This window comes from Petromyzon marinus, chromosome 73 (genome assembly GCF_048934315.1).
Source record: "Petromyzon marinus isolate PM22_M1 ecotype Great Lakes invasive population chromosome 73, UKy_Petmar_22M1.pri1.0, whole genome shotgun sequence".
Classification (NCBI taxonomy): Eukaryota; Metazoa; Chordata; class Hyperoartia; order Petromyzontiformes; family Petromyzontidae; genus Petromyzon; species Petromyzon marinus.
Window position 1 is genome coordinate 5,368,372 of NC_133739.1, and position 59,836 is coordinate 5,428,207.

Below are 59,836 nucleotides of genomic sequence, written 5' to 3' on the forward strand. Positions count from 1 at the left end.
GGCCACTTGTGTTGTGGTCGAAACGTCGTGATTTTTGTTTTATTTTTTTACCTACGTGACTTTACCGAATAGAACCAAAGAGTATGGATCCTTGCAGTCACGAAAGCTTTAAATCTAGAATGGATAAATGTTAACTTTAAAAACCTTAACCATTTCTTTGTGTGTCGGTGAAGGTCGCACCGGAGGGAATATCGCCCCTCCCTCCAGGTTTTGCAACAGGGACAGAGATGCCTGTGAGACGATTTGTAACGTCTGTGTTTTGGTTTATGAAAGGAGGTCATACATGAGGTAATCTCGCACCGGCAGACAGAGCGATGCCTCCTTTGACAATTTGTAACGTCTGGTTGTTTTACTTTTTGATGGTTTATGGAAGGACAGTGGAACATGCCGTGGGTGATGCACACAAGGACGCACACACACATACGGACAGATCCTGACACAGCAAAATCGAAAGAAGCCCCGCCTTGTGGGAAGGATCCGAGTGAAGGGATTTTTGGCATAAAGAGAGGACCCTGCAGCATTGAAACCTCAGTTCGACCAGTTCGGTCGGAACTCGGGGGAGTTCGGCCGGCTCACCGGAGCCGGCCCATCGGGGCAGTTCGTCTGAAACTCAGCTGAGTTCGTTCGGCTCAGGAGCGAGCTGCGACCGGCGGGTCAGCTCAGCTCTGCCCCGACCTCATCATCAGCAAGGGCTAAGAGCAGCTCGGCTCATCAGCCAGAGGGGCTTCTACCAGCTCGGCATCTGCCAGCAGGGCAGAGGGCGCCGTCAACCACAGAGAGCCGTCAACCACAGAGCGCCGTCCGCCGCCGAGTGCCATCAGCCACCAGAGAGCAAGGCAGCCATCCAGCAGTGAAGAGGATCTGCTGCTGCCTGCGGCTCCCCTTGCTGCGCGTGTCCGAGCTGCACCAGGAGCGGGCAGCGTGCCATCTCTCCTCCCCAGCCGTAGAGACAGAGGATGGCCGCCGTGTGGAGGAGTGCCGAGCTGTCCGTATGATACACCCCTTCCCACGCACCCTCACCGCTCTAAAGGGAGCGGGTATACTTTTCCTACAAGGGATGCCAACGTCGGCGTATGGTAACGCAAGAAGACCAACCACACTCACACATTAACCTAAAGAACTCAACGATACGATGATGCGCTATGCCCCCCACTACACGACCAATCTGACGTTCGCTTGACCTAAAGACTCAACTCCAAACACTGACTACTCCACACAATTCATGACACACAAACACACTCAAGTCCGTAAAACGTACTGCCCGTGAAGGCATCACAACGAGACCGAGTGATAACCATCCGTCGTTTATGAGTATATGCATAATGTTCCTCTTTAATATTTTGTTTTGGGCTGTACTTCTAATCGCATAAGTTGCCAACCGATCCATCAATACGAATTAACCCTTGGCACCTTCGCCATGGAGCTACGCTCCCGGGGAGGAATCGTGCTAAACAGATTTTCCGATCATACAATCTTTTTCACGAATTAATTAATCTCCCGTGAGATAAAACGTCCCGCCGCACACCCTCACACTAGGCCATTTCGGTAATCCTATAATCTGTCCGGTGGATCTGTTGTACATTTATGCCTTTGGAAATAATACCTGTTTGGTCGTCTTTTTATATGGATACCGTTGCATGTTAATCAATCGCCTGTGATACTGTGCTGACAATTTCAAGCATAATAATCGTTCATATTAAAATGTATACGTTTTTGTTTAGCATAGCATTTGCATGTTTTAACGACTCTCTCTCACTAACCACAATCGCGTTATGCGGGATATATGTGCCGTTGTCAAAGTGAAATCGTACAGTCGTTGATGATAATGTATTGATACCGTGTTGACGTTCCGAGATTCAGAGTTCACATACTATATTATAGTTAAGGTTTCATTATAAATACATTTATTAATACAGAAGTGGTCGTGTGATTCTTTCCTGAAATTTTTGCGTAAGATCTGTATCCTGCGATGAGTTATGAACCTGGGAACCTAAACTATAAACACACTAATTCACTCAGTAATGTTAAAGCGAGAAGGATATGAACTTGGGAACTAAAATATAAATACACTTATCCACCCAATAAACGTTAAAGCGAGAATCATTGTATTATACTGGTCGATAATACGAGGGGAGACAACGAAGCCGAGGTGACACTAGCATAACTGCATACGATTGATTGCATTATCCCGATTGATAACACCACCTCGTCAACGAGGCAGGGCCTGATTATCATAAAGGTTAGCATTAATATAACCACACCCACTCGTATAAATTAATACGATTACCTCTCGAATTAGCATATTCTATTAACGTAATTTCAGATTATTTATGCACATTTGAAATTTCATTCAATCTTCATTATTTTCATCAAATTTTCACACACCCACATAGACAACAATACAAATAACAATCGGAGGTGCGGGGAGCAGGGAGAACAACAAACTAAACACAACAAGAAGAAGGAGTTCTACTAATAATAGTTAACAACAATAGAGGGCGATTTAAGAGTTAGGCCCCGAAGAGACTTCATTGACGGTTGAGTAGATGACTGGCAGCGGAGAGCCGTGGATGTGGGGCTCCTCGCCCGCCATAGAATCGCGTGGTTCTTCATCGCCCATGTTCACCGTCTCGTAGAAGACCTCGCCAGCAGCGTCCTGGAAGCAGACAGATGGCTCAGAGATGTTAACTACCTCGCCTGGTACACAGGAGATATGGCTCTGTTCTGGATGACCACAGTAATGGCAACACTGCTACTGGAGAGAGTTTTCCATTTTCCATTTGTGCATTAGCAGCTATCATCTGCATCTACTGCTGCTGCCATGGCTTGTGCAGTGACTGCGGATTTATGGGTGGGACCATGAGCAGCTTCTTGAAAGTTCAAACCCCAGGGATCTTCTGCGTTTGGAGTATTTGACAAAAAGACTGCGTCTGTTTGTGAGTTATTAGCAAAAGAAGAACAGGTTTTACCATTTCTGGCAATAAAACAGGAGGTGTTAAGATTTTCGAACACGAAATAGTTATCTTTTGCAAGGAATCAAGTCTGCATTAACCACACGTACTTGTGGTGAACATGCAAACACACTCTGGTAATGTTTGCATTGTCTTTGAAACTGATTGGCCTGCACCACAGACAGCCTTAGTCATGGCCTAGTCTCACTAGCAGTGTCAGACCAGAGACCAATGCCAAATTGCAAACTGTTTTATTGTCAGAAAATGTAAAACTTATTATTATTTTTCATACTTTGATACTGTAAAAATGTCCCATGATAAGGCGATATTTGTTTGTGAGTTCTTTTCAATTGGCGATGCGGGGGGGGTATCAAATTCAACACAACAATCCGTTCATCCCTGTATTAAATGTGTATATTGTAGTCTTTTTTATGAGATTTTTATAGAAACACCAGGGTTTTTAGTGTATTGCTTTGGAGCTCACATTCTGCATGGCGCGTGGTTCGGTCCGCCCGTCCAAGCTCGTGGAAGGGTACAGCAGCACCGCTACTGACTTTTTCTTGCCTTTGGGGAAACGATAACTCCATTACGTTGGTTCACCATCGTCGTTGGCTCTTTTTGGATCGTGGCCACGTGAGTTATCCGACGAATTCTGAATCATATACTTAATAAGACCGAAACAGAAGGACTTCTCCACAACTTTGGCTGTTCCCTGATGATGCTGATTGTTGTAATTACTGGTAAAACGTCACGGTGCTCGAATTGTAAATGTTGTAGTGGGTTTACTCTCCAACACGCAACCGGTGTGCTGTACTAGTAACGAATTGCCATGTTTTGTTTACGTGGCAAACCCCTTACTGATTGTCTGTGTCAGGTGGTGGTGGATTTAACGACATATTTAAATATGTGATCTAACCCAAAAAACCTCTATTATGAATAATATTGGTTGTGAAAGCCACCTAGGTGTTGAATAAATGATAAACATCCATCACCCGACATAGCCAACACACATATCAACTATCGCGTGCGGTGCAAGCAAATACACTAAGAAACCTTAACTATTTTTTAAGTTTTTTACCACTACTGAGCTCCTATACAGCTATTTTTCAAAAGCAACCTGGCTATCACAAATAATAGTTCAATGCAGATGCTTATCATCATCGTGTGTAAATTTATAGCAGCCAAATTACTCTAAACCGCGTGATGATGATTCTAAATGTGGAGGGGAAACACCGGAGGACCCGGAGAAAAATCCACGCAACCACGAGGAGATAGATATGCCAACTCCAATATACAATCGGCGTCAGTTTTGGGATCGAACCCATAACCTCTTGTATACCAGGCGAGGTAGTTAACATCCCCAAGCCACCGTGGCGCCCTATTATTATTAATAGCAATGGGCGCGTTAATGAATGCACTGTATGATTATTATTGTCCATAATAGCATATCTTTGGGCTGTAGATTGCGTGAATATGAATAAGTTGTTAAACCCGCAACCACCACCATCCGACACAGCCAATCTGTAAGGGGTTTGTCACGTAAACAAAACGTGTCAATTAGTTACTAGTTCAGCACTAACCGGTTGCTTTTTGGAGAGTAAACCCACAGCGAGAAATTGATCATTCGAGTAGCTGGTGACGCTTCGCCGGTAATTACAAAAACAACAACAAACCAAACTCATCAGTCGACAGCCAGAGTTGTGGAGAAATCCTCCTCCTCCTGTTTTGGTCTAAAGTCGAGTGAGGGATGCATTCGATGTCGTCAATTGTGAGCCAATCAGGATGCAAAGGCCAGATTGGGGGAGGGGAGGGTCTTAGCCCACGGATAAGTTGCACATGATTCCTTACGACCAAAAGGTAGCAATTATAGACGCACGTTGCACTGCAGATGATGTTGCGCATCATCACGACGAAACCTTGGAAAGTGAGAGCGCGGCGAAATGGCTTTCATCAGGGTTATTGTGAATGTGAAACAAAAACGGTCACCGCCTTATCGTGTGGTGCTTTCAGGTCCTATATACACTACACTATACACTGCTTTCGACTACACTATACATTACACGATACTATACACTATTTTGTGTACTACACAATATACACTACACACTGCACAATATACACTACACTATACAATATATTATACACTGCTATACACTACACTATACACTACACTATACACGAAATTATACACAATACACTACACTACACACTGCTCCACACTACACTATACACTGCTATACACTACGCTATACACTACACTATACACTGCTTCCCACGACACTATACATTACAGTATACACTGCTTTCCACTACACTATACACTTTACTAAACATTACACTATACTATACACTATACTGTACACTACACAATATACACTACACACTGCACAGTATACACTACACTATACAAAATATTGTACACTGCTATACACTGCTATACACTCCACTATATTATACACGATACTCCACACTACATACTCCTCTACACAACACTATACACTAATATGCACTACACAATACACTATGATATACACTGCTATACACTACACTATGCACTGCTTTCCACTACACTATACAGTTACACAATACGCAATATACTATGCTATACACTGCTATACACTACACTACACATTGCTTCCCACGACACTATACAATGCTTTCCACGACACTATACACTGCTTTCCAATACACTATATACTACACTACACACACTATACAATACACTGCACACTACACTATAGAATAAACTATACACTTCTATACACTAAACTATAAACTGCTGTATACTACAATATACACTATATTATACACTACACTACTGTAATGAGAGAGCGCCATCCAGTGGGTGCAAGAGGGTAACTGGGTACAGGCTCTATTGTGTAATCGACATCCAATCCTAAGAGGGAACAATATCTGGGTCAAAGGTGACAGGTGGAGTCGGGAGAGATGACATTTAATATTTCAGGGAATTTTATATTTCAGAGAAATATTACATTTTCCCAAATACAACTGTCAGCAGTAGCAGAACACGCGTGCCAACAAGGACACTCAATTGATTTTGCTAATTTTGAAGTTTTGTGCAAAACTAGCTACTACTGGCCAAAACTAATTAGATAATTTTTCGAAAATGAAAGAAATCAAAATAACTTTAACCGTTCCTATAGCTACCGCCTTAGTGCTGCGTGGAAGCGAATCATCAAATCGTACATTATTTAATATGCATGCCTAAAAAGGGCAGCGTACTTCAATAGGGATTACCATTGGTAGGGCTATTTTAATAAACACAATAGACAGGAAGGACAAGTTCAAAGGGCTCGCATAATGCACATGCATAATGTACGTTGCCTCAGTAATCCCCCCCCCCCCCCCCCACATTGTCAAGAGCGCAGAAGGGTGGTCAACACATCTTCGCCTCTATATAAGGAACGAAACAGTAAGACTTCTTCACAAATCTGGCTGTCGCCTGATGAAGCTAGTTGTAATTACTGGCGAAACGTCGTACTCAGATTGTAAATGTTGTGGCTTGGCTCTCCTACACACCTGTATGCTGTACTAGTGACGAATTGCCATGTTCTGTTTACGTGACAACCCTTACTAGTTCGCTGTGTCGGGTGGTGATGGGTTTTAACGACACGTTTATATATTAACGCGATCTAAGCCAAACACCTCTTTTATACACTATACACTGTTAGACACTACACTCTACACTACAGCGATTGTGAATGTGATCCAAAATTGTCCGGCGTTAACGGTGCTCTATCAATAACAACCAATTATTATATTTGTACTTACATGTGAAATGATACAGGAGTGGCAGACCCACTGCCATCACCACCACTAGCACCACTGCCGGCATGTAATACCACATAGGCACATGGGCTGCAGTGTTGGTTTCTTGCTCTGAGAAGGCAACAGAGACCAAATCCACCAATGTTCGAGTGGTGGCTCAAACCTACAACATAGAGCATCATTCTGGCAGGAAACAGATGGGTTTAAGAACGCAGAGACTATGTGTGTATGCTGGACTTCTTGCGGACCATACGATGCCAAGGAATTTAGTATAGTGGTGTAGTGTATATATATAGTAGTGCAATGTATAGTAGTCTTGTGTGAATTGTAGTATATCGTGTAGTGCATCGTGTAAGATGTGAATGTTGAACTTATTTCACACTATACGTAGCCAACTGTGCTAATCGGAGGTGTAGGGGTAGGATAAACTAAACACAATAACAAGCAGTTCTAAAGAAATTAGTTTTAAATTTAGTATAGTAGTGTAGTAATTAATAGTGTGTCGTGTATAGTAGTGTAGTGTATAGTTACTTTTTGGCTCTTTCGGTAAAGTAACATAGGTAGAAATAAAACAAAATTAATCACGTTTTGAACGCAACACAAGTGCCCGTCTTCAGGTGAAAATCGCGATGTATTTTGTTTTATTTCTACCTACGTGACTTTACCGAAAAAAACAAAGAGTATGGATTCCTGCAGTTACGAAAGCTTCAAATCAAGATTTTGTAGATAGTTGTTATAGTGTCGTGTGTAGTGAGTATGTAGTGTATGGTGTAATGTTTATTGTAGTGTTTAGTGTAGTATGTATGTTGAACTTATTTTGCGCCGTACGTAGCCAAACGTGCTAATCAGAGGTGCGGGAGGAAAACAAACTAAACACAACAATAAGCTGCAGTTCTAAAGAAATGAGTTTTCAATCTAGGAATTAGTAATAGCATTCGTAAATATAAATGCGTCGTTAAAGCCACCACCCCCCGACACGGCCAATTATGAAGGTTTGTCACGTAACACAGCACGTGTAAAATTAGTTATTAATACAGCACTAATCGGTGTGTTGGAGAGTAAATCGAATACATTTACAACTTTGAGGACCGAGTTGTTCCGCTGGTAATTACATCAAGCATCATAGGGAAAATTTTTGCCAGAATTGGCTTTGTCGGGTGGTGGCGGGCAAACGACACATGTATACTTACGACATCTAACCCAACAGGTCCTTTATTATGAATTACGTTACTCGCGAAAGTCTACTACCTGGGAAAACGTACAAGGCTGTTACTGAACACGCATGTTATTCTCCAGATGTTACCGCACCCTGCCCATTACTCCTTTTGCTCTCTGCCATTCCTCGCTCCTACTGAGAACGATTATTTAAGGGCGCTTTATACATTTAAATTATTATAATTATTGTGTCGTCGTGCAATCATTGCCCCATGTCAGTCGACTTCCCAAGCATACGGATTCCTTTCACATTCGCAATCTCACTACTTTCTATTCTTGCTTCTTTTCTCTCAATGCCTCAATGTCCTCCCTTCTGAACGGCGTTGCCTTTGTCTGTAACCACGCCAAGGGCACTCGGGGCTCAAGGCAACATTAATACGAATCTGTGAAATGCCATGAAAGTGCATCTTAATTTAGAAGCAGGTACAAAGACAAGATCCCCCGTATAGCATTAACATACTGTTGGGGCAAGTGCTGTTAGCGAGCACCTATGAAGGCCGGAACGGTACGCGAGGGGGTGGGTGGCCAGCACCACGCCCGGCCGCCTTTGTCTCCCTAATAGCGAAGTTTACACACTGCACTAGGTGTTCGTTTGAGGCTGAGTCGACCTAGGTGAGGCCCAAGACCGCTTCAGATAATCGTCACTGGTCTTGGCCGTGAGTGGAAATCGAACTCGGTTCGCAGGATTTGCAAACTGCTACACGACCGCTCCCCGTTCTTTCGTTTTCCAGAGGGGAACAAGCACGCACACAACAACAAAGCCATTGCCATCGTCACGAGCATCCCCTCTCATTAAGTCACACCTCACACTGCTGATGAGCCACGGAATGGCGAGTCCGATCCAGAGTTTGCGTGCTCACACAAAAGCTGCCGGTGTTTACAAAAGTTTGAAAAGGCGGGAGGCAAACCGGCTAAAATTCGACATTTTGGTTGTGTCGTAAAATGAATAAGACTCTAGGTGAGCAGCATTACCCAGAGTGATATACTACAGAACTTGGTGTTGTTTAAGACGATGATAATTGATGAAGATGATGGTGATGACAATTTTCGATAATCTATTATGCCCATTCACTCAGTAAAGCCTGACTATATATCAAGCCATTTTTTGCAGGAGGGTTATCAGTCGTTTTCCATGTGTCTGTGTGTAGTCCCAGTTGAGTAAATTACAGGCAGGGAGGTTTCCAAGCAACGGGTTGTTTGGTATTAATACAAGTATTAATTCTACCTAGTTTGTTGTTGTTAGCTATGCGACTATTCCAGAGAACCCAGAGAAAACAAATGCACACCCAGAGGAATGCAAAGCAGAACATAGGGAGAGAAAGTAAAGAAGCAGTACCACCACGGGAAATAAATCAAACTCAGCTGCTTTTTTTCTGAGGCTCGAGACTTACCACTGTGCCAACTAGCCAATGATGATGATGATGATTATCGCGTGTGATTGGTCAACACTGAACAACGTAGCAAATTTCGATTCAAAGCTTTCGTGACTGCAAGGATTCATCTTCTTTGGTTCTTTCGGTAAAGTCACGTAGAATGAGAATAAAATAATAAATTGATAAAATAAAATAACACAATAAAATTCTCACGACGTTTCGGCCACAACACAAGCGGCCTTCATCAGATGAAGGGACGAGACTGTCTAGATGACAGCGCTGGAGCGAACAAAGCCAAGCTCAGATCGCGACCTTTAAGCTGTGTGAGAAGAAACAGGGCGCCTTGACAAAGGAATTAGCATAGAGTTTAGCATTGAAATAGCTGAGTGATTAGCTTGTGACTGGTCGCAGAAATGGCTATGTTAAAGTCAAAGCATACACATTCACAGAAGCACCTAGTACAAATCAAACAGGAGAATTTAGCATTGAAATAACTAGGAGAATTTAGCATTGAAATAACTGAGTGATTAGCTTGTGACTGGTCACAGAAATGGCTATGTTAAAGTCAAAGCCTACACATCTGAGCTATTAACAGTAACTGGGTATACACTACACTATATAATGAATACTATATAGTAAACCAATAAAAAACTAAAATATAAATTACCTCAATGTTATCAATAAACTCTATATATTCTCCAATCAGCTAAGCTACCAACAATAAGTCGTTATATATCACAATGCTATATGGCGAAAAAATGGGTGGATTCTTACCCTCAACTTTAGCACCACGGATAGCTACGAGCCCCGTTCAAACGGACGAGTTCATCCATGGTCGGAATGGAGGAGGGGGAGAGAGACAGCTGCGAGGCGCTGCTATACTCCATGTTGTAAACCATACCATTAACCGTGGTGTGAGAGGTATTAAGAGTCAATGCCAGCGAAAGAGCTGTGGTCTGAAGGTCATCGTAAAATACAATTAATTAAGAACGGAAATGGTTTCAAACATCTTTCCAATGGTTACTAAGCCAGAATCCATCTTCTCGGTTGAAATTGTCTCTGTGCTTTTATATGTGAATGGCCTCATGAACGAATCTCTCATGGTAGCCGGTTGGTTTGCAAAAAACCTCCGTCTTGGAGAAGTCAATGTCATGTGAGTCCACTGAATTATAACAGTGATCTGCCACGGCAGAGGAGTTCGTTCTACTGTGTTTTTAACGTCTGCTTTATGTTCGCGGATGCGGTCCGAGATATGTCGTTTGGTTTCTCCAATGTAGCTACTACTGCAGAGGCACTTTAGTTTGTAAACGCCCGGGAACTGTATGTCTGGAACAGCATCTTTTACAGATGGAACCAGATCACGGATTTTATGTACTGTGTTGAATCGGACCTGGATCTTGTGTTTTTTCAGGATTTTGGAGATCTTTTTAGTGACCCCTGCAATGTAGGGTAAGGTGATGATTTTGAGTGGCTCCACAAGAGGATCCTTCTTCATGACTGGAGTGATGGCTTTGCGGATTGTGTAGTCGGAGTAACCATTAGCCCTGAGAGCCTGGTGTACGTGCTTGAGTTCATTGGTAATGTGTTCCTGGTCGGAAATGCATTGGGCTCTATTTTTATAGAGTCTTGATGAGGGAGTTCTTCTGGGATGGATGGTGGTGGGAATCCAGTTTCAAGTAAGCATCTGTATGGGAAGCTTTCCTGTAGACAGAGTGGCTCATTGAACCATCATGTCTCCTTTTAATTAAGACATCCAAAAAGGGTAGTTTGCCATCTTTTTAGACCTCCATGGTAAATCTGATGGCTGGGTGTATGTAATTGATGTGGTCGCGGAATTGGTCTAGAGCAGGCTGGCCATGTGGCCAGATGACAAAAGTCTCATCCACGTACCTCTTCCATAAGGTCGGGCGTAGAGTGGCAGTCTGGATGGCGTCAGTTTCAAAATTTTCCATGAATATATTGGCTACAACCGGAGATAGGGGGGAGCCCATTGGGGTGCCCTCAGTTTGTTTGTAGCAAGTTCCATTCCAGGTGAAGTATGTGTTGGTTAAGCAATATCTCACCAGGGGGGGGGGGGGGTACATCAGTATGCAGTCCTTGATGAACCAGGTCTTCAATGATAGCGATGGTGTCAGGTTCCAGGACTTTGGTGAACAAGGACACCACATCAAACTGACAAGCAGGTCATCTGGGGACAGGGAAATGCCTTTGATTGTCGATACCAGGTGAGTAGAATTTATTACCGCAGAGGTGGTTTTTCCAGTGAAAGGTCGCAGTATATCAGCAAGAAAACGTGCCAGTTTATAGGTGGGGGAGTAGATAGTAGAGACGATGGGATGAAGGGGTGTATCTTCTTTGTGTATTTTTGGAAGGCCATATAATCTTGGTGGTCTGGCAGCAGAGGGTTTCAACGAGAACTGTTTGGTCTGATCAATTAATGCTGTTGAATCAGAGATGATTTTGTTCGTTTTGGTAACCAGGCTGTTGGTGGGATCTCTTTTTATTTTTGTATAGCTGTCATCGTTGAGTTTACAAACTAAAGTGCCTCTGCGGTAGTAGCTACATTGGAGAAACCAAACGACATATCTCGGACCGCATCCGCGAACATAAAGCAGACTTGAAACACGGTAGAACGAACTCCTCTTCCATGGCAGATCACTGTTATAATTCAGTGGGCTCACATGACATTGACTTCTCCAAGACGGAGGTTCTTTGCAAACCAACCGGCTACCATGAGAGATTCGTTCATGAGGCCATTCACATATACAAGCACAGAGACAATTTCAACCCACAAGATGGATTCTGACTTAGTAACCATTGGAAAGATGTTTTAAACCATTTCCGTTCTTAATTAAATGTATTTTACGATGACCTTCAGACCACAGCTCTTTCGCTGGCATTGACTCTTAATACCTCTCACACCACGGTTAATGGTATGGTTTACAACATGGAGTATAACAGCGCCTCGCAGCTGTCTCTCTCCCCCTCCTCCGTTCTGACCATGGATGAACTCGTCCGTCTGAATGGGGCTCGTAGCTATCCGTGGTGCTAAAGTTGAGGGTAAGAATCCACCCATTTTTTCGCCATATAGCATTGTGATATATAACGACTTACTGTTGGTAGCTTAGCTGATTGGAGAATATATAGAGTTTATTGATAACATTGAGGTAATTTATATTTTAGTTTTTTATTGGTTTACTATATAGTATTCATTATATAGTGTAGTGTATACCCAGTTACTGTTAATAGCTCAGATGTGTAGGCTTTGACTTTGACATAGCCATTTCTGTGACTAGTCACAAGCTAATCACTCAGTTATTTCAATGCTAAATTCTCCTAGTTATTTCAATGCTAAATTCTCCTGTTTGATTTGTACTAGGTGCTTCTGTGAATGTGTATGCTTTGACTTTAACATAGCCATTTCTGTGACCAGTCACAAGCTAATCACTCAGCTATTTCAATGCTAAATTCTATGCTAATTCCTTTGTCAAGGGGTGCCTCTGTGGATGTGTATTCTTTGACTTTAACATAGCCATTTCTGTGACCAGTCACAAGCTAATCACTCAGCTATTTCAATGCTAAATTCTATGCTAATTCCTTTGTCAAGGCGCCCTGTTTCTTCTCACACAGCTTAAAGGTCGCTATCTGAGCTTGGCTTTGTTCGCTCCAGCGCTGTCCTCCAGACAGTCTCGTCCCTTCACCTGATGAAGGCCGCTTGTGTTGAGGCCGAAACGTCGTGAGAATTTTATTGCGTTATTTTATTTTATCAATTTATTATTTTATTCTCATTCTACGTGACTTTACCGAAAGAACCAAAGAAAACGTAGCAAATTGTGGACCAAGTGCCCTTCTCACTCCACACTCGGTCAGACAAAGCGGAAAGCGGCAGCAGCAGCAGCCCAATGGAACGCCACCCCCCACCTGGCTCCACTGCGCCAACCTTGCTACGGCTCCCTCGGCCTTCGTCGGATTTGCGTTCCTCTTGCCCGGCTTCGGTGACTTGAGTCGAAATTGTGGTCCCCTCTGGAAAACGAGATACTAAGAACACCTCCTCTCAGCAGCAGCAGCAGCGGCAGCTTTTTACTGCTAGTTATCATTGCGTAGTGCTTTTAGATGCTATATACACGACGCTATACGCTACACTATACACTACACTATACACTGCACTATACACTACGTTACACACTATGCTATACACTGCTATACACTAGGCTATACACACTATACACTACAATACACTACACTATACACTACACTATACACTACGTCAAACGCTACGCTATACACTGCTATACACTCCGCTATACACACTATACACTACAATCCACTACACTATACATTACAATACACTATACTATACACTACACTTCTGGCTCGCCATCGAACAAAGACGTTGGTCACCACATCATCACGCAGCGCTTTCAGATGTGCTGCTGCTGTGGCCGTCTGGAACATTCTTCCCTTCCAATATTAGGAAGCCACTGGAAGCTATATAACTTTTAAATCGTCCATCTAGATTGGCAAACTGTTTTCTTTAGAACGGCTGCTTGTTGTTGTTGTGTTTAGTTTGTTGTCCTTCCCCCCGCACCTCCGATCATCACGGTTGGAAACGTTCATAAGTTAAACATGCATACCCACATACGTGATGGATTTGGTAAAATAGACAAATTCAATTATCACTCCCATCATACAATGGTCGAAAGGAAGATTGTGAAAATAACGAGATGATACACGATTAGAAAAGTATTATATGAGATATATTTATGAAGGGAAAAAATACTGCAATGGAATTGAGCAGGATGTTTGTTCATCAGATGGCTGGAAACATCTCCATGTATCGAGGAACGCAGATCTCAGGCTATTGTTGGAGACAGCTCATGGCCCGGCAACCTTCCCTTTGGTCCGTTGATTACTCGCGCATCTGACTAAATCTTTCCCCTTTGAAAGTGAGTGAAAACTGTCTCTAAATGTGTATTCTTATTATTTGTACCCTGGCAACAACCCAATGGACATCAACCCATGCTGCGTTTTCTCCAGTGGATGTGTTTGGGAGCTCGCCCTCCGATGATCACGTAGCATCCAGCACTCACGTTCGGTGACGTTGAGATCCACAGCAATCGTGCTCTTCTGGAATACATCTCCGAGTCTCCATTGATGCACGCAGTTGTATCTCGTGGTGTCGTTGAGCCTCACATCGGTGAGGATCAATGAGCTGTTGTGGGACTGCGATGTGGCCAGGCGAACTCTGCCCTGGTACCCTGATGCCGTGACCTCACAAAGGCTCCCGTTGCAGGTCACTATCGTCTCCGCTTCCTCAATGGAAATCAATCTAGACCACGTGATCATCTGGAGAGTGCAGTGTGGAGAGCGGGCGTGACACGGGAGAGTCACGTTCGCACGCGGAGTTGAGTGGAGTGGAGACAGCGGGATCGAAAGCATACAGTCTGAAAGATTAAGGGGAACAGGGGAGGGGGCACATGGGTACACACACACACATACACACATGGGAACACGCTCGTTGTTGTGAGCGTCGCTCCTCAGCCATCCGTTCTTGTTGGAGGGCGACTGCCTCCAACTGCCCAGTAGCGTCCTTCACGAGCCTCCTCCACAGAGGCCGATCTTGACACCGTTGGTACCAGTCATCAGCAAGTCCACTCAGCTCCACGTCCTCCTGTACCACATCACTCCATCTCTTCTCTAGCCCGTGCCGCACCCGTTTAGCCCCCTCTATCCGGCCGAACAAAAGCTGTTAGCGCATGCGGTAACTGGGCATGTGGGCTACATGACCCAGCCAACGCAGCCTTGCCTGCCGAAGGAGCTCACCGATGGGACTTTGTCCACATCTTTCAAGAATTTGTGAGCTCCTCACACAATCCAGCCTGGTTAAACCCAGGATGGATCGTAGGCAGGCCAGCCTAAATGTTTCTAACCGGCGAAGATGTTCCATTACACACATCGACTAACACACGCATATTAATTCACACACACACATGGACTTACACACACACATGGACTTACACACACACATCGACTCTCACACACACACATCGACCCACACACACATCGACGCACACACACACATTATTGGACTCACACACACACAACAACAACAACCGCCATTCGCGACTAAGTGGCGGTGACGTCACCACTATGCTTGTGCCAGGAAATGTGCACATTGAGGCCAAGAGAAGTGTCAAACGCCCGCTGAGAGGAGGTCACGGGCAGACCCAGGTGCCACAGGTCCACTGACTGATATGACTGGCTGATGTACCACCTGTGCCCCCTACTGTGCCAACTTTCTGTGGTTTAGCCACCCGGTGCTCCGCTCGTTGTTGTGAGCGTCGCTCCTCCACCCTCAGTTGTTGTTGGAGGGCGACTGCCTTCAACTGCCCAGTAGCCTCCTTCACGAGCCTCATCCACATAGGCCGATCTTGACACCGCTGGTACCAGTCATCGTCAAGTCCACTCAGCCCCACATCCTCCTATACCACATCACTCCATCTCTTCTCTAGCCCGTGCCGCGCCCATTTAGCCCCCTCGATCCGGCCAAACAAAAGCTGTTTAGGCGTGTGGTGGCTGGGCATGCGAGCTACATGACCTAGCCAACGCAGCCTTGCCTGCCGGAGGAGATCACCAATGGGACTTTGTCCAGATCTTTCGAGGATTTGTGAGCTCCTCACACAATCCAGCCTGGTTAATCCAAGGATGGATTGTAGGCAGGCCAGCCTAAATGTTTCTAACCAGCGAAGATGTTCAATTAGGGGAGTCCACGTTGCGTAAGCATAGAGAAGGGAGGGAATGAATGTGGCTTAGAATACGTGAAGCTTCGTTTGGAGCAACAGACCAGGTAGCTTCCACACAGCATTACGCAACCGATGAAAATATAATGCCGCTCGACTGATTCGGAGTGAGACCTCTGCTGTCAAACCGGAGCCAGTAATCAGCACACTGCCCAGGTATGGGAAACTCTCCACTCTCTCCACAATTGCCCCATCACCAATTGGAAGTTGTGGGGGTGGAGTGTCCGATGGTACAAAATACCCATGCATGTGCTGAGTATTGGTGGGGCTGATGGTAAGGCCCCACCTCTTAGTGGCAAGCTCCAGGTTCAGCAGTAGCGCTTCCAACTCCTCCTCTAAGTGAGCAGCAATTACCAGATCATCGGCATACATAACGTGATTGCCCAATGGGGAGCCATCCCTTGACCACACCCAGGCATCGATCAGCCTCTCATTGTATCTGTACCAGATGGAAATTCTTCCGGTGCAACCATCGAAGGCTTCACAAACTGCGTAGTCGAAATAGATGTTAAATAATGTGGGAGACAGAGGACATCCCTATCGCACCCCAAGATGAACAGAGAATGGGTCCGATTCCCAGTCACGTAGTTTTACCTGGGCCCACACACAATCATGATGGTCCTTAATGAGCATGAGCAGAGCGTCATGGACTCCGAAAGCACGAAGAACAACCCAGATCCCAGGCCTACTGATGGTATCATAGGCCTTGACCAGGTCAATGAAGCAGAGATGTAGGTCTTGTTGGAATTCTCTACACCTCTACTGTAGCAGACGGACAGAAAATATGGCAACTGTGCAGGACCGCCCTTTCCTGAAACCACATTCGGGCACCGCAAGCCTCTCCTCAGAGTGCCTGGCAAGGCGGTGTTGAATAATCCTTGCCAGGACCTTTCCCGACACACTGAGGAGTGAGATGCCACTGTAGTTGTTACAATCTGTTCGGTTCCCCTTCTTAAAGAGGGGGAACACCAGGGCATCTATCGAATCCTGTGGAACCCATCCAGTGGTCCAGACTGTCATCTCTACCCGGTGCCTTTCTTGGTCTCAGACTCTGGATCGCCTTAGTTACTGCCTCAACAGATGGCACCTCTGCCAGCCACTCACAGGGGGTGACTTCTTCTTCCAATATTTGAGGCACCGCAGCCTCAGCAGAGTCATCCCCACTTTGTCCCACAATGTTTTCCAGGCTGAGGGATGTCCCTTCCCCCAGGACCTCACAGAAATGCTCAGAAAATCTGCAAACCTGTTCCTGGGGGTCGGAGATTAGATCATCTTTCTTTTCCCTCATGATGGTAATAGGTGTGGCACTGCAGGTTACTTTTTTGATGGAGTTAAAGAGCGATTTATGGTCGCAGGCCATTGAGGCAGACTCCATCTCCTCAGCAACCCATGACCACCACCCATCTTTCCAGCACCTTACAGCTGCAGTAAGCCTCCTCATTCTCTGATCTGGGATGCTGTTGACAATGAGAGTGGGCCTGTCGCTTTTTCTCAGCCATCTTGAACACCTCCTCTGTCAGCCAGTGTTGGCAGAGAGGAGGAACTCGGGCAAGGGTCACGAAAGACCCCATCTGGAGGCCCCTGGAACCTGCTAGTGGGTTCTAGAAGGGAGGCGAGGTCAGGGCGGAGCCAGGCCGCGCTGGTAGCATGAAAGGAGCCAAGAGTGGGAGCTCGAGGCTGCCGGTTCTGGGAGTGGACCCGTCTCGTCGTTGCTGTCGTCTCGTCGCCGTCGTCGCTAATCATCTCCGCTGGATTTTGTGCTATGAAGGAGAGCAGTTGGCTATCTCAGTCAACGCCATCAGTGTTAGACAGCCAGTGTCATGTACAGGCTAGGCTGAGCTACTGTGGACAGTGTGTGGATGAGACCGTGGAAGTTGTTAATAAGAAGGTGCCTCCTATAAACTCTGTCCCTGAATCGTTGACACTACACAAACATAATGCCCCTCGACTGATTTGGAGTGAGACCTCTGCTATCAAACCGGAGCCAGTCATGAGCACACAGCCCATGTTTGGAAAACTCTCCACTCTCTCCACCACTCCCCTGTTACCAATTGGGAGTTGTGGGGGTTGAGTCTCTGATGGCACAAAATATCCAGGCAGGTGCTTAGTTTTGGTGGGGCTGATGGTAACATGCACAAAAAGATCGCCCGCATAGCCTTAATAAACTTTTGGACGAAGTGCTATTAGCGATCAGCACCTATGAAGGCCAGAACGGCACACGAGATGGTGGATGGCCAGCACTTATGCCCGCCCACCTTTGTTTCCCTATTGGCGATGTTGACACCACACCAGGTACTTATTTGAGACTGAGTCGACCTAGGGGAGGCCCAGGACCTATTCAGATAACGTCACTGGTGTTGGCCATGAGCAGGAAACGAACTCGGCTCACCGGGATTGTAGCGCAGCACGCTAACTGCTACACTATCGCTCCCAAGACACACACATGGGTACACACGCGCACATAACAGTGGGGCTTGTGACATCACAAGCCCCGTGACGGCACAAGCGGCTTGTGACGACACGGAGGACTTGTGACGTCATGAGGGGCTCGTGAAGACATGAGCGGCTTCTGACGACATGCGAGGCTTGTGACATCACGAGGGTCCTGTGATGACATGAGGGGCTTTTCACGACACGAGTGGCTCGTGATGTCAAGCAGAATGCCAATCATTGAGGCACCGAATGGGCCCGGAACCAATCAGGTTCTGGGGGATTTTGACAAAGGGGACGCGAGGTATTTTGTGAGAGCACACCTCATGGTGTGGTTCGCTTATAAATGTAAGTAAATTAACGCAAATTTTTTTTTGCAATTTGGCTCCAATGACAGTGGTTGGAAGGGCTGGAACATTGTGAACTTTTTCCACAGCCTCAGCCCAGCAGGAGCTGACAAAACGGGCACCGGATTCCCACACCTCCGCCGAGAGAGAGCAGATCTGAGAGATTCGCAAGATATTCTCTCTCCGTCATCGACAACCAGTTGCTGCTCGCTATTTTAATGCTGCTCCATCTTGGCTGATTTTCTCGTGTCCTTGACCTCATGCACCCCGGAATTGTCGATTGAGAGGTCTTTAATTACACGGAAATATATAAACACAGAAATGCATAAACACCGATATCTTAATTAACCTCAATGGAGCTCATTCCACTTCTAGATGAAGACCTCCCCAAGCCGTCGCCATCTCTCCTTGTCCTGCCAGGTAGCAAAAGACAAAGGTCACCTGTTTAGCTTGAACTGTTGGGGCAAGTGCTATAAATGAGTAGAACATACGAAGGCCAACACGGCATGCAACAGGGTAGGTGGCCAGCACCACGCCCTGCCGCCTTTGTCTCCCCAGTTGCGATGCTTTCAAAAGGCACCAATTGAGGATGAGTAGACCTTAGGCAGGCCCTGGACCGGTTTAATTAATGGTCACTGGTGTTGACCGTGAGCGGGAGTGGAAACCCGGGTCATTGTGTTGCATCGTCGCAACAATTGTGCAACGATATACACAGTCCTGCTGTTAACACTCAAAGCGTTAATCAGAGGAGCCTCGAGCTGTGGATTTAGTCGGCTTTGCCAAAGAATAGAATGCAAAATCCGAGGCTTATTCAAGTTCTCATCTTAACGGAATTCATATACAAATAATTAACAAGGGTACATAACATATGAATGTGATGGAAATTAAGTGAATTAAATAGATGAGAGAAAGCGATGGGAGGCGAATCTGTGATGATGGTGCGTGGATTCGGTGAAAGTGAAATTGATGACAGTGAATGATGATGCATGGATTGAATGCGTGGGGTTGATGAGTGATAGCCGTGTAATGAGAATATGAAGAGGGAACAGAAACCGGTGGTGGTGGTGGTGATGAAGGGGAAATTAAGGGGGGGTCGTCGGGGTGAGCTAGGGAACAATAGGTGAGCTTTGAGTGAGGAATGGAAACTAATGAGCGAAGGCGACTGTTTAATATGGAGACTGGGATAGTTTCTTCCAGTTAATGGGGTGGGCGAGAAGACAGAGAAAGAACAAAAGCTTGGATTGAGCACAAGGAGAAGGAACAGAGAGAGATAGAGAAGATACAACAACAGACAGAGTTGAAGATACAACAACAGACAGAGTTGAAGATACAACAACAGAGTTGAAGATACAACACAGATGAAGATACAACAGAGTTGAAGATACAACAACAGAGTTGAAGATATAACAACAACAGTTGAAGATACAATAACAGACAGAGTTGAAGATACAACAACAGAGATGAAGATACAACAACAGACAGAGTTGAAGATACAACAACAGAGTTGATGATACAACAGACAGAGTTGACGATACAACAGCAGACAGAGATGAAGATACAACAACAGAGTTGAAGATACAACAACAGAGTTGAAGATACAACAACAGACAGAGTTGAAGAAACAAAACAGAGTTGACGATACAACAACAGACAGAGTTGACGATACAACAACAGACTTGAGGATACAACAACAGAGTTGAAGATACAACAACAGAGTTGAAGATACAACAACAGAGTTGAAGATACAACAACAGAGTTGAAGATACAACAACAGACATAGTTGAAGATACAACAACAGAATTGAAGATACAACAACAGAATTGAAGATACAACAACAGACAGGGTTGAAGATACAACAGACAGAATTGAAGATACAACAACAGACAGAGTTGAAAATACAACAACAGACAGAGTTGAAGATACAACAACAGACAGAGTTGAAGATACAACAACAGAGTTGAAGATACAACAACAGAGTTGAAGATACAACAACAGACAGAGTTGAATATACAACAACAGAGTTGAAGATACAACAACAGAGTTGAAGATACAACAACAGAGTTGAAGATACCACAACAGACAGAGTTGAAGATGCAACAACAGAGTTGACGATACAACAACAGACAGAGATGAAGATACAACAACAGACAGAGTTGAAGATACAACAACAGACAGAGTTGAAGACACAACAACAGACAAAGTTGAAGATACAACAACAGAGTTGAAGATACAACAACAGACAGAGTTGAAGATACAACAACAGAATTGAAGATACAACAACAGAGTTGAAGATACAACAACAGACAGAGTTGACGATACAACAACAGAGTTGAAGATACAACAACAGGCAGAGTTGAACATACAACAACAGACAGAATTGACGATACAACAACAGACAGAGTTTAAGATACAACAACAGACAGAGTTGAAGATACAACAACAGACAGAATTGAAGATGCAACAACAGACAGAGTTGAGGATACAACAACAGAGTTGAAGATACAACAACAGACAAAGTTGAAGATACAACAGAGTTGAAGATACAACAACAGACAGAGTTGAGGATACAACAACAGAGCTGAAGATGCAACAGACAGAGTTGAAGATCCAACAACAGACAGAGTTGAAGATACAACAACAGACAAAGTAGAAGATACAACAACAGAGTTGAAGATACAACAACAGACAAAGTTGAAGATACAACAACAGACAAAGTTGAAGATACAACAACAGAGTTGAAGATACAACAGACAGAGTTGAAGATACAACAACAGAGTTGAAGATACAACAGAGTTGAAGATACAACAACAGAGTTGAAGATACAACAACAGAGTTGAAGATACAACAACATACAGAGTTGAAGATACAACAACAGACAGAGTTGAAGATACAACAACAGACAAAGTTGAAGATACAACAACAGAGTTGAAGATACAACAACAGACAGAGTTGAAGATACAACAACAGACAGAGTTGAAGATACAACAACAGAGTTGAAGATACAACAACAGAGTTGAAGATACAACAACAGATAGAGTTGAAGATGCAACAACAGAGTTGACGATACAACAACAGACAGAGTTGAATATACAACAACAGACAGAGTTGAAGATACAACAGACAGAGTTGAAGATACAACAACAGACAGAGTTGAATATACAACAACAGAGTTGAAGATACAACAACAGAGTTGAAGATACAACAACAGAGTTGAAGATACCACAACAGACAGAGTTGAAGATGCAACAACAGAGTTGACGATACAACAACAGACAGAGATGAAGATACAACAACAGACAGAGTTGAAGATACAACAACAGACAGAGTTGAAGACACAACAACAGACAAAGTTGAAGATACAACAACAGAGTTGAAGATACAACAACAGACAGAGTTGAAGATACAACAACAGAATTGAAGATACAACAACAGAGTTGAAGATACAACAACAGACAGAGTTGACGATACAACAACAGAGTTGAAGATACAACAACAGGCAGAGTTGAACATACAACAACAGACAGAATTGACGATACAACAACAGACAGAGTTTAAGATACAACAACAGACAGAGTTGAAGATACAACAACAGACAGAATTGAAGATGCAACAACAGACAGAGTTGAGGATACAACAACAGAGTTGAAGATACAACAACAGACAAAGTTGAAGATACAACAGAGTTGAAGATACAACAACAGACAGAGTTGAGGATACAACAACAGAGCTGAAGATGCAACAGACAGAGTTGAAGATCCAACAACAGACAGAGTTGAAGATACAACAACAGACAAAGTTGAAGATACAACAACAGAGTTGAAGATACAACAACAGACAGAGTTGAAGATACAACAACAGAGTTGAAGACACAACAGCAGACAAAGTAGAAGATACAACAACAGAGTTGAAGATACAACAACAGACAAAGTTGAAGATACAACAACAGACAAAGTTGAAGATACAACAACAGAGTTGAAGATACAACAGACAGAGTTGAAGATACAACAACAACAGAGTTGAAGATACAACAGAGTTGAAGATACAACAACAGAGTTGAAGATACAACAACAGAGTTGAAGATACAACAACATACAGAGTTGAAGATACAACAACAGACAGAGTTGAAGATACAACAACAGACAAAGTTGAAGATACAACAACAGAGTTGAAGATACAACAACAGACAGAGTTGAAGATACAACAACAGACAGAGTTGAAGATACAACAACAGAGTTGAAGATACAACAACAGAGTTGAAGATACAACAACAGATAGAGTTGAAGATGCAACAACAGAGTTGACGATACAACAACAGACAGAGTTGAAGATACAACAACAGACAGAGTTGAAGATACAACAGACAGAGTTGAAGATACAACAACAGACAGAGTTGAAGATACATCAACAGACAGAGTTGAAGATACAACAACAGACAGAGTTGAAGACACAACAACAGACAAAGTTGAAGATACAACAACAGAGTTGAAGATACAACAACAGACAGAGTTGAAGATACAACAACAGACAGAGTTGAAGATACAACAACAGAGTTGAAGACACAACAGCAGACAGAGTTGAAGATACAACAACAGTTGAAGATACAACAACAGAGTTGAAGATACAACAACAACAGAATTGAAGATGCAACAACAGACATAGTTGAAGAGACAACAGACAGAGATGAAGATACAACAACAGAGTTGAAGATACAACAACAGACAGAGTTGAAGATACAACAACAGAGTTGAAGATACAACAACAGAGTTGAAGATACAACAACAGACAGAGTTGAAGACACAACAACAGACAGAGTTGAAGATACAACAGAGTTGAAGACACAACAACAGACAGAGTTGAAGATACAACAGAGTTGAAGACACAACAACAGACAGAGTTGAAGATCCAACAACAGAGTTGAAGATACAACAACAGACAGAGTTGAAGATACAACAACAGAGTTGACGATACAACAACAGAGTTGAGGATACAACAACAGAGTTGACGATACAACAACAGACAGAGTTGAAGATACAACAACAGAGTTGAAGATACAACAACAGACAGAGTTGAAGATACAACAACAGACAGAGTTGAAGACACAACAACAGACAGAGTTGAAGATACAACAACAGAGTTGAAGACACAACAACAGACAGAGTTGAAGATCCAACAACAGAGTTGACGATACAACAACGGAGTTGACGATACAACAACAGAGTTGACGATACAACAACAGACAGAGTTGAAGACACAACAACAGACAGAGTTGAAGATACAACAATAGAGTTGAAGACACAACAACAGACAGAGTTGAAGATCCAACAACAGAGTTGAAGATACAACAACAGACAGAGTTGAAGATACAACAACAGAGTTGACGATACAACAACAGAGTTGACGATACAACAACAGAGTTGACGATACAACAACAGACAGAGTTGAAGATACAACAACAGAGTTGAAGATACAACAACAGACAGAGTTTAAGATACAACAACAGACAGAGTTGAAGACAACAACAGACAGAGTTGAAGATACAATAGAGTTGAAGACACAACAACAGACAGAGTTGAAGATCCAACAACAGAGTTGAAGATACAACAACAGGCAGAGTTGAAGATACAACAACAGACAGAGTTGAAGATACAACAACAGAGTTGACGATACAACAACAGAGTTGACGATACAACAACAGACAGAATTGACGACACAACAGGCAGAGTGAGTGTAAATAAAAAAGCGTGTAATAGGGGTGGCGTTGCAACACGGAAGCATCGTGCGCCGCCCTGCGGTTGGATTGCGCCACGCGGTGCCTCGCAAGGGGCACCGCGTGGCTTCTGCTTTCTGTGAGCGTGACGTGGTGGGTGGGATGGGGGCCCTCTGGAGCTGTGGGGCGCGGTGGTTCGTGCGTTTGTGTTGTGTGTCTGTGCGCTGTGCGTCTGTGTGTGAGGCTACGAGAGTGACTGGCAACTCAGAACCCATAGTGTGGGCAGCGGTAGTGTGGTAGCGGTTAACGCGCTGCGCTATGAACCTGGTAGACCCGGGTTCGATTCCCGCTCACGGCCAACACCAGTGACGATTATCTGAACCGGTCCTGGGCCTCCCCTAGGTCGACTTAGCCTCAAATGAGTACCTGGTGCGGTGTGTAAACATCGCCACTAGGGAGACAAAGGCGGTTTGGCGTGGTGCTGGCCACCCACCCCCTCGTGTACTGTTCCGGCCTTCATAGGTGCTCGCTAACAGCACTTGCCCCAGCAGTCTGTTAAGGCTAAACGGGGGATCTTTGTCTTTGAGGCTCCGAAAGTGATTTTCAACTCAAAATCCATGGGGGAAAGGAGGGGGGGGGGGGGCATTGATTCCCAGGTGGAGTGCCGTGGTGGCGAGATGTTAACTACCTCGCCTGGTATACAGGAGGTCCTGAGTTTGATTCCGACCCTGACGCCACGGTGGCTAGGAGATATTAACTACCTCGCCTTGTATACAGGAGGTGGTAGGTAGGTTCAATCCCGACCATGACGCCTGCTGCTGTATATTTCGAGTACGCGTGTCTCTCTCCCCGTAGTCGCGTGGATTTTTCTCCGGGTCCTCTTGGCTTTTCCTCCACATTTAGAAACACGCGTTTAGAGCATTTGGCTGTGAGAAATGTCCACATGATGATGATAAGCCACTTCGTTGAGCTGTCATTTGTGAAAAAGAAGCAAATAGTTCAGTGGAGGAACTTACCTGGTCAAATCTTATATTCTTAGTTTTTTCGGTAAAGTCACGTTGAAGAGAAACAACAAAATAACAAAATATATATATGACCGTTTGAGTTATGGTCGAAACGTCGTGAGAATTTTTTATTGTTTTATATATATTTTGTTATTTTGTTGTTTCTCTTCAACGTGACTTTACCGAAAAAACTAAGAATATGAATTACTGCAGTCACGAAAGCTTTAAATCAAAATTTGGTCAAATCTTGTTTTATTAGTTGTATTTGTTTACTTTGTGAAGTTATTTGTTTACCTTTCCTATACTTTGCACTCCTATCGTGTTTGTGAGTATTGTGTTTGTTGTTGTAACGTTCTGACCCCGTGCCCCTGCTGGACATCTGTGATAAAGAGATGTATAGCTCATCGGATTCCTCCTGCTGCAGTATATATAAACATTCTGATTCTGAGATTTCACTTCCGTATAGCGTTGTCAGGTATCTGAGAAGACGGCGGTGTAGTGAACGTGAAGCAAGGGGAGTTGAAGGAGGAGGAGGCAACGATAAATGTGGAGACAATCCTCTCCTCCATCAGCCATCCAGCCTACTGGGAGGCGGTGGTGCTTCTTAACCTGAGCCACATCACGCACCCACTGGTTTGCGAGATGACCTTTCTGGGAGTGCGAGACATGGCCAGATTTTCTTAGACGATAAATCATGGAAACACAACTTCAGCACGGGCACGTAAGTACAACTACTTTGTTTCACCAAGTCTATTTATTTATTAACATTGTCCATTGTTTAACGACTGCAGCAAAGGTTAAGAACCAGCACTGGTTTAAGACAAGGAAACTCTGGACCGGTTTCGGCATTCAGTGCCTCGTCAGCGGTACAGTCAGGGCTCGCTTGAACCCACGCTGGACATACGCCTGTCAGATGTCTACGGCTTCTCGCTCAACGTACAAACAAAACCATGCATTACACAACGCCCCTGCGTTGCTGCGAGGATGTAAATAGCGAAATGAACACGCGGACAATGCGCCCACTTCCCATATCTCTCTGCCACTGTATCTCTACCGCTCTAAATAAAAGTCTCGTCTGTGGTTCCCCATCGATGAGAATCCCCGTGTACCCATCACTGCAGAAACTATAGCAGCTTGTCTTCTTTGGTTCTTTCGGTAAAGTCACGTAGAATGAGGATAAAATAATAAATTGATAAAATAAAATAACACAATAATATTCTCACGACGTTTCGGCCACAACACAAGCGGCCTTCATCAGGTGAAGGGACGAGACTGTCTGGTAGCTTGTGTTGCTGTGTTGCACGCACTACGATAGACTACACTACACACTACACTATACACAACACTACTATGCACTACACTACTATACACTCCATAATACACTACACTATACCCTACTATACACTACAATGTACACTACATTACGATAGACTACACTACTATATACTACACTGATATACCCACGGGCCACGGCCCGCTTGTTGATCTCTCCCGTTGGGTGTGGGTGGGTAGTGTGGTTTCACCACATTCTGGCACTTCTCAGAAGCTCGCTTCTCACTTATCCTGCCCTCAGATCCTCTCTCATTAAGAAACTGCGTGGCTCAATTTCCTCTTTGACCTCGGCTGTCTTGGTCACGCGTCCACACTTTCCTTACCCCACACATTCAAGTGAACCAACAGCTGCCAACTCTGCAGCCAAAAATGGCCGCCGCTCTTCACTGCCACGCCGTGTGGAGAATGCGCATCAATGTGCCGCTGTAGGAGTGGTGTTGACAGTGTTGGTGATGGTGACAGTGGTATTGTGATGGTGCCAGTGGAGGTGATGGTGACAGTGGTGGTGATGGTGACAGTGTAGGTGATGGTGACAGTGGTATTGTGAAGGTGACAGTGGTATTGTGATGGTGGTGGTGATGATGATGATGGCAGGGGTGGTGATAGTTTCCGTGGTGGTGCTGATTATGTTAGTGGTGGTTATGGTTGTAGTGGTGATCCTGCTGACTGTGATGATGGTGATGGTGACAGTGGTGGTCATGGTTGTAGTGGCCGTGTTTGTAGGGATGAGAAAGACGACATGTTTGTATCTTCCAAGTTTTACAAAAAAAACATCTCAAAGTGTTAGGCAAGCGGAAAGCCACTCAAATGTTGTTCGTGGGTCTCTATGTGAGTCAGTGAGTCTCTATGTGCGTCTGTGGTTTCCTATACGAGTCAGGCAGTCTGTACGTGAGTCTGTGGGTCTTTATGTGAGTTTGTTGGTCTGTACGTGAGTCTGTGGGTCTTTATGTGAGTTTGTTGGTCTGTACGTGAGTCTGTGGGTCTCTATGTGCGACTGTGGGTCTCTGTGTGAGCCTGTGGGTCTCTGTGTGAGCCTGTGGGTCTCTGTGTGAGCCTGCGCGTCTCTATGTGAGCCTGTGGGTCTCTATGTGAGTCGTGTGATCTCTGTATGAGTCTGTGGGTCTATGTGTGAGACTGTGGGTCTCTATGTGAACATGTGGGTCTCTATGGGAGTCTTGTGGTCTCTGTGTGAGTCTGTGGGTTTCTGTGTGAGTCTGTGGGTCTCTGTGTGAGTCTGTCGGTCTCTGTGTCAGTCTGTAGGTCTCTGTGAGAGTCTGTGGGTCAGTGTGTGCTATATACATCACTCAGCTCTCTAGCCTTTCAATAGCACCACGATAATTTAACCATTCACATGTCTAGACCTTCTAGAACATCACCAGAGTTTATATAACTACAGCTCTCTCGCCCTTCTAGAACACCATGAGAATGTACATCACTCAGCTTTGTATCCCTTCTGAACATCACTAGAATTTACATCACTCACTACAGCGAGTGATGTAAATCACTCGCTGTAGTCAGGCGCTGTAGTCAGGCAGTCAGCTCTCTCGCCCTTCTAGAACATCACTAGAATTTACATCACTCAGCTCTCTAGCCCTCCTAGAACATCACTAGAATTTATATCACTCAGCTCTCTAGCCCTTCTAGAACATCACTAGAATTTACATCACTCAGCTCTCTAGCCCTCCTAGAACATCACTAGAATTTATATCACTCTCAGCTCTCTAGTCCTTCAAGAATATCACTAGAATTTACATTACTCAGCTCTCTAGCCCTTCTAGAATATCACTAGAATTTACATCAGGCACGCAGCTCTCTAGCCCTTCTAGAACATCACTAGAATTTATATCACTCAGCTCTCTAGCCCTTCCTAGAACATCACTAGAATTTATATCACTCAGCTCTTTAGCCCTTCTAGAACATCACTAGAATTTACATCACTCAGCTCTCTAGCCCTTCAAGAACATCACTAGAATTTACATCACTCAGCTCTCCATGCCTTCTAGAATATAACTAGAATTTACATTCGCCACTCAGTTATGTAAACCCGTGCGCGTGTGGGTTAGTGTAGCCAGTACCTTGCTCCGCCAGCGTGAGCCACGGTAGAGCCAGCAGCACCATCCAGGCCATCATCGCAAGGCCCGCACGCTGCTGCATCGCCTCTCTCAGACGCCAGAAGTGAATGAGACTCGGGGCTCCATCAACTCCGGTGGCAGCCACGCGAAGCGCGCAGCACGAGAGGGAGAGTGGCGGGGTCAGAAGTAGATGGGCGGGGCCAGAGAAGGAGAGAGGCAGGACCACTGAAGGAATAAGTCGGTGGGACGAAGTCTCAGTGAATGAATCTGTGTCCATCTCATTCAGTACAGGTAAGTGAATCTGTGTCATCTCAGTCAGTGCAGGTGAGTGATTCTGTCCAACTCTATCAGTACAGGTGAATGTTTGCATCTCAATCAGTGCAGGTGAGTGACTCTGTGTGCATCTCGATAAGTACAGGTGAGTGACTCTGTGTGCATCTCAATCAGTACAGGTGAGTGACTCTGTGTCCATCTCATTCAGTACAGGTGAGTGAATCTGTGTCATCTCAGTCAGTGCAGGTGAGTGATTCTGTCCAACTCTATCAGTACAGGTGAATGTTTGCATCTCAATCAGTGCAGGTGAGTGACTCTGTGTGCATCTCGATGAGTACAGGTGAGTGACTCTGTGTGCATCTCAATCAGTACAGGTGAGTGAATCTGTGTCATCTCAGTCAGTGCAGGTGAGTGATTCTGTCCAACTCTATCAGTACAGGTGAATGTTTGCATCTCAATCAGTGCAGGTGAGTGACTCTGTGTGCATCTCGATAAGTACAGGTGAGTGACTCTGTGTGCATCTCAATCAGTGCAGGTGAGTGACTCTGTGTGCATCTCGATAAGTACAGGTGAGTGACTCTGTGTGCATCTCAATCAGTACAGGTGAGTGACTCTGTGTGCATCTCAATCAGTACAGGTGAGTGACTGTGTGCATCTCATTCAGTACAGATTAGTGACTCTGTGTCCCTGTCAATCAGTGCAGATGTAGGGACAGTGTGGAGAGAGATAGACTGCGTGTGTGGAGACAGTGCTGGTGCAGGGACAGTGTGTGGCCAAGTGGTCATGAGGGATAATTACAGGCAGGGAACCATCGGGGAAGTTCTGGATTGGCCGAGGAAAATTGAGAAGGGGGGCATGGCCGTGGGAATATAAGGCGGCGGGCGAGGCAGCTCAGGGCTGCCGTGTGATCGGGACGGACTGTCTCCTCTCCGTCGTTGTCTTCGGGCCGCCGCTGTTGTTGGGGAGGCTGACCCCCGGCTCCTCGCTCAGGTGGGATCCACTGCTCCCTTCTTCCGTGTCCTGGGTAGGGTTACTGCTCACCGACTCCCCCCCCCCCCCTTCGCTACGGCCCCTCGAGGCATGATTCGTGGCTGGCGCTTAGCCACCTGGGATCAATTCACATAATCTCCGCGCAAACTCACTCACACCTACTCACTCAAAATCCGACGTCGCTCCTCTCCCGTGCCAACGCACCAATCGCGCACGCGGGACGCGGGGTCGGGGGTCGGGGGTCGGGGGTCAGAGGGCAGGGACGTCACTCGCACATGCACAGCCGATTGGGGGGGTTGTCTCGGAGATTTATTTAAAGGTCTGTATGAACAATCTCACAGGTAAGGCCGCCCATTCACCCCACGCACGCGCTAAACAAAAGGCCGCACGAATAATCTCGCGTGTACGCCACCCGTTTGCCTCACGCACACGTTAAACACAAGGGCGTATGGGTAATCTCACGTGCCCCTGTACGAGTCCACCACCGCTCACCACACGCACACGCTAACCACGAGCTACACGCATGGGCGAGCGCAAACACGTGGGTACATACACACTCACGCACAAACACAGGGTACAACGACGCACACCAACATGCATCCGTTCCACCCTCGCAGAAACCACACGACAAGGTTTATTGATCACCAACAGTTTATTCTCAGCGAGTCCGAGGTTAAATTACCCGAGTCAGTTTGAGTCAGCAGGGCAGGTCTAATCTATCTCCTGATGGTCCAAGATCCGATCTGTATCGCCTCTTTCAAATCATTCTCCTAAGACAATCTCACAATGGCCTCAATATATCACTCTCGGGTACTCACGGTTCGACTCGTACGGAGCTCCTGGGTCGGATCCTCGCTGCACTTCGACTCGTCACACGGACGTTCGAGTGGCTGGGAAGTCGACCGCCCCGAGCGCTGGCTTGAGTAGAACACGAACTCACTCTCCCAACCTTCTCTACCCTTTTTATTGTCCTCTACATCAAAGATAAATCGGCGCTGATCCGCTGGCCTCCCATCCAATCAGGTGGCTCGGATTTCCCTCCAACTCCCCCCGGACCGGTGCTCTCTCAGACGTCCGCTTTTCACCTTCTATACAAGCGCATCTGGCCTACCAATCAGAGGACCGACCCTGTTTTTCTATCCGCGGTGGCTCAGCAGCCCCGTCGTGACCACGTGATTACAACCCAAGTCACGGCGCCGCGGTGCGAGTTAGCCTCGGGGGAGGTCGCCCAATTCCCTGGTCGCAGGAAACCGTGAAGTTAGGTCCCATGAGAGGGCTTCCGGGCGAAAACCTGTCGGCCAGATGACCTCCCCTCGGGGCTCTATGTGAAGGTGTGTGTGTGTTCATATGGGGGGTGGTGAGGGAAGAGCAGCGTAGGCCCCGTCGCTCGGAGGTGGCGGCGTCGCGGCTACAGAGTCGGCATGACGGCTTCGCTGCTGTGCCACCACACTGTCTCTGCATTGTCGCTGTCTTCGCGTTGTCGCTACTTGGGTGCTGTCCTAGCCGAGCGTGTTATCCTAGCCCAAGTATCTGTTGTTATCCTAGCCCAAGTATCTGTTGTTATCCTAGCCCAAGTATCTGTTATCCTAGCCCAAGTATCTGTTGTTATCCCAGCCCAAGTATCTGTTGTTATCCTAACCCAAGTATCTGTTGTTATCCTAGCCCAAGTATCTCTTGTTATCCTAGCCCAAGTGTCTGTTGTTATCCTAGCCCAAGTATCTGTTGTTATCCTAGCCAAAGTATCTGTTGTTATCCTAGCCCAAGTATCTGTTGTTATCTTAGCCCAAGTATCTGTTGTTATCCTAGCCCAAGTATCTGTTGTTATCCGAGCCAAAGTATCTGTTGTTATCCTAGCCCAAGTATCTGTTGTTATCCTAGCCCAAGTATCTGTTGCTATCCTAGCCCAAGTATCTGTTGTTATCCTAGCCCAAGTATCTGTTGCTATCCTAGCCCAAATATCTGTTGCTATCCTAGCCCAAGTATCTGTTGCTATCCTAGCCCAAGTATCTGTTGTTATCCTAGCCCAAGTATCTGTTGTTATCCTAGCCCAAGTATCTGTTGTTATCCTAGCCCAAGTATCTGTTGTTATCCTAGCCCAAGTATCTGTTGTTATCCTAGGGGCCGTCCATAAATGACATCACGCCATTTTTGCCGATTTTGAACCCCCCTCATCATACGGCGTCACAAAAACTTAGACCCCCCTCAAATATGACGTCACAAAGCTCTGCCCCCCCCCCCAAACCCTATTTCCATTTTGAAAATAAAACATGCTTCATATCACTTTAAACTATTGTCATTGTAGTGCGTATTTAATGTGGCGCTGCACTCTGATGTGGGAGAAAACATGTATTAAAAAGGAGGCGTTGGAAAGCTGAAATTTAGTATAAAATTCACTTGAAAATATTCAACGTCTATTGAAATTCTCTTATAATTATAAAATATTAAAAGTAGTTATAACTATGAAAAAAAACTTTAAACTTTATAGTAGAACGAACCAAAATGGAGAGTACAATTATAACAATCACATATTGATTTCACAGAATGAAAAGCCCTGGTAGAATCATTAGAATCAAAATGTTTAATAACAATCATTCAAAAAATTGACAAAATGTATGCTTCTCCATTCTCCCATGGAGAATGCTTCTCCATTCTCCCATGGAGAAGCAAAATGCTCCTTCATGGAATAAATAAAAGGTGACCTTATTTAATTTAAATAATCAAATAGTTAATAATGAAAAATCATCAATAAGTGTTGTTATAACAATTCTATTGAATTAATATTTATTTAAAGTTGTGCATTTTGATGTGACGTCACATTTCTCAAACCGCCCCTTCCCCCCTCGTCACATATCGTCACAAATGTCTGACCCCCCTCCCCCCCCCCCCCTAGGTGCGTGACGTCATTTATGGACGGCCCCCTAACCCAAGTATCTGTATGTTAATCCTAGCCCAAGTATTTGTAGGATACGAGACCACGTTATCTGCGCGACGTGCCTTAATAAATAATAACGGACACAAGAAGTTGTCCTAGGGTCATTACACAGGTGAGTAACTGTGTGCATCTCAATCAGTACAGGTGAGTGACTCTTGGTCCATCCCAATCAGTACAGGTGAGTGACTCTGTGTGCATCTCAATCAGAACAGGTGAGTGACTGTGTGCATCTCAATCAGTACAGGTGAGTGACTATGTGTGCATCTCAATCAGTACAGGTGAGTGACTCTGTGTGCATCTCAATCAGTACAGGTGAGTGACTGTGTGCATCTCAATCAGTACAGGTGAGTGACTCTGTGTGCATCTCAATCAGTACAGGTGAGTGACTCTTGGTCCATCCCAATCAGTACAGGTGAGTGACTCTGTGTGCATCTCAATCAGTACAGGTGAGTGACTCTGTGTGCATCTCAATCAGTACAGGTGAGTGACTCTGTGTGCATCTCAATCAGTACAGGTGAGTGACTCTTGGTCCATCCCAATCAGAACAAGTGAGTGACTCTGTGTGCATCTCAATCAGTACAGGTGAGTGACTCTTGGTCCATCCCAATCAGTACAGGTGAGTGACTCTGTGTCCATCTCAATCAGTACAGGTGAGTGACTCTTGGTCCATCCCAATAGGTACAGGTGAGTGACGGTGTCCATCTCATTCAGTACAGGTGAGTGACTCTGTGTGCATCTCAATCAGTACAGGTGAGTGACTGTGTGCATCTCAATCAGTACAGGTGAGTGACTGTGTGCATCTCATTCAGTACAGGTGAGTGACGGTGTCCATCTCATTCAGTACAGGTGAGTGACTCTTGGTTCATCCTAATCAGTACAGATGAGTGACTCTATCTCACCTTTCCAGTGAGAAATCAATTCCCAGCACAGTAAGCTAGTTAAATAATTAGCATATTTAAAATCAAGCATGCGCTTTCACGTAAAGTGGCCACAGTATCTCTACAGAAGACTTGGAGTGGAATCGATACAACCACAGCAACGATCAGCTGGCAATGCCTTTCCCTAAAATCTGCACCAACCAAATAGACATATTCGATTAATCGATTGTAATTTAAATGCGAATCTGATCAATTCACACCACATATGACGTCACGCTTGGCTGTAAGATGACGTTTCACGTCGGAGGTTGGGTGGGTTTACCACCCGAGTGACGTCCGATCTGGAGGTGGCGGGGGGGGGAGGGAGGGATGTGACGTCATGTCACCGGGCGTTCCTTCAGCTCGGAATTACGTCACGCGAGTGGAAGTGTGGCGAGGCTTCCGTTCTCGCAATGGCGGCCATTCGCAGCGCGGCGCTGAGATTCGTGGGTGAGAGAAGACGCCATTCCTTATCCTCGTCCCTCTCCCCTCCGTGTCTGAGGGCCGCGATGAGACGACCCCCGCCTCGCCCCGCCCGGCCTCGCCGATCGCGCCCTGTAGCTCCGTAGAAGACGGAAACACCGGGGGCAAGGCCTAGTCGAGTTCCCCGGGGCTAGCGTGAAGCCTCGGTCTCGCCTAGTGCCGTGGCCGGGATTCATTGCCTCGAACCCCACGAAGGAGACATGCTGCACCGCCTCCTCCTTCCATGCCCGATCCTGTTGTCACGGTTACAGAATCAGAATGTTTATACTGCAGGAGGCGTAATCCTATGAGCTATGAAGCTCTTTAATCATAGATATCCAGTGTGGGGCACGGGGTCAGAACGTTACTGCAACAAACAATACCCAGTAACACGATGGGAGTGTAACAGTATAGGCAAGGTAAACACGACTTTCAATATTTACAAATATAACTTTTTTCTCTTAAAAGTTAAGGCCCACTGTGCTATGTGGCTCTTCAGAAGCTGCCTGGCTGTTACAAATGATAGTGAAGTAGTTTATCGTGTGGAAATATATAGCAGCCTAAAGTATAGAAGACATCCACCCATTCACCCACCCACTCACCCAGCCACTCACCCAGCCACCCACTCACTCTTCCACTCACCCAGCCACCCAACCACTTATTCACCCACTCACCCAGCCACCCACTCATTCATCCACCCACTCATCTACTCACCCAGCCACCCACGTATTCACCCATCCACTCACCCAGCCACCCACTCACCCAGCCACCCACTCAATCACCTACTCACCCAGCCACCCACTTATTCACCCACTCACCCAGCCACCCACTCACCCAGCCACCCACTCACCCAGCCACCCACTCTTCATCCACTCAGCCACCCACTCGCCCAGCCACCCACTCCGCCACCCACTCATTTATCCACTCACCCAGCCACCCACTCACCCAGCCACCCACTTATTCACCCACTCACCCCGCCAGCCACTCATTCACTCACCCAGCCACCCACTTACCCAGCCACCCACTCTTCATTCATCCACTCACCCACCAGGGCTGTATTATCCAATAGGCCACAGTCGTAGGCACTGTGCCTAGGGCCGACGAAAATTAAAGTGGCAATGAAAACTAATTTTGACCCCTGTTTTTTTAGTTTGAGTTATAAAAAAAAATGTAACCAAGATATCTTGTTGAATAAACATGTATATAGCAAGGATAGGAACAGCGTATATAGAAAAAGGCTGAGTCATGCTAATCATTCTTTTTTTTCATAAGGTGTGAGAGAAATTAACACCGGAGATGAACTTTTCGAGATTTTCTTAATTGAAAAGTTTTCGAATAGCATCTTCAAATGGCGTTTTTCGCACAATCTCATTCTCAACAGGGATAAGTCCAATGGAAGACAGTGTCGTCCTGTGGTTTATCGGAGACGGGTTTTTTTTCTATCGGCTTTGGAAAAAAATGCTCCACCTTCACAACTTGTTCCCCAAGATGTTGTTGGCGGTGCGAACTCACCTGTGATGAATCACACCGCGCTGGATAATTGTGCACTCTGTAGCATATGGGAACATCGGAAACCATTCTGCATAGCTGGCTGCAGGTAGCCAAGGGGTGTATTGTTGTTTAAGAGCAGGAAAATGGTGATCGGAGATTGGACGAGAGTACGAAGCGGGCCCCAAATGTAGATTCGGGGCAATCTTCTTGACCGAGGATTTCAGCTCTGGTGTTGTGACGTGGAGGCTGAGTCTCTTGATCGCCATTGCAGCCGTGGTCAGGTCGCTCCCCCAACACTTCTCTAGAGGACGACACAATGCAATGCAGAGTCACGTACCATCCTCTCGAAGCTTCGTTATTTTTCCATAGGTTTTTGGGGTTAGATCGTGTAAATATATGAAAGTGTCGTTAAAACCCGCCACCACCCGACACAGCCAACTGGTAAGGGTTGTCACATGGTGGCGGGTTTTAACGACACTTTTATATATTTACGCGATCTAACCCAAAAAATGTCTATCATGGATGATATTGGTCGCGAAAGCCTACGTGTTAAACTAACCATTATTTGTATTGTCTTGAGTGGGCCCTGCACCTCCCACCTCGACCGGAGAGGGGACGGGGCAGACCGACTACAATGGCCAGATATACATCCTTAAAGCGGTGTAAACATTCGGGAGAGCCACTGGCCGATCGGCTTGTCGGATGTTTGGGCTTTGAGCATATCTGGGCGGAGGTGACTGTGGCGGTAGTGGTGACATGGACAGCTGCAGTGCCAACTGCTGGAAAGTCATCACTGATAGGCCTGCCGAAACAGAAGTGCGTCGAGCCGACACGAACCTTGATCCGGCCCTGCTCAAATGAGTTGGCTTATCTTACAATAATTTCTATAGCACCTTCTCCAAGGTACTTTACGCAGAATTAACAAGGGCACACAACATTCATGTAATGGTGAAGATGAGGTGAATGAAATAGATGAGAGGAAGCAATTGGAGGCGAATCTGTGTGGTGATGATGCGTGCATTCGGTGAAAGCGAGATCGATGACAGTAAATGATGAATGGATTGAATGACTGGGGTTGATGAGTGGTAGCCGTGTAATGAGAATATGAAGAGGGAACAGTAACGGTGGTGATGCTTATGAGGTGGAGTGTGTGGGGGGTCGTGGGGTGAGCTAGGGATCATCAATAAGTGAGCTTTGAGTGCGTGGCAGAAACCGGTGAGCAAAGGTGACTGCTTAATGTGGCGTAGTGGTAGTGTGTAGTAAACATCGCCACTATAGGGAGATATTTTTTGGGTCTTTCGGTAATGTCACGTAGATATGTTCAGAGAAAATAAAAAAAAACTACGACGTTTCGATCGCAACACAAGCGTTTGTCATCAGGAAGAGGGGGTTAGCTTCTAAAGGCAAACTTTATAAAGGTTTGAAATGGGCGTAGCCCAAATATCAGCAACCAAGGTTGATGTAAGTGGTGGGCAGCGACCACGACGGTGGTGGGTTTTCCTACCAATCAAAGGGCTGCCCAGTAAAAATTAGCATGATAGATTGTTGAGCGGCCTCCACGGCGGGCGCCCTGAGGTGGCTATGTTAATGTGAGAGGTTAGCATGTTAATGGAAGATCGCAAAACAAAAACCTCGAGCTCGGTGAGCGAGGTGGCTGTGTTAGAGTGAGAAATTTAACCTGTTAATGTAAAATCAGAGAGCCGAAAATACCAAATAATATCGGAAGGTGGTAGGATGGGAACATCACAAGCCAGTTATGACTTAAACTGGTTGATAATGACCTTCCAATTATTGCTCAGTTTATACCCATCTTTTTGATTGAAATCGATATTTGGATGGCTTCATGAACGAAACTTTGTTGATAGCCAGTGAGTTTGCAAAGTACTTTCGTCTTAGAGAAATCAATTTCGTGCGAGCCCACCGCATTAAAACAATGATCTGCCACGGCCGAGGTATTGGTGTTTCGGATCTGCCTTATGTTGACGAACACGGTCTGAGACATGTCGCTTAGTTTCCCCAATGTAACTACTGCCGCAGACACAGCCTAGTTTGTAGACGCCAGGGTATTGCATGTCAGGGATCAAATCCTTCACAGATGGGATCAGATCACGAATTTTATGTACTGTGTTAAATCAAACCTGGATCTTGTGTTGGCTCATGATTTTGGAAATATTTTAGGTGACCCCTGCTATGTATGGCAAGGTGATGGTTTTGATTGGGTCCTCAGACGTTTTTTTCCCAACGGTTGGGGTGATAGCTTTATGGATTGTGTAGTCTGAATATCTTGAGAGCTCGGTGTACGTGTTCCAGGTCACTGGCTAGGTGATGATGGTCGGAAGTACATCGAGCTCTATGGTGTAGAGTGTTGATGAGGGAATTATTCTAGGAAGGATGGTGGGAGTCAGGTTTTTCTCACCCTAACAGCCACCGAGTTCACCGAGCTCGAGGTTTTTTCTCTCCGATCTCCCATTAACATTCTAATCTCTCACATTAACATAGCCACCTCAGGCGCCCGCCGTGGAGGCTGCTCAACGGTCTAACATTATTATGCTCATTTTTACTGGACAGCCCTTTAATTGGTGGGAAAACCCACCATCGTCGTGGTCGCTGCCCACCACTTACATTACCATTGGCTGCTGACATTTGGGCTATGCTCATTTCAAACCTTTATAAACAGTTTGCATTTAGAAGCTAAGCCCCTCTTCCTGATGACGAATGCTTGTGTTGCGATCGAAATGTAGTTTTTTTGTTATTTTTAATTTTCTCTGAACCTATCTATGTGACTTTACCGAAAGATCCAAAGAATATGAATTCCTGCAGTCACAAAAGCTTTAAGTCACTATAGGGAGAGTTAAAGGTGGCCGGGCATCAGAATCGCAACATTTAGACCATGCATGCACACTGTGTATGTTGATTACCCTGTGAATAACCCAACCGGTAATGGGTATCTATTGTAATGTGTATCCATATGCGGTGACTGACTCAGAGACACTAGGAGTAGGAGGAACTCTATTTATTAACAGCCTTCACAGTTCACAAGAGGTAACTACAGCTCCCAGTCAGGACAGCTGGCAGACTCCCTGACTGGCGACGCCGAGAAGGTGATGATGTAGACGGCGACAAAGACTCCAGCATCACGATGGGATCCCACTCCAGGCGACAGCCCCGAACCTTCGCTCGGGGTCCCCTTTTAGCCTTCCAGCGTGGCCTCGCTCCGCCCCAGCCACGCCCCCGTCTAGAACCTACTAGTGGGTTTCCGGACTTCCCTCACGTGCCCCCACTGTAACCTTTCCCCTACATCCTTCTCTCTGGCGTATCACGTGACCTGCTGTCAGACAGGGCTGCTGCAACTGCAGATCCCCTTTCTCTGACGGCATTTAGCGCTATGCTACCTAGTGACCCATTCCATGTCGCTACACATACATTGACCCTTGCCTTTGGTCTTTGCACCCTGGACTCTTAAGTGACGACATCAGCCCGTCTAAGGCCAAATACACGAAAGGGAGGATTTCTCCACAACTCTGATGATGCTGCTCACCCGAGTTATAAGTGATCTGATACGTGCATTGTCTTGGTACTGTTCGAATTTTGACACTGATAGACTAGGCCATGAAGAAGGCTGCTGTTTCTGATGTAGGCCAATCAGTTTCAAAGACAATGCCCATATATTATCGAAGCATGTTTGTATGTTCACAAATACGTGTGGTTAATGCAGTCTTTGATTCCTTGCAAAAAGTATCTGGTGTTTTATTGCTGGAAAGGGTAAATCCTATTTTTATTTTTCATACTCCAATGATGCTGCTTGTTGCGGTTGTTGTGATCACCAGCTACTCGGATTGTGTAAATGTTCCTGTGGGGTTAACTCTCCAACACACAACAACCGGTTTAGTGCTGAACTAGTCACTAAATTGGCCACGTGCTGTGTTACGTGACAAACCCCTCACTGATTGGCTGTGTTGGGGTGGTAGTGGCGAGTTTAATGACATGTATACTTATGCAATCTCGAACCCACAAACACCTCTATTATGGGTAATGTTTAGACTGCAGAAGGAGGAATGCGACGAGCTATAAAGCTAAATCTTGACTTAAAGCTTTCGTGACTGCAGGAATTCATATTTTTTGGGTCTTTCGGTAGTCACGTAGATAGGTTTTTTTTTACCTATCTACGTGACTTTACCCAAAGACCCAGAGAATATGAGCTATAAAGCTCTTTCACAGATATCCAGTTATGGGCACGGGGTCATCCAAGTTACAACAGTGACTGACAATACACAACAACAGATAGATGTGCAACATAGAGAACAGAGTTAAGCAAGTCACTAAATATGTCTAAATAATGAACAGCTTATACGAGAGGCGTGGTGAGTGCTGAACTCCCACCCCCTCTGTGTGTGCCACAGTGCCAGCCTGCATAGGCGCTGCTACTACTTGCTACTAACAGCACTTGCCCCTACAGTCTGTTACAGGCTAAACGGGGGGATCTTTGTATTTGTGTGTGTGCTGTAGCACAGCGGTCAGCGCTACGCTGCGCTATGAACCCGGCGACCCGAGTTCGATTCCCGCTCACGGCCAACACCAGTGACGATTATTTAAACCGGCCCTGGGTCTCCCCTAGGTCGACTCAGCCTCAAATGAGTTACCTGGTGCGGTGTGTAGACATCACCACTGGGGAGATAAAGGCGGCCGGGCGTGGTACTGGCCACCCACCCCCTCGTGTGCCGTGCCGGCCTTCATAAACAGCACTTTCCCCAACAATCTGTTACTGGCTATATGGGGGATCATTGTCTTTGTATCTGAAAGTGCAACTTGGATGGCACAAGCGCCGTGGTGACGTCACCGCCACTGAGTGGTGAATGGTCGTTTTTGTTGATGTGTGTGTACATATCCGTATGGGTGTCTTTGTGTCTCTCTCGCTCAGATATTGGGGTGAACCTAACAGACCCCATGTTCAGAGGCATCTACAAAGGCCAGCAGAAACACAAAGGTATATCACTCTCACTCAGAGGTACCACTCAGAGGTATCACTCTCACTCGGATGTATCTCTCTCACTCAGAGGTATCACTCTCACTCAGAGGTATCTCTCTCACTCAGAGGTATCTCTCTCACTCAGAGGTATCTCTCTCACTCAGAGGTATCACTCTCACTCAGAGGTATCTATCTCACTCAGAGGTACCACTCTCACTCAGAGGTATCTCTCTCACTCAGAGGTATCACTCTCACTCAGAGGTATCTCTCTCACTCAGAGGTACCACTCTCACTCAGAGGTACCACTCAGAGGTACCACTCTCACTCAGAGGTATCACTCTCACACAGAGGTACCCCTCTCACTCAGAGGTACCACTCTCACTCAGAGGTATCACTCTCACTCAGAGGTATCACCCTCACTCAGAGGTATCTCTCTCACTCAGAGGTACCACTCTCACTCAGAGGTACCACTCTCACTCAGAGGTATCACTCTCACTCAGAGGTACCACTCTCACTCAGAGGTATCTCTCTCACTGAGAGGTACCACTCTCACGCAGAGGTACCACTCAGAGGTACCACTCTCAGAGGTATCACTCTCACACAGAGGTATCACTCTCACTCAGAGGTACCACTCTCACTCAGAGGTACCACTCTCACTCAGAGGTATCTCTCACTCAGAGGTATCACTCTAACTCAGAGGTACCACTCTCACTCAGAGGTATCTCTCTCACTCAGAGGTACCACTCTCACTCAGAGGTATCTCTCACACCGAGGTATCTCTCTCACTCAGAGGTATCTCTCTCACTCAGAGGTATCTCTCTCACTCAGAGGTACCACTCTCAGAGGTACCACTCTCACTCAGAGGTATCTCTCTTTTACAGAGAGGTATCACTCTAACTCAGAGGTACCACTCTCACTCAGAGGTATCGCTCACACTCAGAGGTATCTCTCACACTCAGAGGTACCACTCTCAGAGGTACCACTCTCAGAGGTATCTCTCACACAGATGTACCGCTCAGGGGATCACTCAGAGGTGAATGTGAGTAGGTGATTGAGTGGTTGGGTGAGTGAGCAGGTGGTTAGCGATTAGGTGAGTGGATAAGTGAATGTGAGTGAGTAGGTGAGTGGGTGAGTGGTGAGCAAATGAATGTGAAAGAGTGGGTGAGTGAATGTGAGTGAGTCGGTGAGTGGGTGAGTGAGTGGGTGAGTAGGTGAGTGAGTGTGTAGGTTAATGGGTGAGCGAATGAATGTGAGTGGGTGAGCGAATGAATGTGAGTGGGTGAGTGCGTGTGTGAATAGGTGAGTGAGTGGGTGAGTGAATAGGTGAGTGAGTGCGTGTGTGAATAGGTGAGTGAGTAGGTGAGTGAGCGTGTGGGTGAGTGAGTGGGTGAGGGAGTGTGAGTAGGTAAGTAGAGGTAATTTAGTGAGTATTTGAGTGAGGACCGCTCTCCCCATTGTCTCTCCCGATAGACGACTTTGACGATGTCATCCGCAGAGCGGTGGATGCAGGCGTTGAGAAGGTTCGTACTGGTGGTGATGGTGGTGGTGGTGATGGTGGTGGTGATGGTAATGATGGTAGTGATGGTGATAGTGGTAGTTGTGATGGTGGTGGTGTTGGTGATGATGGTGGTGGTAGTGATCGTGGTGGTGATGGTGGTTATGGTGATGGTTGTGGTTATGATGATGGTGGCGGTGATGGTAATGATGATGATGGGTGCTGGCAATGCTGTGGATGGTGATGGTAATGTTGATGTGGATGGGGTTGATGATGGTAGTGGTGATGATGATGATGTTAGTGATGTTGATGATGATGGTTATGTTGATGATGGTGGTGCTGGCAATGCTGTGGATGGTGGTGGTTATGTTGTTGATGGTATTGTTGATGTGGATGGTGTTGATGATGGTGGTGGTGGTGATGATGATGGTGGTGATAGTGATAATGGTGATGTTGATGATGCTGGTGATGATGATGGCGATGTTGTTTATGATGATGATGGTGGTGATCATGATGATGTGGATAGTAATGGTCATGATGGTCATGATAATGTTCATGATGGTAGTGATGATGATGGTCATGTTGATGATGGTGATGTTGATGATGTGGATGGTGGTGGTGATGATGATCGTGGTGATGATATTGTAGATGATGTTGTTGATGATGATGGTGGTGATGATGTTGTTTATGATGTTGCTGGTGATAATGATTTTGTTGATGATGGTGGTGATGTTGATGATGATGATGGTGGTGATGATGATGGTGATGATGATGATGGTCATGTTGATGATGGTGATGTTGATGATGGTGATGTTGATGATGTGGAAGATGATGGTGACGATGATCGTGGTGATGTTGTTTATAATATGGATGGTGATGTTGATGGTGGTGATGTTGTTTATGATGTTTACGATGTTGCCGATGTTGTTGAAGTTCATCATCACGGGAGGCAGTTTGAGCGACAGTGAGGAGGCGCTGGCGCTGGCTCACACCTCAGGTGAACTCCTCGCCCTCCGCTTCCACCATCCCAGCAGTTTCCAAAGCTTCGTATACACAGCAGGCTGCGAGTCTCTGCGAGTCTGAGAGTCTATGAGTCTGTGTTAAGTCTATGAGTCTGTGCGAGTCTGTGAGTCTGTGTGAGTCTGTAAGGGTCAGGGTGAGTCTGTGTTAAGGCTATGAGTCTGAGTCTGTGTGAGTCTGCGAGTCTGTGTGAGCCTGTAAGGGTCAGGGTGAGTCTGTGTTAAGTCTATGAGTCTGTGTGAATCTGTGTTAAGTCTGTGAGTCTGTGTGAGTTTGTGATTCTCTATGTGAGTCTGAGTCTGTTTGTGTCTGTATGTGTCTGGGTGAGTCTGTGTGAGTCTGTGCGAGTCTGTGAGAGACTTAGAGTCTGTTCGAGTCGGTGTGATTCCGTATGAGTCCGTGTGAGTGTGTGAGTTTGTGATTCTTTATGTGAGTCTGAGTCTTTTTGTGTCTGTATGTTTCTGTGAGCCTGTGTGTCTGTGCGAGTCTGTGTGAGTCTGTGAGAGACTGAGAGTCGGTGCGAGTCAGTGTGATTCCATATGAGTCCGTGTGAGTGTGTGAGTTTGTGATTTTACTATGTGAGTCTGAGTCTTTTTGTGTCTGTATGTGTCTGTGAGCCTGTGTGTCTGTGCGAGTCTGTGTGAGTCTGTGAGAGTCTGAGAGTCGATGCGAGTCAGTGTGATTCCATATGACTTCGTGTGAGTGTGTGAGTTTGTGATTTTACTATGTGAGTCTATGAGTCTTTTTGTGTCTGTGCGTGTCTGTGAGCCTGTGTGTCTGTGCGAGTCTGTGTGAGCCTGTGAGAGACTGAGAGTCGGTGCGAGTCAGTGTGATTCCATATGAGTCCGTGTGAGTGTGTGAGTTTGTGATTTTACTATGTGAGTCTATGAGTCTTTTTGTGTCTGTGTGTCTGTGAGCCTGTGTGTCTGTGCGAGTCTGTGTGAGCCTGTGAGAGACTGAGAGTCGGTGCGAGTCAGTGTGATTCCGTATGAGTCCGTGTGGGTGTGTGAGTCTGTGTGAGTCTGTGTGAGTCTGTGTGTCTGTGTAATTCCGTGTGAGCCTTTGTCAGTCCATGTGAGTCAGTGTTAAGTCTACGAGTCTGTGCGGATCTGTGTGAGTCAGTGTTAAGGATGTGTGTGTGTGTGAGAGTGTGTTAAGTTTGTGAGTCTCTATGTGTCTCTGCGAGTCTGTGTGTTTGTTTAAGTCTGCATGAGTTTGTGTGAGTCTCTGAGCAGCAGCTTCAAAGCTTCATGCGCACAACAGACTGCGAGACTGTCAGTCCCTGTAAGTCTGCGTAAGGCTGTGATTCTGTGTGAGTCTGTGAGGGTCTGTGAGTCGGTGTTAAGGGTGTGAGTCTGTGAGAGTCTATGAGATTATGTGAGTCCGTGTTAAGGGTCTGAGTCTGTGTGAGCCTGTGAGTCTGTGTTAAGGGTGTGAGTCTGTGAGAGTCTATGAGATTCTGTGAGTCTGTGTTAAGGGTGTGAGTCTGTGTGAGCCTGTGAGTCCATGTTAAGGGTGTGAGTCTGTGTGAGTCTGTGAGGGTCTGTGAGATTCTGTGAGTGTGTTAAGGGTGTGAGTCTGTGAGCGTCTATGAGATTCTGTGAGTCTGTGTTAAGGGTGTGAGTCTGTGGGAGTTCTGTGAGAGTCTATGAGAGTCTGTGAGTCGGTGTTAAGTGTGTGGTTTTTGTGACCCTGTGAGTCAGTGTTAAGTGTGTGAGTCTGTGTAGGTCTGAGAGACTGAGAGTCTGTGAGAGTCGATGTGATTCTGTGTGAGTCCGTGTGAGTCTGTGTGAGTCAGTGTTAAGTCTACGAGTCTGCAGATCTGTGTGAGTCAGTGTTAAGGATGTGAGTGTGAGAGTGTGTTAAGTCTGTGAGTCTCTATGTGTCCCTGCGAGTATGTGTGTGTTTGTTTGAGTCTGCATGAGTTTGTGTGAGTTTGTGAGCAGCTTCCAAAGCTTCACACTCACAGCAGGCTACATGTCTGTGCCAGTCTCTGTGCGTCTGTGTGAGTGAGAGTCTGTGTGAGTCTGTGTGAGTCTGTGAGTCAGTGTTAAGGGTGTTAGTCTGTAAGTGTGTGAGTCTGATTCTGTGAGTGTCTATGAGAGTCTGTGAGTCTGTGCGAGTGTCTGTGAGTCAGTGTTCAGTGTGTGAGTCTGTGTGTGTGGGGCTGTACGAACCTAATGACCAGAGTTCGGTTCCTGCTCATGGCCAAAAACGGTGACGATTATCTGAACCGGTCCTGGGCCTCCCCTAAGTCGACTCGGCCTCAAATGAGTACCTGGTGCAGTGTGTAAAACTCATCGCCACTGGGGAGACAAAGGCGGCCGGGCGTGGTGCTTGCCACCCACCCCCTCGTGTGCCGTGCCAGTCTTCAATGAGTTCTCGCTAATAGCATTTGCCCAATAGCTTGTTACAGGCTATACGGGGGATCTTTGTCTTTATCTTGTCAGTGTCTAGGTCTCTGTGGGTCTCTGTGAGAGTCTGTGAGATTCTGTGAAGTATGTGTGTGAGTGTCTCGGTCTCTGTCAGAGTCTGTGAGATTCTGTGAGTGTGTTTGTGTGAGTGTCTCGATCTCTGTGGGTCTCTATGTGAGTTTCTATGTGTGTCTCTGCGGTGGCCCCACTGGTACAGATCGCTTCCTCTGCACCGTGGGCTGCCACCCGACTCGCTGCGCCGAGTTCGAGGCAGAGTCTGAGACCTACGGAGAGCGCCTCCTGGCGCTGGCACGGAGCGGAGCCCCCAAGGTGACGGCGGTCGGGGAGTGTGGGCTGGGTGAGGTGCCACTCGCTCACCCGCTCGCTCACTCCCTCACTTGCCGACCCACTCACCCATTCGCTCACTCGCTCACTCGCTCACTCTCTCACTCACCAACTTACCCACTCACTTACCAACTCACCCACTCACTCACTCGCTCACCCACTTACTCACTCACTTACCCAACCACCCTTCCACTCACTCAGTCACTCATCCACCCACTCACTCACACACTCATCCACTTATTCACTTAATCATCCACTTACCCACCCACTCAGTCACTCACTCACCAACTCACTTACCCACCCATGCACTCGCCCACCCACCCACTCACCCACCCACCCACTCACCCACCCACCCACCCACTCACCCACCCACTCACCCACCCACTCACCCACTCACTCACCCACTCACTCACCCACTTACTCACTCACTCATTCACCCACTCCCTCACCCACCCACTCACTTATCCACCCACTCACTTAGCCACCCGCTCACTCGCCCACTCACTCAACCACCTACTTACCCACCCATCCACTCAGTCACTCACTCACCAACTCAATCAATCACCTACTTACCCACCAACCCACTCAGTCACTCACTCACCAACTCAATCAATCACCTACTTACCCACCCACCCACTCAGTCACTCACCAACTCACTTACCCACCCACTCACTTACCCACTCACTCACTCGCTCGCTCACCCACCAATCACTTACCCACCGACTCACTCACCCACCCACTCACTCACCCACTTACTCACTCACCCACCCACTGACTTACTCACCCACTTAACCACTCACTCACTCAATTAGCCACTCACTCACTTACTCACCCACTTACCCACCCACCCACTCACCCATGCACCCACTCATTTACTCGCTCACTCACCCACCCACTCACTTATTCACCAGTTCATTCACCCACCCAAACACCCACTTACCCATGCATCCACTCACTCACTCACCCACTCACTTACCCACCCATCCACTTACCCATACACCCACTCACTCGCTCCCTCACTCCCCACTCGCTCACTCGCTCGCTCGCTCACCCACCCATCCCCTCAATCACCCACTCACTCACTCACCCCCCCTCCGACCCCCGCCAGCCCACCCAACTACAGTGATCTCCATCCTGTAGTGGACAGACCATGTTGATGGTGATCACACTGAGAGGCAGAGGGATGGAACTGATGATGGAGCAGCCACCTGTGAACGGAGCGCCTCCCACAGGACGAGATGGAGCAACGGTGGCATCAGTATTGTGTGCAGGTGCTGGGTGCGGTATCTCATCACAGCATTGAGCCACAGTCGCTAAGAGATGTTAACTACCTCACCTCGTATGCATGAGGTCGTGGGTTTGATCTCAACCCTGAAGCCACGGTGGATAGATGTTTACTGCCTCGCCTGGTATGCAGGAGGCCTTGGCTTCGATCCCGACCCAGATGCCACATTGGCTAGCGGATGTTAACTACCTCGCCTGTATGCAGGATGTCGTGGGATCCTGATCCTGATGCCAAGGTGGCTAGGAGATGTTAACTACCTCGCCAGGTATACAGGAGGTCGTGGGTTCGATCCCGAGTCTGACGCCACGGTGGCTAGGAGATGTTAACTACCTCGCCAGGTATGCAGAAGGTCGTGGGTTTTATCCCAATCATGACGCCACGGTGGCTAGGAGATGTTAACTACCTTGCCTGGTATGCAGGAGGTCGTGGGTTCGATCCCGACCCTGACTGCTGCTGTATGTGTGGAGTTTGCATGTCTCTTTCCCCAAGGTCGCATTCATTTTTTCATCCGGGTAGTCCGGTTTTTTCCCTCCACATTTAGATGCATGGATTTATATAATTTTTGTCATTATTTTGCTGCTATCAATTTCCACACGATAAGCCACTTCGTTAAACTGTAATTTGTGGTGGCCTGGTCACTTCTGAAAAAAAAAGCTAACAGTTCAGTGAGCTTCATCCGTTACTTGAAAATTCTTAATTGGGGATCATTCGGCATTTTTCCAGTATTAGTAATTAGCAGTGAGCCAAGTTGCCGTTCCCGAATGGTCCAATTTCGGCATGCACGTAGAGCGACGCCGCGCGCCACGGCCAAAACGATGACGCAGTCTAGTGGTGGCGCGCGTGGTGAGCGTTAGTGCAGACCTGTTGCTTCGAACTTTACCTTGTTTAGGCGCTCTGTGGAAGCCAACCCACTCAGAAGTGTCGTCTACACCTACATCAAGCAGGAATAGAAATAATGTGGTTTAAAAGTGTAAAATAAAGTAGTCTTTAAGTAAACATTAATTGTTAAGTGAAAAACGTGAAGTTTAAGTTTGTGTAAATTGGTGTTTAAGTTATAATCTCCATATATATAAAAGGCAAAGTTGTGATTATGTGTGTTTGTTCAAAATGTTTAGCGTACTTCCCGACATGCAACAAACTTGAAATTTGCCATGTGGGTACTTTCCAGACTGTACACTATGGACAAATTATAAAAATACACTTATTTTTTTGGGGGGGGGCGGGGGGGGAGCTCAATAATGCATATATTTTTTGCACGGCAAGTGAGCTGTGACATCAAATCTGTCATGTGACCCGCGCATGTGGAAGCGAAACACATTGTAGTGTAGTGGTTAGCGCTACGCTGCGCTACGAACCCGGTGACCCGAGTTGGATTCCCGCTCACAGCCACCACCGGTGACGATTATTTTAACCGGTCCTGGGCCTCCCCTAGGTCGACTCAGCCTCAAACGAGTAACTGGTGTAGTGTGTGAACATCGCCACTGGGGGGACAAAGGCGGCCGGGAGTGGTGAATCCAAGTCTCGGGCGATGCCGGGTAGTAAAGCTAGTTTAGTGATAAAGTGAATATACAGTACAGTAAGTCCATACGAAGTGCATTCAGCTCCCCTCCACAACCTCTGTGACCTACCACATGCTCCTTCGCATGCAGCGCTAGTTACTGATGGTAAGTGTTACTTGGATATGTATTGTTCGAAAACAAATTTGGATGTTTTTTTTTATTGGGGCAGGAGGAACTGGGGAGTACAATTGTACAGAATTCATAATATTGGATAATTCGGCAAGGCCAGAGCCCCATATGTATCAAATTAACAAGGGTTTCCTGCATACGTAATTTGTTTACCTTTCCTATACTTTGCACTCCCATCGTGTTTGTGTGTTGCGTGTTTGCTCTTCTGACACCGTGCCCCTCGAACTGGACATCTGTGAAAAATAGGTTTATAGCTCATTGGATTCCTCCTCCTGCAGTACAAGCACAGATTATGATTCTCATTCTCTGCTCTTTGGTTTTCAGACTACGACCGGCTCCAGTTTTGTGCCAAAGAGACGCAGCTCAAGTGAGACACACAGCACACACGGGGACACACAGCACACACGGGGACACACAGCACACAGGAGACACACAGCACACATGAGACGCACAGAACACACGGGGACACACAGCACACAGGAGACACACAGCACACATGAAACACACAACACACACAGCACATACAGCACACACGGGGACACACGGGGTCAAACAGCACACAGAACACACAGAGAACACACGGTACACACGGCACACACAGCACACACAGCATGTCTCCCCGCGTCTCCCTACATCTCCCTACATCTCCCCGTGTCTCCCCGCGTCTCCCCTATCTCTCCTATCTCCCCTGCATCTCCCCGCGTCTCCGTGTGTCTCCCCACGTCTCCGAATGTCTGACCGCGTCTCTCCGCATCTCCCCCGTGTCCCCGCCCCCGTGTCTCCCCGCGTCTCCCTGCGTCTCCGCCTGTGTGTAGGTTCTTTGAGAAGCAGTTTGAGGTGGCAGAGGAAACTCGGCTCCCCATGTTCCTGCACTGCAGGAACTCACACAGCGACTTCCTCGGTGAGACTCAGCCCCTTCCAAGTGCAGCCCCATCCAAGTGCAGCTCCACACAGCTTTGTTATCCTCCATCATCGGGCTCCAACTCTCAGCCAGTTGTACAGTAAAACTCAGGAGACCAGGGGGAGAGAACTTACAAAGTCTGTCCACTCACTCGCTCATGTTCACTTATTCACTTGCTCTCACGCTCACTCACTCACACACTAGCTCACTCACACACTCTCACTGACACTTTCACAGACACTCTCACATCCTCACTCACTCACTCACACACTCGCTCACTCACTCGCTCTCATGGAGCACGGGGCGGCTAAAACACAGCAATTCGGCACAGTAGGGGCACAGGTGGTGCATCTGCCAGTCATCTAAGTCAGTCAACCCATGGCACCTGCTGGGTCTGTCCCCTGATGTCCTGCGAGCGAGACTTCGACACTTTATATGGCCTCTAAGTGCACGTAGGCTGGCACAGGCATCGTGGTGATGTCCACCGCCATGTAGTAACGAATGGTGGCTGTTGTGTTTGTGCCGGCTTTCGTAGGTGCTACTCGCAAACAGCACTTGCCCAACAGGCCTGTTAAAGGCTCGATGTGGGCCGATGTTTGTCTTTTGCTGTGTGTTGCGTGCGCGTGACTGCGTGTGATAGACATCGTGAGGAGGAACAGGGATCGCTTCACGGGTGGCGTGGTGAGTGCCAGATGGGTTCGCTCGCATCTGGATCGGGGGACACGAATTAAGGGAAGTCATGAATATGAATCATAATCTCGAGTGTAGATCTGTAGAATCAATTCAAAGTTTATATACTTGAGAAAAACTTCTGATTTTCACTTTTTTCTGGGAAAAAAACATTCTCACATGTTGTATTATTTACCAACTTATATCCCCTGAGCTCTTAGATTTTATTCAGAGGTAACCTGGCCACACATGATGATAGATAATCATCGAAGTGGCTCATATCGCCCCACGACACTTGTGTCAGGCTAGGTGCACTTCGAGGCCACTTGAAAGCTCGCTGACAGGAGGTCACGGGACAGACCCATGTGCCATGGGTTGACTTGAGGGTTGACCTGCGGCTCCTACTGTGCCAAATCTCTGCATTTTAGCCATCTGACGCTACACTCGTTGTTGTGAGCGTCGCTCCTCTGCCCAACGTTGCTACTGGAGGGCGACTGCCTCTAACTGCCCAGTAGCATCCATCATGAGCCTCCTCCATAGACGCCTATCTTGACACCACTGGTGCCATTCTTTGGCAAGTCCACTCAGCTCCACATCTTCTTGTTCCACATCAGTCCATCTACATTATGGGACCTCCCTTGCCAGTATCAAAATATAAGAATAGGTTTTACCCTTTCTGGCAAAAAAAACCATTTGTGTTAAGATGTTAAAACACCAATCTGAAAAGTTTTCAAGGAACAATATCTGCATTAACCACATATACTTGTGGTGATAATGCTAAAAAAACAAACGTGCTCTGGTAGTATATGTGTATGCATTGTCTTTGAAACGGATTGATAGCTTTCTTACTGGTCTAACACTGTTTGAGACCAAGCTCTAAAGAAAGCTGTCTTTGGAGTAGACCAATCAGTTTCAAAGAGAATGCATATACTACCAGAACATGTTTTTTTTGTTTGCATGTTCATCACAAGTATATGTGTTTAATACAGACATGATTCCTTGCAAAAGGTTTCAGTTTGGTGTTTTAACATCTTAACATCTGTTTTATTGTGAGAAAGGGTAAAACCTACTTTTATATCAGTTCATCTCTTCTCCAGCCCATGTTATGCCCGTTTAGCCCCCTCTATCCAGGCAAACAGAAGCTGCTTGGGAATGTGGTGGCTGGGCATGCGGGCTACATGACCCAGCCAATGGAGCCTTGCCGACCAGAGGAGCTCACTGATGATAGGACTGTGTCCAGATAATCTCAGTGATCTGTGATCTAGGATGGATCGTAGGCAGGCCAGCCTGAATGTTTCAAACCAGTGCAGATGACCGAGAAGATCCAAAGCTTCGTGTGCAGTGATAAACCAGTAAGCTTCCAAACAGTGAGTTTGATGACACAAATACCCAGGGAGGTGCTTAGGTTTGGTGGTGCTGATAGTAAAGGTCCCACCTCTTAGTGGCATGCTTCAGGTTCAGTAGCAGAGCCTCCAATTCAAGCACCCATGCACAAATAACGACAAAGATCCCCCGTATAATCTATATTTGTTGTTTTCGTGACTGCAGGGATCCATACTCTTTGGTTCTTCGGTAAAGTCACGTAGGTATAAAATTAAATAAATTAAATCACGACGTTTCGATTGCAACACAAGCAATCATCATCAGGTGGGAAAACCACAGGAACAAAAAATAATTGCTCTGGTTTTCCCACCTGATGATGATTGCTTGTGTTGCAGTCGAAACATCGTGATTTAATTTTTTTTATTTTATACCTACGTGACTTCACCGAAAGAACCATAACAGACTATTGGGGCAAGTACTGTTAGCGAGCAGCAGCACCACCTATGAAAGCCGGCACTGTGGCACATGGGCGGGTGGGTGGCCAGCAACTCTACTCAGGAGCCCGGGAGTCGATGCCAGGCCCTCCCCCATGTCATTTCTATGCGGGACGACTGTTGTGCTGCCCCTATCCCTGCCACGCAGCTTCTGTGCTCAGGCATGGCTCCCTAGCTCCATCTAAAACAATCGAGCCGCCACCTGTTGGTGCTAGCACCAGCAGTTGCTAGAGCTGCTGCTGTCCAGGCTCGGCTCGGATGAGCCTGCGAGCTCTAAGGAGGAGGTGGCCCCCTCTCCACCGCTCTCCTCATCCCTCTCCTTTCTCCCCTCTCTCCATCCCTCCCCCCCCTCCTTTCATCCATCTCCCCGTCCCTCTCCCCCACTCCCCGCTCTTCTGCCTCTCCCCGTCCCTCTCCCCATCCCTCTCCTCTGCTCCTCTCCCTGGCCCTCTCCCCTCCTCGTCCCTGTCCGTCCACCTCTCCCTGCCCTTCTGCCTCCCCCCGTCCCTCTCCCCATCCCTCTCCCCGGCCTCTCTCCTCTTCCCGTCCTCGCCACTCTCTCTCTCTGGGACCCATTTTGCAAGCATCAACAGGCCGAAAAAGAAGAAAAGCCTTCACCTTCCTCTTCTTCTTCCACGCATTTGTCCCACTAATGTGGGGTGTTCCGCTGTCCCTGCCAACCTTCTCCATGCTGCCCTGTCTTGCGTCATCTTTATTTCCGCTCCTTGGGCCACCATGTCCGATCGCATCACATGCCCCCTCCCCACCACTTAATCTGCCTTCTTCCTCTTAATCTCTTTCCTTCCCCTTACATCACTTGCCATCTTCTGACCGACATCTTTTTCCCATCGTCTCTCTCGACATTACGATACCGCACCAGTTTTTTCTCTCTCTCATCTTCTCTGTGATTTCTACCACCCTGAGACATCCGCTCACTTGTTCATTTCTCACCCTGTCCTTGTTAAACCCCAACATCCACCCCAACACCCTCATCTCTGTCAAGGGTAAAGACAAGTCTTTACAATCTATCCTGGGTTTAACCAGGCTGGATTGTGTGAGGAGCTCACAAATCCTTGAAATATCTGGACAAAGTCCCATCGGTTAGCTCCTCTGACCGGCAAGGCTGCATTGGCTGGGCCACGTACCCCGCATTGCCCAGTCACCGCATGCCTAAACAGCTTTTGCTCAGCTGAATAGAGGGGGCTAAACAGGTGCGGCACGGGATAAAGAGAAGATGGAGTGATGTTAAACCCCAACATTCACCACAACACCCCCATCTCTGTCAAGGGTAAAGACTTGTGTTTATCCTTGACAGAGATGAGGATGAAGTAATAACACAGGGCAGTAACATAGTTTGTGTTTGAATATCTGAACACTTCCCGTGTTATTATTGTTGGTTGTGATTGTTGTTATCATAGCCAGAAGAGTCTACAGCTGTTGTCATTTGTTATCACCAGGTCCACTCGTTTGATGGGAGCAAGGAAGAGGCAGCGGCTATCGTGGAGCAGGGCCTGTTCATCGGCATCAATGGCTGGTACAGCTCCCCCCTCCACTACAGCCACCGCTACCTCCACCACCACCACCCCCACCACCACAGCCGCTACCACCGCCACTACCACCACCTCCACGACCACCACCACTGCTACCACCACTACCACCACCACTACCACCACCACTACCACCACCGGACACATCCCATCATCCACATATGGCCAGGGAATACCACGCAAAGCCCGATTGGTTCAGTTGTGGTAAGGTTATTGTTGTGGTTAGGTTGTGGTTAGGTTGTGATTGTAGTTAGGTTGTGGTCAAGTTGTCTTTAGGTTGTGGTAAGGTTGTGATTGTGGTTAGATGGTGATGCAGTTGTTATTCCCAGTTCACTGAAGACGCGCGAGAATCTGGACGCCATCAAAAGCATCCCGGCTGAGCGCCTTCTCATAGAGACAGGTAAGCATGGTGACGGTTGTGGAAACCACGGCGTTGGGTGTGGTAACCATGGTGATGAATGTGATGAACCGAGCTAACGACTGTGATGGTGCTGTGGGGGTGTGCTGCGATAGATGCGCCGTGGTGCTCCGTGCGCCCCCTCCACGCTGGGTTCCCCTTCGTCTCCACTCACTTCCCCTGCAGCAAGAAGTGGGAGGAGGGGAGGGCGCTGAAAGGGAGACACGAGCCCTGCTTCATCGTGTAACCTACACAACGCATACACACAAGCATACACACGCATACGTACACACAAAAACAACGATTTTCCCTATAGCCTGAACAGACTGTTGGGACAGGTGCTGTTAGCGATTCCCTATGAAAACCAACATGACACCCGAGGGGGTGGGTGGCCAGTACAACGCCCGGCTGCCTTTGACTTCCCAGTGGCAATTTACACATGGCATCAGGTACTCATTTGAGGCTGAGTCGACGTAGGGGAGGCCCTGGACCGGTTCAGATAAGCATCACTGGTGTTGTCCATGAGCGGGAATCGAACTCCATCCATAGTGCAGTGCGCAAACCGCTACACTATAGATCTCCAACAACAACAACAACAACCGCCATTCGCCACTAAATGGCGGTGACATCACCACGGAGCCTGTGCCAGGCCATGTGCACTTTGAGGCCACATGAAGTATCGAAAGCTCACTGACAGGTCACTGGACAAACCCAGGTGCTGTGGGTTGACTGATTGGGATGACTAGCAGACGCACCAGCTTTGCCCCCTACTGTGCCAGCTTGTTGCGTTTTAACCGCCTGGCTCTCTGCACGTTGTTGTGAGTGTCGCTCCTCTGCCCTCCATTATTGCTGAAGGGCGACTGCCTCGAACTGCTTCAGTAGCGTCCTTCATGAGCCTCCTCTACAGAGGCCGATCTTGACACCACTGGTACCAGTCATTGGCAAGTCCACTCAGTTCCACGTCCTCTTGTACCACATCACTCCATCTTCTCTTTAGCCCGTGCCGCGCCTGTTTAGCCCCCTCTATCCAGCTGACTGGGCAATGCGAGCTCCTCACACAATCCAGCCTGGTTAAACCCAGGATAGATTGTGTGAGGAACTCACAAATCAGGCAAATAAGCGTTAACATGGATCTGCCATTAGGCGGGTCCATGTTTCGCAAGCATAGAGAAGGGAGGGCATGACCGTGGCTGAGAAGACTCGAAGCTTCGTGTGGAGCGACAGACCACAGGTAGCTTCCACACAGCATTATGCAGCCTATGAAAAGATAATGCCTCTCGATTGATTTGGAGTAAGACCCCTGCAATCAAACCGGAGCCGGTCATACGCGCACTGCCCAGGTATGGGAAGCTCTCCACTCTCTCTACAACTGCCCCATCACTAATGGGGAGTTGATATGGTGGAGTGTTTGATGGCACAAAATACCCAGGCAGATGCTTGGTTTGGTGGGGCTGATGGTAAGGCCCCTCCTCTTTGTAGCATGCTCCAGGTTAAGCAGCAGTGCCTCGAACTCCTTCTTTGAGTGAACAGCAATCACCAGATCATCACAATACATGACATGGTTGACCAATAAGGAGCCATCCCTTGACTGCACCCGGGCAACGATCAGCCTCCCATTGTATCTGTACCTGATGAAGATTCCTCCGGTACAACCATAGAAGGCTTCACGAGCTATGTGGTGGAAAAGATGTTAAATAATGTGGGAGCCAGGGGGCATCCCTGTCGCCCCCCAAGGTGAACAGGAAATGTCTCTGACTCTTGGTCATGTAGTTTTAACTACATCATGAAGGTCTTTAATGATTGTGAGCAAAGAGTCAGTGACTCCGAAAGCACAAAGAACAACCCAGAGCCCAGACCTATTGATGGTATCATAAGCCTTGACCACGTCAATAAAGCAAAGATGTAGGTCCTGTTGGAATTCTCTACACATCTTCTGTAGCAGACGGACATAAAATATGGTGTCAATGCAAGACTGCCCTGCCCTGAAACCACATTGGGGTTCTATAAGCCTCTCCTCAGCATGCCTGGCAATGCGATATTAAATAATCCTCGCCAGGACCTTTCCCGGCGCACTGAGGAGTTGAATGGCCCTGTAGTTGTTATAGTCTGTGTAGTCACCCTTTTTAAAGAGAGGGACCACAAGGGCACCCGTCCAATCTTTTGGAACCTGTCCAGTGGTCCAGACTGTCATTATGATGTCATATAGGGCAGTCTGCATAGAAATGCCATCCTCCCTCAGAATTTAACTTGGGAGATCATCTCTGCCCGGCACCTTTCCTGATCTTAGACTCTGGATTGCCTTCCATACTTCCTCAACAGATGGCACCTCAGCCAGCCATTTACATGGGGTGACTGCTTCCAATATTTCAGGTACCGCAGCCTCAGCAGGGTCTCTCGGGAGGTTTGGACCATGTACCTAAAGCAGGCATTGCAGCTGCATGAGCCCGAGTCCTAAACCTGTCCCATTTCCCCCTCGGCATCAGGAGAGGATGACGATGCCAACCCCAGGTGCGAGCAATCATCAGCTCGCTGAGACCAGGCCATTGTGGGTTTGAATGGGGTCCTAGATGTACACCAACCACTGGAGTGGAAGAATGGCAGGCACATTTTGCAGATAACAAGTCAGTTGGCAGATCACCTCCACGGTAGGTCCTCGTGTCAAGGACATGGGCCCGCATCCGCTGTTCCATCATCAGTGGATGTTCTTGCTTGGACCCGGCGTGCATCCATAATATGTGGATGTGCTGATGCCGGAACAGTGTATTGGTAATTACAAGCCCATGGGCTGCACAGAAGCCTAGCAGCCTCCTCCCATGTTTTATTGAGCTGATCTGGCATATGCCTTCCAATCACTCCAGCTCAGGTGCCAGCGTCATGATCTACTCGGGCATTAAAGTAATACAAAAGGATGACTATATCCTGAGGGGACACTTTTTAGCTAGCACCTCAGACAGGATGTTATATATAGAAGGCATCTGACTCATCGGCCTTGCTTGCATCCTCCCACTGATGTTCTTCGGTGGGGGCGTAAGCAACCACCACCACCACAGTTCATTGCCTCCAGTTGATGGGGAAGCAAGCCCACAGTAGCCTGGGGCTTACAACTTCCCACACTTCACTGCTACGCTCCCACGACCCCCCTAATTATTTTGTTCGAAAGAACAGCCATACCCTGTTGTTTGGCCCCTAGTAGAGGACTCAAACCCTCATGGTGACTGGAGCCAGAGCCAGTCCACTGGACCTCCTGAATACCACAGAGATCCAGGCGGTACCGATCTAGCTCACGACAGAGGAATGGCAACATCTCCGCAGTGAGCATTCAAACATTCCATGTGGCCACTCGCAGTGTTTTTTTGCAATTTCTGGAGGAACCCCGAGGGTATGGGTTTAGTGTCCTGGCTCTACCAAATAGGGTTCGGCCAGGAGGTGTCATAGACGCCTGTTCTCCAGCACAAGCTTTTTTACATATTTATATTGTGGTTTCGTGGTAATTCAATTGAAGGTGGAGGCGTTACCAGCCCCTCGCACCCATCCAGCACCCCCATTAGCTGCTGTGGTCGCAACATGCTCCATGATTGGAATTGGCAATGGTCATAGGCACCATAGTGTTACTGTCCGAGGAGACATACACACACAACGTACAGAGTGTCCACAACACACACACAACATACAGTGTACACAACACACATACAATGTACAGTGTACACAACACACAAACAACGGACAGAGTGTACACAACACACAGAACATACAGTGTACACAACACACAGAACATACAGTGTACACAACACACACACAACGTACAGTGTACACAACACACACAACATACAGAGTGTACACAACACACAACGGAAGCGTGCCAACTGCTCCCCACGATATATACAACACACAGGAGACACACAACACACGTACACAATATATACAACAATTACACAACAAACATACAATATATGCACAATACACTGAACACATGAACACATCCACAATCTTCTTGTTGATATTCCTGGTGATTTAGATTTAAAGCTTTCGTGACTGCAAGGATTCATCTTCTTTGGTTCTTTCGGTAAAGTCACGTAGAATAAGAATAAAACAATAAATTAATAAAATAAAATAACAATAATATTCTCACAACACAAGTGGCCTTCATCAGGTGAAGGGACGAGACCTTCACCTGATGAAGGCCACTTGTGTTGTGGTCGAAACGTCGTGAGAATATTATTGTGTTATTTTATTTTATCAATTTATTATTTTATTCTCATTCTACGTGACTTTACCGAAAGAACCAAAGAAGATGATTCCTGGTGATGTTGATGGTGGTGGGGAAGGTGATGACGATGATGTTCATAATGTTGATGGTGGCGATGATGATGATAACCTAGTTGATGTTATTGACGATGATGTTGACAATGGTGATGTTGGTGATGGTGGTGGTGATGTTGTTCCAGTCAAGTGCTAGAAATCATCGCAGCCGTTCGCGACGAGGATCCATCAGAGCTTGCAGCAACGATCTACAACAACTCCACTCAGCTGTTCCGTCTCTAGCCTCATGAATATCCATCTACAGCAACTCCGCTCAACTCTTCCATCTCCTCCTCGCTCCATCTCCCCCTCGCTCCATCTCCCCCTCGCTCCATCTCCCCCTCGCTCCATCTCCCCCTCACCCATCTCCCCCTCGCCCCATCTCCCCCTCGCTCCATCTCCTCGCTCCATCTCCTCGCTCCATCTCCCCCTCACCCCATCTACCCCTCGCTCCATCTCCTCGCTTCATCTCCCCCTCGCCCCATCTCCCCCTCGCTCCATCTCCTCGCTCCATCTCCTCGCTCCATCTCCCCCTCGCTCCATCTCCCCCTGGCTCCATCTCCCCCTCATTCCGACTCCTCCTCATTCCATCTCCGCGATGGAATCTGCTGTTTGATCAGGAATAAAAACCATGCACGCTCACAGATTCCGGGGCAATCTCCGACGTGGCTTTGTCCTCTTGGATGCACACCGAGCACTCACAGTCACTCTGACAACCTGCAGCTTCCCTTAACACAACCCCCATCTCTTCTACCCTAGCCTATCACTACCCCATCACTACTCCAACCCCTATCACTACTCCAACGTCTTTCGCTACCCCTATCACTACCCCAACAACCCCTATCACGATCAGAACTCCTTAACCACTCCCACCTGTTCTACTAAACTGTCATCATAACTACACCACC

General features: G+C 47.0%; 2 protein-coding genes across 4 annotated transcripts; one reads left to right on the plus strand and one right to left on the minus strand.

Moving 5' to 3' along the window:
* Positions 1-1,288: 1,288 nt before the first annotated feature.
* LOC116957369 (uncharacterized) lies at positions 1,289-29,202 on the minus strand. The gene is made up of 6 exons (XM_032979482.2): positions 29,024-29,202; positions 14,419-14,772; positions 13,250-13,351; positions 6,744-6,851; positions 3,436-3,515; positions 1,289-2,656 (listed from the first exon to the last, which is right to left on the minus strand). The coding sequence occupies exons 1-6, from the start codon at positions 29,100-29,102 to the stop codon at positions 2,504-2,506; spliced, it is 876 nt and encodes a 291-aa protein (XP_032835373.1). The 5' UTR covers positions 29,103-29,202; the 3' UTR covers positions 1,289-2,503.
* TATDN1 (TatD DNase domain containing 1) lies at positions 26,080-59,575 on the plus strand. 3 transcript variants are annotated; one of them, XM_076055861.1, is made up of 12 exons: positions 26,080-26,337; positions 41,004-41,069; positions 42,522-42,571; positions 43,480-43,543; positions 46,198-46,338; positions 49,623-49,665; positions 50,114-50,199; positions 50,840-50,880; positions 54,143-54,219; positions 54,562-54,632; positions 54,746-54,872; positions 59,075-59,575. In XM_076055861.1, the coding sequence occupies exons 2-12, from the start codon at positions 41,030-41,032 to the stop codon at positions 59,169-59,171; spliced, it is 837 nt and encodes a 278-aa protein (XP_075911976.1). In that variant the 5' UTR covers positions 26,080-26,337; positions 41,004-41,029; the 3' UTR covers positions 59,172-59,575. The 3 variants fall into 3 exon arrangements, with proteins under 3 accessions (XP_075911976.1, XP_032835381.1, XP_032835382.1); XM_032979490.2 differs by lacking the exon at positions 26,080-26,337 and adding an exon at positions 34,462-34,582; XM_032979491.2 differs by lacking the exons at positions 26,080-26,337; positions 41,004-41,069; positions 42,522-42,571; positions 43,480-43,543 and having other exon boundaries at positions 46,245-46,310.
* The last annotated feature ends 261 nt before the right edge of the window (positions 59,576-59,836 follow it).

What these genes read in the sequence shown, in the direction of transcription:
- LOC116957369 (XM_032979482.2), bottom strand. Translation starts at nt 29,102, where the DNA reads ATGCAGCAGCGTGCGGGCCTTGCGATGATGGCCTGGATGGTGCTGCTG. An exon ending in GGTTGGCGCAGTGGAGCCAG is followed by an intron (nt 6,852 to 13,249) that starts GTGGGGGGTGGC and finishes TTGCCTTCTCAG; the next exon opens with AGCAAGAAACCAACACTGCA. An exon ending in ACTCCTGTATCATTTCACAT is followed by an intron (nt 3,516 to 6,743) that starts GTAAGTACAAAT and finishes GTTTCCCCAAAG; the next exon opens with GCAAGAAAAAGTCAGTAGCG.
- TATDN1 (XM_032979490.2), top strand. Translation starts at nt 34,546, where the DNA reads ATGGCGGCCATTCGCAGCGCGGCGCTGAGATTCGTGG. An exon ending in ATCGCTTCACGGGTGGCGTG is followed by an intron (nt 50,881 to 54,142) that starts GTGAGTGCCAGA and finishes TGTTATCACCAG; the next exon opens with GTCCACTCGTTTGATGGGAG. An exon ending in GCGCCTTCTCATAGAGACAG is followed by an intron (nt 54,633 to 54,745) that starts GTAAGCATGGTG and finishes GTGCTGCGATAG; the next exon opens with ATGCGCCGTGGTGCTCCGTG.